The following is a 72089-nucleotide window of genomic DNA, read 5'->3' as shown; positions in this document are numbered from 1 at the left end:
CCGCATGCGATAAGTCGCATTTTCGCATGCGGTATTTCTCGCGCTAGTTTTACCGCATACGTTCATTTCCGTGAAGAATATGATCGCATGATTCACTATAACTTTTGCGCGCTAAATATCGCATTCGGCTATGCGAAAATTAACACCTACTACAGGCAGGCGAAAAATCATACAAAAGTACAGTAAATGATTTTTTGCAATAAAATATGGACTTACAGTGTTATTTATTCAAGTATGTGTTTCCCCTAGAGTGACACAGCCGCCAGTTTGCAGGGAAATGGTCATTTTTAATACAGTAATTTTCTGCAAGTATTGGCGTGTATGGCTAACATGGCGTGCGTTCATTTGCGCGACTATTTATATTTGGCTACAAGTGATGAAATGTTTCGCCAGGCATGGATTCGCAGCGAATTTTTGGACGTGCGTTAAATTTTTTTGCGGCGGATTTTTTCATGCGTTTCGCAAAACAATCCGCCAATGGCGAAACGCCTGAAAAAATTTGCCACGCAAAAATTCACCGCACATACAAAAATTTATACAAGCGTCAAAAAATAATAGTCACAGCAACAATTTTTTTGCCCACACAACATTTTTGCCGTTTCGTGGATCTTTCGAAAGATTTGCTAATTTTCACTAAAGATACCAGAACACATTTGCTCATCACTAGTGGCTACTCTTTATAAGCATCTACTATTTATATGATACCATTTATATGCTACCATTTATATGTGGCTAATATTTATATACACCATTTGTATGCGGCGACAATTTTTATACACTATTTCTAAGCTACCATTCATATGCGGCGACTATTCGCGGGCGTAATTTAGCACATGTACCAGCAAATACCGCATTGAAATAGTCTTCGCGAGTTAAATAACGCATGCAATATCGCGCGTAAAAAAGCGCGAGTATGCTTATAGTGAATCGTGCGAAAAATCGCCAAAATTAAGATGCGGTAAAAATTTTAACGCACGCTATAAATAGCGCACATTTAATCGCACTTTAGTGAATCAGGCCCAATATGTTATTCTGCATGAAAATACACACCTCAGTTTTATAAACCAAGTCTTGGAGAAATGGCACCCCATGGAAAGTGAGTTGTAAAGTGTAACTAGAAAAGACTATTAAGGTGAGCCCAGGGGTTCAGAACTGACGGCACCTAAATGTTAGTGCCTGTATCACCACTAAGAACCACAATACATATAAAGGACAATGGGGCTCATTTATCAATGCATCGCAGCACACAAACCGACGCAATTATGAGCCATTTTGTGCGCACACACAATTGCATATGCGTTACATTGTGTTGGTTCATTTATTTTTCCGTCAGTTTTTTTTATGCACATGTCGCAAATACTGGGCAATAATGTTGCAAGTAACAACAACTTGTTTTTTGGGGGTGTGGCTATGGGCGTGTTTTAAGTGCCCAATTTTTGCGTGAGTGCGCCCTTTGCGCTTCTATATATGCTATTTGCGCGTATATATGGGCAGATTTGCGCAGGCACAGCTGCATTGAAATCTTTACGCCTGTTCATTTGTGGCGTAGTTCTGACTGCGCGTTCTTCACCATTTGCGCTAGTATATTCGCAGATTTGCGCTACAATAAACTAATTTAGGTATGTCTTTAATAAAACCATGTTAATGTTTCTCAGATTTATGATATGTTAATTAGCATTATTATAAAAATATTATTGTTAATTTGTTTACAATGTTTTAATAACATTTACCCTTTTTTAACTATGTTCTTATCTATAAATGCAGTTTCCCTTGTTAATGTGATGGAGCCTTTCATATCTTTTTTCCATTTAAACACCAACTGACCAGCTTGTTAAGTTAGGGAGCGTGTAGTTGGTACAGGCTTATTAGAGCATTACCTTGCGCCATCTATGCACATCATTTATGACAAGTTTTGTGTCATCATATGTGCAGTTTTGCGACATCACATGTGCATGTTTGTATGGCGCAGCAGTTTGCGTCAAAACTAGTGCATGAAACTTTAAGACCGTGTTTGCGCTATACTGTTAAATATGCTTATGCGCAGGGCAATAAGACTATTACAGCGCTGCGATGCGTTGGAAAATGAGCCCCAATGTACCTTATGTGGCCTTGGGCTTATACATATGGAACTCCTCAGTGACTTCTAATAGCTTTATAAATTACAGTAAAGAAGTACATAATGCTCTATATCATTTACACATTTTGGCATTGAAAACGTCATGAGTAGATTACACATACTTTTTTAACATTTTCTTATTACATCAAAATGAAACAATTCACAATAATACAGTGTATAATTTGTGTATAATTTTGGACAATTTCCATTGAGATTTTTCTGACATCTATTTAATTGTACAAACTCTTTGCAAAGTTAAACTTCTGCATGTGGATGGAAGCAATGTATATTTTAATACATATACGCAAAGAGCAGCTTATTTGTCTAACTGATAATCTCCCACACAATGGTCCATTAATTAAATGAGCGAGCTGTTGATCTGCCCATTCGTCTCCATCTGCTGCACAGATTTCTTTATGGTAACATCTCAGCCCTACAAGGAGTAAGGCATACCTTTGCTGAAATCAACATACTCAGTAGAACACATTTCAGAAAAACCACACGGACCATGTTTTTGCAGAGCTTAATGTAAAAGGATAGTTCAAAAGCGGAATTAGGTCATATTTTCATTTGTATAAATGAATATTTTTTTTCTGTGGAACTGACATATTCAGATTATTATGTATAGTTGATTGAATTTTTCAGTTGTGACTCATGGAATTTCAAATTAGCCAGTAAACACTTTTCCACACTCTAGAAACAGGCAATTCTATTTCTCAGATAATGATGAAGGTCAATAGAATATAAATAAAATGGAATTAACTTTGGATCTTTATGTAAAGAGTAGCAGTTTGTTTTGTTTTCCTTTCCATTGAATACTTTTCCATGGATTAAAATGATTTCAAATTGATCTCCAAGCTCATACCATACTTCTTTGGTAATTACCTTTAGGGAAATAATGCTTTGCTTTAAGTGCCAAGTTTTAACGAGTGGTCATTAACACTATAGGATATTAATGAGCTGGAGAAAGTGCAGAGACGTGCAACTAAACTGGTAAAGGGGATTAGAGATGTAGCGAACTGTTCGCCGGAGAACTAATTCGCACGAAAATCGGGTGTTCGCAAGTTCGCAAGTTCGCGAACTTTTAGCGATGTTCGCAATTTTAGGTTCGCCTTAGCTGGAGCCAAATTTTGACCTCTCACCCCAGAGCCAGCAGATACATGGCAGCCAATCAAGCAGTTCTCCCTCCTGGACCACCCCTGGACCACTCCCTTCCATATATAAACAGAAGCCCAGCAGCCATTTTACATTCTGCCTGTGTGTGCTTGATGAGTTAGCATAGGGAGAGAGCTGTGCAGGGGTTTGAGGGACAGTTTAGGTAGCTTTGCTGACTAGTAATCTACTTTCTACTGCTCTGTATGTAGCTGCTGGGGGCAGCTGTCCTGCTGATCTCATCTGCTGTAACCCAATAGTCCTTGTAAGGACTGCTTTTATTTTCTGATTACTGATTACAACAACGTATTTTTCAGAGAAATTTTTGCCCTTGATCCCCCTCCTGCATGCCACTGTCCAGGTCGCGGCACCCTTTAAACAACTTTAAAATCAGTTTTCTGGCCATAAATGGCTTTTCTAGGTTTCAAAGTTCGCCTTCTCATTGAAGTCTATGGGGTTCGCAAAGTTCGCAAAAGTTCGCACTTTTTGGCAGAAGTTCGCAAACGAGTTCGCGAACTTTTTTTGTGAGGTTCGCTACATCCCTAAAGGGGATGGAAGATTTAAACCATGAGGTTAGACTGTCGAGGTTGTGGTTGTTTTCTCTGGAAAAAAAAGGTGCTTGCGAGGGGACATGATTACTCTGTACAAATACAGAGGGGATTATAGATAGATAGGGGATGTTCTTTTTTCCCATAAAAACAACCAAAGCACCAGAGGCCACCCCTATAGATTAGAGGAACGGAGCTTCCATTTGAAGCAGCGTAGGGGGTTTTTCACGGTGAGGGCAGTCAGGTTGGGGAATGCCCTTCCTAGTGATGTGGTAATGGCAGATTCTGTTAATGCCTTTAAGAGGGGCCTGGATGAGTTCTTGAACAATCAGAATATCCAAGGCTATTGTGATACTAATATCTACAGTTAGTATAGAACTGTGTGTAAATATTTGCGCTGGGATTTGCTTGGAAGGGTTGAACTTGATGGACTTTGGCCCTTTATCAACCCAACTTAACTATGTATCTATGTAACTATATGCTGGATGTGTGTTTTTCTTTGCAATCAAATAATATGGCACATGGTTTGATCCTGTAATTACTTTTCACACAATAAAAATGACATACAATCATCTCATTTGCAACAAACAAAACACCAATAAAATACATTTTAAGGACTGATGTTTTTTTTAAAAAAAAATATTGTTTTTATTATTATCCTTTATTTATATAGCACCACCATATTCCAGGAATGCTTTGCAGAGATTATATATCATCAGTCCCAGTGTTAGCTTACATTCACGCACACTATGGCCAGTTCCATCAGGTGCCAGTGAACACGTGTGTATGTTTTTAGAGTGTGGGAGTACAGCAGATTACCAGGAGGAAGAACACTCAAGCACCGAGGGAACATATGCACTACTTTTGTTTTTACTGTGAGAGCTGTGAAGTTGTGGAATTCCCTCCCCGAATCAGTCGTGCTGGCTGATACATTATATAGCTTTAAGAAGGGGCTGGATGGCTTTTTAGCAAGTGAGGGAATACAGGGGTATGGGAGATAGCTCTCAGTACAAGTGAGGGAATACAGGGGTATGGGAGATAGCTCTCAGTACAAGTGAGGGAATACAGGGGTAGGGGAGATAGCTCTCAGTACAAGTGAGGGAATACAGGGGTAGGGGAGATAGCTCTCAGTACAAGTGAGGGAATACAGGGGTATGGGAGATAGCTCTCAGTACAAGTGAGGGAATACAGGGGTGGGGGAGATAGCTCTTAGTACAAGTGAGGGAATACTGGGTTATGGGAGATAGCTCTCAGTACAAGTGAGGGAATACAGGGGTAGGGGAGATAGCTCTCAGTACAAGTGAGGGAATACAGGGGTAGGGGAGATAGCTCTCAGTACAAGTGAGGGAATACAGGGGTAGGGGAGATAGCTCTCAGTACAAGTGAGGGAATACAGGGTTAGGGGAGATAGCTCTCAGTACAAGTGAGGGAATACAGGGGTATGGGAGATAGCTCTCAGTACAAGTGAGGGAATACAGGGGTGGGGGAGATAGCTCTCAGTACAAGTGAAGGAATACAGGGGTATGGGAGATAGCTCTCAGTACAAGTGAGGGAATACAGGGGTAGGGGAGATAGCTCTCAGTACAAGTGAGGGAATACAGGGGTATGGGAGATAGCTCTCAGTACAAGTGAGGGAATACAGGGGTATGGGAGATAGCTCTCAGTACAAGTGAGGGAATACAGAGTTATGGGAGATAGCTCTCAGTACAAGTGAGGGAATAGAGGGGTATGGGGGATAGCTCTTAGTACAAGTTGATCCAGGGACTGGTCCGATTGCCATCTTGGAGTCATGAAGGAATTTTCCCCCCTCTGCGGCAAATTAGAGGGGCTTCAGATGGGGTATTTTGCCTTCTTCAGGACATACTCACAGTTTTTTTCCCACTGCCCCTCTACCACTGCATTTTTATTATCATGACCATGTATTTATAAAGCGCCAACATATCCCACAACGCTCACAATGAATGGGTATATACAGCAAACATACTGATTTACATACAAAAACAAACAATAACCAAAACAGTTGGTAAAAAAAGGCCCTGCTCTAAAGACCTTACAATCTAAAAATACACCTTATTCCCTTAATGTATTCCTTAGATGCTAGACATACACAAAGAGTTCCATTATATTGCCAATACTTGTAAGTTACTGAGTCACTACCAACAGATAATTCTTAGTTCATAATACTAAGGGGCATATTTATTATAATATGTAAGCCAACATCACCGGTTATGTTGCCCATAGCAACTAGGAATGCAGAAAATCCAGGATTCGGCCAAGATTTGTCCCTTTTTCAGCAGGATTCAGATTTGGCCACATCCATGCCTCTGGCTGAACCAAATCCAAATCTTTAAAATAAAGAAACTTTTTGTCACGTAAGCCCTTTCTTCGTATTCAGTTTAGTATTTGGCCGAATCTTTTGGAAAGGATTTGGGTTTTGCCTGGATCCTAAAATAGTGGATTCAGTGCACCAGCAACCAATCAAATATTTGCTTTTGTTTTCTAGCTTGTAGGTGACCATTCAAATCTAATTGCAGATTGGTTGCTATGGGCAACATCACCAGTGAATAAATATGCCCCTAAGAGTTTTGTCTCTCCATAAGACTGCAAAGGAACATTTCACATGAAATGAACAAAGAATAATTATTAGATTCTGCTGCCACTCTGTGGTTTTTCTGGGAACTACAGCGTATTTGGTTTAAGTCTGGACAGATATAGGACCTGTTATCCAGACTGCTTTAGAGCTTAGGGTCTTCTGAATGAGAAATATTTCCATAATTTGGATCCTTTTACTTTGTCTACTATAAAACCATTTAAACATTATATAAAACCAATAGGATTATTTTGCTACCAATAAGGAGTCATTTTATCTAAGATGGGATCAAGTACAAGGTACTTTTTTATTATTACAAAGAAAATGGAAGTCAATAAAAAAAATCAGAGCTTTTTGGATATCACATCCTATACCTGTATTTAATATTTAAGGGGGTTATTTATTAGTATAGGTGTAGTTCAAATGGAATTCATGCACCAGTCATGCATGGCCCATGTATAACATTTATGCAACACCAGGAACCAGCACCAACATTAATGTGATCAACACATCTTGCAATAGTAGGTAACCAAAATGAGTGGCCACAGGGCATAATGAACTGTGTCTGAGGAATGGCTGTGTCTGGGGGATGGCTGTGTCTGAGGAATGGCTGTGTCTGGGGGATGCAGCCTATGAAACAGAAATACATAAGGGCTCCTCAGTTGCTTCTAATTAGGCAAAATAAAAGCAACTACGTACTCATTTCACTGCAATGGGATCCAATAAAGTCCATCTGGTGTCAGTTCTGATGTTTGGTGTGCAAATTACGTCTGTGCCCACTTCTTTAGGTGCATTTGTATTGTCCCTATTGACCTTTGACATGGAGGGAACCCTGAAACTACTGCCATGTTAGGAAGTGGCAGAATCTCCAGGGTTTCCCTGCATCAATGGGTGCAACAGTGCTGGATTCAGAACAGAAGGCAGGAAGGACTGAGTAACGCCAAAGTGCAAAATGCGCTTTTATTGCACATTTCATGAAAGTGGTTTTATGCACAACTGATTGGAAGTAAAAACTTGTTGGACAGCAGCTGCACTTGTAATCATAAATTAGTCTTATTTTCTACACAGTCTGTGTATAAGGGCAATGGCACATGGGGAGATTAGTTGCCCACAGATAAATCATGGCTACTACAGGCAACTAATCTCTTCACATTTTTGATGTGAAAAGCACGCACGGAGCTTAGTTTTCCAAAGTTGTCCAAAGTTTACTGCGGGCAACTAATCTTCCAGTGTGCCATTGCCCTTAGGTGGCCAACTTTTAATGCCCTGTAATAATGTTATTAATTTATTCATGTGCTTTTTGACAGCTTATGATGGAATTGGAATCTGGGCATCAGACACCATGCCTGACATGCCCAAGGTAATCTGAATAAAATAACCATGTGCCCTATTGCTCTGTTACCAAATGTACCTTTACATTTGTCTTCTTATTTTTAATATTACCCTGGTCACACAGAAATAAGGCTAGATGTTAGAATAAACAAATCAAACAATAATCAAAATTGCCTGTGTTAGTCTCACAATATAACCCTTTCCCAAGGCTGGCTATCCCAAGGCTGATCTCCCAACATTTCTGGTGCTGCCCAATGACAAGACATTTGAGTCCCCAGCACCACATCTATGCTCTCAAGCTTCATGGCCACACTACCACATGTGCCAATGTGTGCATGTGTGCTTCATTTCTCAACATCATGCTGGCACATGTATGTACAGAAAAGGGGAAAAAGGCAAAAGAAATAAAACTGCACACATTCAGAGAATCTCATTTATATCATAGGTATTCCCTCCCACACAATGGGCCTTATGTTGGTGTGCATATTATTCAACAGAGCACTTGACAGAGGGTGGGATAAACCCATATACTAGGAAAGTTGTGCTCTACTTTTTTGGCACCCCAAACTCCACCATGAAAAATTCTTTGGGGGTCTCTGCCACCCCCCACAACTACAATGATGTATAGGAAACTTTTACTGTACATTCATTTTTTGAAGAGTAGTTTTCTAGTGTCAGTATCACTTTAAGTCTGCCAGAAAAATAACTTAAACATTAATTAAACCCAATAAGATTGCTTTGCCCCCAATAAGGATTATTTATATCTTAGTTGGGATCAAGTACAAGGTACTGTTTTATTATTACAGAGAGAAAGGAAACCATTTTTAAAAATTTGAATTACTTGATTAAAATGGAGTCTATAGGAGATGGCCTTCTGTAAACTAGAGCTTTCTGGATAATGGATCTTGTACTAAAACTTAAAATCCTCTTCAAAATTTTCATGAAATCATGAAAACTTCTAAAACCACAAATTCAATAAAGATTGCTACAATTTTGCTACCTGACCTCGACAGCTTTAGATAGCAAGGTTTTGTATTACTGTTTTTCATGGTTTTTATACTTGACAAATCACCAAAAAATGTGTTGTTTTGCATAATTAGTAAAATACACAATTTTTATCTGTAAAAAGTATGATACGTGAAAATAAGTAAAACACGAACATCAGTAAATGTGGCCCTTAATCTTAAGGGAATGGCGCAAGGGAAGTCACCTGTGGTAAAAATGCACTAATGGGTGATAAATGTCAAGAAAATTCCAAGAATTAATTAGGCTAAGACTGGAGGAAGGAGGGTTTGTAAAGTAAGAGGAGGGGTAGGGAAAGTAACAGCAGAGAAAGAGGCGGTACCATTACCTCATGTAAAGTCAAGGAGCATTGTCCCGCCCACCCGCCCTCGAATACAAGCAAGGTGGACTGGGTTGGGGAGGGGTTCGTTTATACTGTCACAGCTTGCAGTAGGAATGCTTGCTGGAAGGTGGGGGCTAAGCCCCAGTTTTGGCACATGGGTGTCAAAAGGTGAATGTTAACCTCCTCGGACAAGGGTCCCAAGAGATTAGTGGATTCTGGTTGCCTGCTCTCACTTGCCCACCTGAAGCTGCTGCGCAAGGGGCCGGCATGGCAGGCAGGAATGGTTGGTGGTTTGGAGTGGGCAAGCATTCCAATGGGCATAACATGGCTGGTTAGTGTTGAAATCTTGATCATTTTATAAATTATTTTGTATTTATATATTTACATATTTTCTGTTAATAAAGCTGTGGCCTGTTATATCCCACCCTGGACGTCATTATTGTCTCTGAGATACCGAGGGTGGGGGGAAAGAGCTAAGGCACAATCTTGCACTTTACTACAGATTTTGCCTTTAAAGGTTAAGAAAAGCTTTGTTTGCTTGTTGTTAGACTGTGAGCCCTGTGAGGAGCAGGATTTGGGCACAAGCTCAGCCTTGTAGTGGGCCACAGGTCAGGTTGAAGTGTAAGGGTGGGCTACACCTAGGGGCTTTGCAAAGGAATAGGAAGGGTTACCTCCTCATGTTTTTAGGTAGGAAAGTACAAAGCAAGGTCCCCTACCAGCCTCTCTGGAAAGCCAGGAGTAGAGTTTATTGTTTTCATTTTGTTTTGCTAATTGTCACTTATTAACTAGGTAGTTTTAATGTGGGGGCAAGTTAGGTAAATGTGTTTAGTCATTGATGCAACAGTTGTCACAGCTTCAGCTGGTCCTTGTCAGTCTGCCAGGGATTTGTGTTTCTATGCCAGAATATATTGGATGCTGGTTTAAACACTAAGGTATAATTGGTTAGTTAGATGGGCGAGTCTTGGGTGATGCCTGGGACACAAGGCAATCATTTTCTAGCCAATATTTAAGATCATTTGTTGCAAACTGTAGTACGTGTAAAGTTCATTTTGTGGAGAAAGCATTTAATGGTCTGTTTGCCCTCCAGCAGGAACGTCAGGGAGTCCTTTTCTTACTGCAGTCCCTTCACTTTCAGTATCACCTGAGAGAGATACCTCCAAATCTCCAATGTATCCTCTGTTGCAGCTCTAAACTTCTTTTTCTAGCTCAACCTGTCCCCCTTACATTACAGGTGCTAAATCTATCACTGTCTAATTACCTTAATTACCTCATCACTGTCTAATTACCTTAATTACAGGGTCCTTGTCCTGGATTATGTAGAGCACTTTTCTAACTGGGGCCTCAGGTGTAAGGCTCCCCTGCAGCATCAAAATGCTGTCTAAATATGAAGAGCCCTGTACGGAAGAACTGGTTATGACATCCTCTGGGCCACTGGGGAAAACATCCTAAGGGCATAGGTTACCAATTCCAGGGTTTCATCAGCCAGTAAGAGAATTGCCAAAACAGCAGGGGATATAACCATATGGGCCCCTACAGAAGCAATTGTTTTTAGTTGCAAGGTGTTGTTTATTAAAAATGATAATTCTGCTTGGAGAGAATGAGCATTCCAGAAAGTGCTTTATTACAGGGGATAAAGAATGCATCATAATGTTTCATTGCTTGTGGCACAGAGGTACTGCATGATTGTGCAATGCACGTAACCCAGTGGCAAGCCAAGCTTTTGATCATATTTAATGGAGGTTGTTTGAAAGCTAGCCCATAAATCACTGTCTGTTGCAAGGTGTGTTTAAAACATATAAATATTTATAAAACTTTTATACGATATGGCAGAAGGGGAAAGATTTTACTTCTACATTATTGGTGGAACAAGAAAGGCATTGTGTGTTATTTGCCTTATGACTCACTGCAGTTTAGACCTGCTTGGGGCCATTAATGAACCTTAGGAGTGTTTTTTCTCTTTCATATCTCATAGCTTTATGTAATCTCTCAGTATAATCTCTACTGGCATGATGTTCAGTAACAGTGTGAGTGGCTAAAAGTTCGATACAGGCTCTTAAAGCGTATGTTTGGCGCAAAACTGCATGTGTGAGCTTAGCGCCAAATTACTCCCTAAATGTTCACTTTTCTGCTCCTGAGAATCACACATTCTTCTAAACTAAGATTGCTCTTGTATCTTGCAGGGAGATATATTATTGAAAGGGCTTTCAGAGAACATATCACATGTTTCATTGATATGTTTATGAGTGATCATATCTCCCTTTTTTAACTTAAACAAACCCAATGTGACCAGCCTGCCTTTTCCCTCGAGGGAGAAACTGGTCTGGACAATCAGTAGTGTGTGCTTCTGAATTAGTAAGATACAGACAAGTGTGTACACATTAAACACACACACTGTCTCCTGACTGCTCTGGTCAGTGTTTCACCTTAGGGGCATGAAAGTCCCTACAGTTCTTCCCTTCAGCTCCACTTTACTAGCAGTTTCTCTTATGGAAGTCCAAGATATTTCTGAACGCAGTGTGCCAGCTCAGTGTGGCTTTATGTTCTGTTTTCCAGTACACGGAACATATCCAGGAAATTTTTAGTAGCGACAGCTGGATTTTGCCTTTGCAAATGATTTTAGGTTAGACGTTTGGCTCAGCAATGCCTTAAAAATTGTATTACAACCTATTGTGACCTAATGTATCATTCAGTAAACTGGGCAGCTGCAGCATAATCCAAACATCTTGTTAAGTTGATCCATCTGTTGCTGCAACTCTGTGATTTGCCTTTTTTTAATTATAATTATAATTATTTTATTTATACGCAGTGTCAAGGAACCCTGTCACACATGCACATACCCCACAGCTGTGCTCCAGCCTCCACAAGGCAAAATCAGGGCTTTCAAGAGCATTTGAATATTTAAAACTGTGCTACAAAAATGTACTGATTTATACTTAAGCCCTGACACAGTGTAATATATATCCTTGCACTCCACTGAATTGGTATTTAAAGTCAATTTGTTAAAAGTAGCTCCCTTTGGGAACTCACGTTCCTGGTGGAATCACCCCTGTTGTATCTCAAGCCACAATTATCAATGAGGATATTTTTTACTGTATTTGATGCCACCATGTGCTTACATGCTTGGCATTAAACATCCTACTTTTAGTACCAACCCTTCAGCTCCTGTCCTATGTTAATTTTATTTTATATACTGACTTGGCAGCATGACGTGATTGTCTTTCCATCTGGTGTGCAAATGCATGCAGAATGAAGCTCCACATGGAAATAGAAGAGCAGCCTGTCAACAAGTTGACATATATTATCTAGGTTTCTCTTTGTAAAAATAGGATATGAAAATATTTGTCTGCTGTAACCCAACTACATATGAATGATGGAAAATAACCAATGGACAAACTAAATGTGATTAGAGACTTGCTGGATTCAGAATGTAAATTGGAGCAGGTGATAAGGAAAACTTATTTTGATGGTCATTTGTCTTTGTGTTTAAGATGGCCTACAGGAACACTATCCCACTTTAATATAGTGAATGAAAGAATAATGTCAAAACCTGTATTAACACCTTCCTAGCACCTAATCTTTTGTCGCCCGAGAGATTTCCCTGCTCTTCTGTCACATTCAGGCTTATTACAATGTTGAGTGCACATAGGCATGGGCGTCCGCAGAAAATTTTCCAAGGGGGGGCAAGTAAGCTAGCATCATCCTGCAACAGATGTGCTAGCCGAAACGTTAGTCTCCTCTTTAATAAAATAATTTGTTTGTATAAGTCCTGTGAGTGCTGACCCTCTCTCAAGCACTATATATAAATATATATATATTTTTTTTTTTGCAGGATGATACTAGGGGAGGCTAAAGATGGCCCATACACAGACTGACCTACAGCTAATGTGACACTTAGTGGATTCGCTGCTGGCGTAAAAAGTTAACCTCCCAACTACCTCTTGCCGTTCCCACTGACTCCCAGGGATACTGTACAAAAGTACGGGGGGGGGGGGGTTTTACCCTAAAATGTTTAGTATGTAAAAGTATTCATACGTGCACTTCTGTGAGGGGATCTGCAAACATTTGTGTTTGTGATCAGTTAGCTTCAAGGGCTAGTTCGCATTCGAATTCACTTTTATTTTTAATGGTTTTTCAGTTATTTAGCTTTTTGTTCAGCAGCTCTCCATTTGGTATTTCAGCAGCTCTCTGGTTGCTAGGGTCTTATTTACCCTAGCAACCAGGTAGTGGTTTAAACAAGAGATGGGAATATGAATAGTTAAGGGGCCTACTTGGAAAAATAAGTAATACAAAATTATAATAATAAAATTGTAGCCTCACAGAGCAATATTTTTGGCTCCCATTTGAAATCTGTATAGAGGCAGAACAGAGGCAAATTATTCAAAAAAATTAATTAGGAAGACCAATTGCAAAGTGGCTAGGAATAGGCCATTTTATAACATACTAAAGGTTAACTTAAAAGTAAACCACCCCTTTAGATGTGTTTATGTTAGTTTTATAGCAAGAAAGGCAGTGGATACTGACTCCCCATTATATACAGTGAGACGCAGTCCGTATTTACAAACCCAGCACATTATATACAGTGAGAAGCAGTGGGTATTAATGGCAGATATTCAGGCCCTGGCACTATAACACTGGCACTGATACACAGCATTGGCTCCACTGTAACTTACTATAAATGAACAAAACAATGACAAAAAAAAATAAAAAATAGTAAGTGCAAAAAACAACAACAAATATATAAACACACAATGAGCTTTTTCAGAGGGAAAGAGTTAACTTACCCTCCATCTGTTAGGGTAGGGGATAGATTATAAATTATTATAGATGTCAGGTCAGGCAAAAAACAATTTAATGTCAGCTAGTGATTCTTTAGAACTGTATAGTACCTGTGTATTGTACCTGTGTATAGTACCTGTGTATAGTACCTGTGTATAGTACCCGTGTATAGTACCCGTGTATTGTACCCGTGTATAGTGCCCGTGTATAGTGCCCGTGTATAGTGCCCGTGTATAGTGCCCGTGTATAGTGCCCGTGTATAGTGCCCGTGTATAGTGCCCGTGTATAGTACCCGTGTATAGTACCCGTGTATAGTGCCTGTGTATAGTGCCTGTGTATAGTGCCTGTGTATTGTACCTGTGTATAGTGCCTGTGTATAGTACCTGTGTATAGTACCTGTGTATAGTACCTGGGTATAGTGCCTGTGTATAGTGCCTGTGTATAGTGCCTGGGTATAGTACCTGTGTATAGTACCCGTGTATAGTGCCTGTGTATAGTACCTGTGTATAGTACCTGTGTATAGTACCTGTGTATAGTGCCTGTGTATAGTACCTGTGTATAGTGCCTGTGTATAGTACCTGTGTATAGTGCCTGTGTATAGTGCCTGGGTATAGTACCTGTGTATAGTACCTGTGTATAGTACCTGTGTATAGTACCTGTGTATAGTACCTGTGTATAGTGCCTGTGTATAGTACCCGTGTATAGTACCTGTGTATAGTACCCGTGTATAGTACCTGTGGGATGAAATCTGCAGCAAAAGTTGAGAGCTGGTTCTCAGGTAAAGTTACAGCTGTAGATTCTTCTTTTCAGTCTTCATTTCTGTTTCCAGTTTGCAAAATCTCCCGATCCCTGTGTGCATCTGTGCTCTGATTGGTCAATTTTACTGTCTGTTATGGAAGCTGTGCTCTGATTGGAGAATCCACAAGAAGAAAGATCCAATCGGAGCACAGCAAAACGGGCTTGAGGAGACAGTGCAGAAAGTAAGGGTTTTTTTGCTACTTTTCCAGGGGGGGCAAGTGCCCCCTCTTGCCCCCTTCTGTGGACGCCCATGCACATAGGGAACACTTGTAGGGGATCAGAGAACCCTGCCCCCTGTTTCTCAGTCTGTGATCTCATCCAGCCTAGCTACAGCCTGGGGAGGGATCCGGTTGGCTGGCTGCCCCAGTGCACGTCTGGGAGAGGTGTGCCTAAGCTTTGGAGCCAAAAATCTAGGGGCGGGCCCAGCAGCTTATAAAGGGAGCCCCTGCTGTTGTTTGCCAGAGTTGAAAGAGATACAGTGTGAGCAGCCATATTGTGTGTTAGACTTGAAAGGAAAAAGTCTGCTGGGCTGCCAGGAAGGAATCAGTCCTCTGTGGTATCTCTTGTGTGTGTCCCCTGCTGTGAACAGGTATTGCTCGTTTGCCTGCTACGTGGGAGCAGCCACCTTTATACAGAGAAGGTACTCTGGGCAGGTAGCGCTACCTGGGGGGACTAAAGAGCTCTTGGGGAAGGGACTGAACTAACCTAAGGGTTGTGGTTTATCCGGATCCAAGTGGGGATTGGGCATCTATAGAGACTGTCGGTGCCAGCTGTGGATAAACTACATGGGTTCCTCAGAGCAGGAAAATCAGTTATACATAAAGTGTTAACTTCCAACTCCAACAGTTATATAAAGTTTAACATTTCTGCAAAAGCTGTGTGTGATTATTTCCTAGTGGAAATCCCCTAGAGGTGTGTTCCTCAGTGTCCACTAGGTGGAGGCACTGCGCTGTTCCCAGTTCCCAGTATCAATATTCTTTGAAGAACACACATCTCCTGAAAAATACAGCCCATATTAAGTGAATGTGCCAAGAAAGGGTTACACACTTATTAGAAAAACATCAGTAGAAGGTTTCAGCAGAATTCAACTTAACAAAGCTTAATAAAGCTTAACAAAGACGTAGAGTAGAAATGTTACATATTCGCGTTTTAGGCTTCTGTACCAGCCCAAGGCAACCACAGCCCTTTATCAGGAAAGATCTTTGCAGCACCGGATTTATTTATATATATATATATATAGTCCAAGAAAATAGAAAACACATTTATAGAGAGCAATCACGGCAGATGCCAGAACAGATGCCAAATTCCCTTGTCTCGGCTCGGCTTCACCAGTATTGTGACCGCCTTTGGCTTCGGGAGGAGCCCTCAGCTACTCAGATGCCACCTGGACTTAACGAGAGGAACTAGGCAGGAGTTCTGGCAAGCAAAGGGGCACGACTGTATATAGAGTCAGTTAGGCCGAAGATCACGGTACAAATAGGGTTAAACAAGTTCGCAGTCAGGCAGGCTGGGTCGAGGCAGGCTGAAACCAGGGATCGTCAGACAGGCAAGGGTCAACCAGATAATCAAGCAGCGGGGTTAGGCAAAATCGGAGTCAAAAGGTACAAGCCGAGGTCAGGTTACAGATTTCAGAATAGTCAGGAACAGGCCGGGTCAAAACAGGAAAAATATGAACAGGAACAAAGGCACAAAGCTCAGAAAGGCACCAGAATCAAATTCTATCACGGGCAATGAATGTAAACAAAAGTCCCTTTAAATAGTTTGAATTTCGTGCCATTGCGCGCTGACGTCATGACGCCAGCGTGCGTGCGCCTTTAAACTTCGGAAATGCGCGCGCGCGCACACTTAGGAAGGAGCCGGCACAGAGGGAGAACGGCGCGGCGGGCGTCCCCGCTGATGGCAGCGCGGTGGGCGTCCCCGCCGCACTGGTAAGTGTTTTATTACATTACCCCCCTCTCTAGGGGGGGCCACTGGACCCCCAGGCTTCTCAGGAAACTTTGAATGGAATTGCTTCCTGAGACGATCAGCCTTGATGTCATCAACTGAGACCCAAGAGTTCTCCTCAGGACTGAAGCCTTTCCACCTGGTGAGATATTGTAACTTACCTCTCACCAGACGGGAGTCAAGGAACTCCTGGATCTCGTACTCAGGCTGACCTTCAACCAACACCGGGGGAGGAACAGACAGACAACGAGTATTAGAAGCAGGTTTTAGGAGAGAAACGTGAAAGGTATTAGCAATCTTGAAATTAGGAGGTAACTGAAGACGGACAGAAGATGAGTTAATTATTGCAATGATGGGATATGGACCAATGAACCTGGGACCCAGTTTGGGAGAGGGGACCTTCAACTTAATATTTTTGGTAGATAACCATACCAAATCCCCCACCTTGTACTGGGGAGCCTCCCTACGGGATTTGTCAGCAGCTTTTTTCTGGGCTAGGGAAGCTGCCGACAATGAATCATGAACTGACGACCATATTTCAGAAAATTTTAAGACAGAGGAATTGGCAGAGGGTACCGGGGAATTAGAGCCAGAAAAAGAAAATGCTTTGGGGTGCAACCCATAAACGACAAAAAAAGGAGACCTCCCTGAGGAGGAATGGGTAGCATTATTGTAAGCAAATTCTGCCCAAGGAAGCAGTTCAGACCATGTGGACTGGTTATCGGATACATAGCACCTGAGATACTGCTCAAGGGACTGATTCACCCTTTCGGTTTGACCATTAGTTTGGGGGTGATAGGCAGAGGAAAAAGACAATTCTGTACCAACCAAAGAACAGAAAGCACGCCAAAATTTAGAAACAAACTGAACCCCCCTGTCAGAAATAATATTTTCAGGAAACCCATGAAACTTAAAAATGTGTGTGATGAATAAGTCAGCCAGGACCTTAGCAGAAGGGAGTTGTGGTAAAGAAATAAAGTGAGCCATCTTACTGAACTTATCGACCACCACCCAAATCACTGTCTTACCCTGGGAAGGAGGCAATTCCACAATAAAATCCATAGAAATGTGAGACCATGGTTTCACTGGGATGGGTAAGGGATTTAAGAGACCCTGGGACAGATGATGAGATGGCTTAGAGCGTTGGCAGACTGCACAGGAATTGACAAAAGTTTTAGCATCCTGTTTAAAGGAAGGCCACCAAACATGACGGGACAATAAAGAAACAGTTTTTGCAATACCTGGATGGCCTGCTACTTTAGAATCATGAACCTCTCTTAAAACTTGTTCCCTAAGCTCTTCAGGAACAAACCATTTACCTGATGGGGTTTCAACAGGGGCAGAAGATTGTAAAGGAGACAATAAGGAAGAGAGATCGGACTCCAAGGTTGCAACAACAATCTCCCTGGGAATGATGGGAGTACATTCACTAGGGTCGGAGGAAACAGAATTGAAACTCCTAGAGAGTGCATCTGCCTTGGTATTTTTTGAACCAGGCCTAAAAGTTAAAACAAAATTGAACCTTGAAAAGAATAAAGCCCATCTGGCTTGTCTTGGGTTCAAGCGCTTAGCGGACTCAATGTAAAGTAAATTTTTATGGTCCGTATAGACCGTCACCGGATGCTTAGCCCCCTCTAAAAGATGACGCCATTCCTCAAAGGCCAATTTGACCGCCAACAACTCCCTGTTCCCTATATCGTAATTTACCTCTGCGGGTAAAAACTTCTTGGAAAAAAAAGCACAGGGATGCACTTTGTTGGTCATCGGGTGTCTTTGAGAAAGGACTGCCCCAGCTCCCACCTCAGATGCATCTACTTCTACAATGAAAGGGAGTGCAGAATCGGGGTATTTAAGGAAAGAGGCAGAACTGAACTCTTTCTTGAGAGTTTCAAAAGCTTGAACAGCCACAGGGGACCACATGCTGGGATCAGCGCCCTTCTTAGTTAGATTCGTGATGGGGGCTACAATAAGGGAAAAATTCTTAATAAATTGACGATAATAATTGGCAAACCCAAGAAACCTTTGTACTGCACGTAAAGAAAGAGGTTGTGCCCAGTCCAGGACCGCTTTCACTTTACCAGGGTCCATTTCTAGACCTTTGCTGGTAATAATAAACCCCAAAAACTGGACCGAAGAGACCTCAAAGATACATTTTTCAAGTTTCGCATACAGGTTATTCTCCCTTAGCCTTTTTAAGACTTCACAGACATGGATACGATGTTCATTGAGATTAGACGAGAAAATAAGAATATCGTCCAGGTAGACCACTACAAATACCCCTAGTAAATCACGGAAAATGTAATTGACAAATTCCTGAAAAACTGCGGGGGCGTTACAGAGCCCGAAGGGCATTACTAAATATTCGTAGTGGCCATCTCTGGTGTTAAAAGCAGTTTTCCACTCATCCCCTTCTCTAATACGAATGAGATTGTATGCCCCTCTCAGATCGAGCTTGGTATAGACTTTAGCCCCCTTGACCTGGTCGAACAACTCGGAAATTAGAGGAAGGGGGTAGCGGTTTTTAACTGTGACCTTATTTAAACCTCTGTAGTCAATACAAGGACGAAGACTACCATCCTTCTTACCCACAAAGAAAAAGCCCGCACCTGCAGGAGAACTAGAGGGCCGAATAAAACCCCTTTCGAGGTTTTCCTGGATATACTCCCTCATAGACTGAGATTCAGGTAGGGAAAGAGGATATGTGCGACCCCGAGGAAGGGAGGCGCCTGGAACCAGGTCAATGGGACAGTCATACTGTCTGTGCGGAGGTAAGGTCTCGGCAGCCCTTTTGGAAAAAACATCAGCGAAAGCCGAATAGGCTGCAGGTAAACCCTCTAGTAAGGTGTTCGCAATAACAGGAGGAATACAAACACCCCTACAACCATCACCCCATTGAGTGACCTCCCCTGTAACCCAGTTAATTAGGGGATTATGAGCCTGGAGCCAGGGTAACCCCAAAATGAGAGGAGAAGAGGCACCTTCGATGAGGAAAAAGGCTATCTCCTCACTATGAACATCATTTGTACTTAATGATAAGAAGAAGGTTTTCTTATTTAACACCCCTGAGCCTAGGGGTCTTCTGTCCACCGCTAAAATTCTCATGGGAACATCTAGAGGAACCACAGGAATGCCGTGTCTGGCTGCAAACGTGGCATCTAAAAAGTTACCCTCTGCCCCAGAGTCCACAAAAGCGGACAAGTTAATAGAGCCCGAAGGCCAGGTCAATTTGACTGGTAGCTGAACCTTGGAGGCAAATTGGGGAGAGGAAACGCCTGCACCCAAATGAAGCTCCCCTTCTTCATTTAGGCTGGGGCGTTTCCCGGCCTCTTAGTGCATTGCTTCAGAAAATGACCCTTGTCCCCGCAATATATACATAACCCAAGGGTCCGCCTGCGTGTCTTTTCCTCAGGAGAGAGATGGAATAGGCCTAGTTGCATAGGCTCCTCCTGAGGTGGAGACACAGGGGAAACCAAAGACTTGACATTGGGCACCAAGTCAGGTCCCATATAAGTAACCCCAGAAAAATTAGCATGACCCCTCTCACTCCTTCTCTCCCTCTGTCTCCTATCGATCTGGATGACTAGGGACATGAGATCATCTAGACTGGACGACAAGGGGTAATTCACCAGACTATCTTTAATGGAGTCAGATAACCCGACACGGAACTGACTGCGCAGGGCCGCATCGTTCCACTCTGTCTCTCCTGCCCACCGGCGGAACTCTGTGCAGCATACCTCTACCTCCCGTCTCCCTTGGCGCAGTTTACGAATCGCCGAATCGGCTGATGATGCACGATCTGGGTCATCGTAAAGAACTGCCATAGTATCAAAGAATACATCTAGGGAAAAACGGGCAGGATCAGAGGGAGGCAGTCTAAGGGCCTAAACTTGGGGATCCCCCACTAGAAGGGTCATAACAAATTTAACTTTTTCCACACCAGAAGGGAAAGAATGAGGGAAAAAGCTAAGATACAGTTTACATGTCTCTTTGAAGACGAAAAATTTGGACCTGTCTCCAGAGAATTTCTCTGGAAATGCAATTTTGGGTTCTTGGGGCCTGAAAGTGTTACCCCCCAAAGCGTACGAACCCACAGGAGGGGAAGAACTAGGAATTGGCTGCTGCTGTGAAGCTTGCGGGGTCTCCAGCTGGTGGGTTAAATTGTGAAAACCCTGCAGGAGATAATTTTGCTTTTGCTCCTGATCCTCCAAGCGCTGTAGCAGGGCAGTAAGAAGCACTTCGGTAGTAGCAGATGGAGCGGGAGAAGCAGCAGCGGACTCAACGTGATCTTGGTCCTCCATGGCCCGTGATAATGTCACGGTCGGCACCCTAAACCAGAACAGATGCCAAGTTCCCTTGTCTCGGCTCGGCTTCACCAGTATTGTGACCGCCTTTGGCTTTGGGAGGAGCCCTCAGCTACTCAGATGCCACCTGGACTTAACGAGAGGAACTAGGCAGGAGTTCTGGCAAGCAAAGGGGCACGACTGTATATAGAGTCAGTTAGGCCGAAGATCACGGTACAAATAGGGTTAAACAAGTTCGCAGTCAGGCAGGCTGGGTCGAGGCAGGCTGAAACCAGGGATCGTCAGACAGGCAAGGGTCAACCAGATAATCAAGCAGCGGGGTTAGGCAAAATCGGAGTCAAAAGGTACAAGCCGAGGTCAGGTTACGGATTTCAGAATAGTCAGGAACAGGCCGGGTCAAAACAGGAAAAATACGAACAGGAACAAAGGCACAAAGCTCAGAAAGGCACCAGAATCAAATTCTATCACGGGCAATGAATGTAAACAAAAGTCCCTTTAAATAGTTTGAATTTCGCGCCATTGCGCGCTGACGTCATGACGCCAGCGTGCGTGCGCCTTTAAACTGCGGAAATGCGCGCGCGCGCACACTTAGGAAGGAGCCGGCACAGAGGGAGAACGGCGTGGCGGGCGTCCCCGCCGATGGCAGCGCGGTGGGCGTCCCCGCCGCACTGGTAAGTGTTTTATTACAGTAAGAAAAAGGCTTTAGTTTATTCAGTCATCGTATCAACGCGTTTCGATCCTAATAGGATCATCATCAGGATGGGGAGGGAAGTGAGGTGCAACCATAAATACAAAAATTAACCAATCAGAGCTCCCAAGTAATTTACATAATTAATTACAGTGTAAACACAAAATTTTAGTTTAAGTAAATAGTATATACATTGTATATACATACCCCCATAAGTGAAAAACCACAGTTCATAAAAAACTAGTTCTTTTAAAATATGTGAATCACATCACTAGTGTAAATTAGTATATCATATCAAAATATCAAAAACCTCAGCAATACCCAAGTATATACGGAGGTCAACCAAAAAATATATATATAACATAGTGATATGTCACGCAGTGAAGCTAGTTTAAAAGCACTATATACCCACAAGAGGGGTCACATTAATAAAATGAAATGAGTGAGTGCAAATAAGTATATGGGAATTTAAAACATTAAAAAACGTCAACCTTATCCAAAAATATAAAAAAATCACAGTAATCAGGAATCTCATGTCAGAGGGATAAATATATCAATATCATCAAATCATATCAAGATAATCCAAAAATTAAATGTAAATAATAAATTGCAACACATCCATGAGCATTCAAATAAATTCATAGGAAGCACGAGAGTGAAAACATTTCATTAAGGCCACGAGGGGCAATAGTATATAGTGCTATTAAACTAGCTTCACTGCGTGACATATCACTATGTTAATTTTTGTATTCATTTTTGTATTTATGGTTGCACCGCATTTCCCTCCCCATCCTGATGACGATCCTATTAGGATCGAAACGCGTTGATGCGATGACTGAATAAACGAAAGCCTTTTTCTTACATTTGGATGCCGTGAGTGCTCTCTATAAATGTGTGTACATATATATATACATATACAAACCACAATAGTTCAGCACTCCTTAGCAAATAACTACCTGACCCAGGTGCTACCGATTCAGGCAATTTAAATAAAGTCCAAAGGTATAGCGGTGAACCGGGAATCCTTTAAAAATTAACTTTTATTGAAGTATATAAAACTTAGTACATGGAAAGGTAGGTCAACGTTTCGGCCCCCATCTCGGGCCTTTGTCAAGACCTTGTATATATATATATATTATATACTTCAATAAAAGTTAATTTTTAAGGATTCTCGGGGTGCACCGCTATACCTTTGGACTTATATATATATATATATATATATGTATATTTTTATTTACACAGTACCTAAAAATCACAATAGCTAACTTAATTTTCCTGACTCTGACTCTGTGTATTTGTGCATGCCGAGCGAGAGATTTATGCCAACTCAACAGTTGGCTATGGTTACCCATACCCATTTAAATGTTGGCTTTCTCTGTATCAGAAACCTCTACCCATGTGTTTCTGTGAAGCAGTAATAAATATAAACAGTGGTAAACATAAGCAATCTAATAGGGCATGCAGCCTAAAGAGACATAAGAGCAATTATCTGCCTAGGAAGTCTTTTTTATGAAGCCATGATATATGACTGGCTCCACTCTAACTCATAAACAGTATATCATATACTTGTTGAAACAGCTGTAGGAAGTACTTATGAGCAGTCCAAAATGTAGATCAGCAGCAGAGAGTTGCTTGGCCATGCTGTAGCATACAAGAACAAGTTGTATCTATTTATTTCTTTACCTTAATAAATAAATTCTTCAAAAAACTGTTTGAATTTTTTTCTTTTTTCTGTTTTTTTTTTCTGAATTCAGAATGCTTGCAGAACTTTTATTGACTAGTCCTGTATTCTGATTGGCCAAAAAATTAGCACAAAAGTGCTTTCACTTCAATCACACATTGGTTGCCATGTCACCTAATATTTTAAAAGTCCAGTTGGTATAATTTTCAGTGTTCGGCATGTGAGTGACATGTGTACCCTATATTTTAGACTCAAGTGTGTTGCGCACACTGACACAGGGCACTGAGGGTACCCAGGAGCTACCGCCTGGTCTGGAGGCGGTGGTGGTATCTCCAGGTTTCCTCTTCTTCAATAGGTGCAACTGCCCTTGATTCAGAAAGGAAGACAACTAAATGGAAGAGTGCAAGAAGAGCATTTGTATGCAGATACCTTTAATGGATGGGGTTTTACATGCAAGTGACTGGGGGGGGGGGGGAAATCTGCATGACCGCAACTGCACTTGCAGTTTTGATCTTTCAGTTTCTTTTTCAGTGTCTCAAACAACGTTATATGGTACAGGTTACCCAGAATGATCAGGACTTGGGGTTTACCAGATAAGGGGTCTTTGCTTAATCTGGATTTCTATACCATAAATCTACTAACAAATCATTTAAATATTAATTAAACACAATAGGATTGTACAAGGTACTGTTTTGTTAATACAGAGAAAAAACAAAATAATTTTTTAAGATGTGAATTATTCGATTATAATGGAGTCTATGGGAGAGGGCCTTCTCATAATTAGGAGCTTTCTGTATAATGCATTGGAATGGAAGAGAGATTCCTTTGCTCCTGCTGAATCCATGTGATTCTCGTGACAGCAATAACATTGCTCTGGGAAAACAATACCCAAAGCCCTCGTGCATCAGTAAGCACAGTAGCACGCTATACTTCTGATTAGTAGCCTGTGCAGTGTATCACTATGCAGTATATCACAGCCGCACACTCTGGCCTTGCCTTTGTTTACATATTTGTGGGTAATATTTTCATGCTACAACATTTCTGTTCCTTTTACCTTCCATCACTATTTATAATTTTATAACAACTAAGCTATTTAGGCTTTCCAATTTAACTGACTTTACATTCTATTCGTGTCCATACATTTCTTTCTAGTATTTCAAAAAGAGATTAGCTGCAGCATTTTTGCACTAAGCCGTGTGGGGCAATTATTTCATGCTCATATTTTTCTACTTCACTGTAATCCGATTATTTGTCAAATCCAATTACATAAATCCTATTTTAGTCTATTTATGGAATGATAGCTGAAAACGACTGCTTAGCAAGGAATATAGTGCTGCTGTGGACATTCATGTTTCATTTACATTGTTAATAAAATGCTTTTTATCTCACAAAAGGATAAGAAGAAAAACGTGCTGCCATATACCGAGGATAGAATATTTGCTACAGCCCTTTTACTTTGACCATATTTACTTTCAGCAAAGCTAGTATGTGTGATGTACAGTAGGTTAGGCCCATGCTTTATTCATAGAGAATTAGTCTTTGTGAGAACCCATAAGCTGAATGCTACATGATCATTTCAATAAATGATATTCCCTATTTTCCTTTCCTGTATAGTAGGCTACCATAATGTGTAGTACAAGAAGGCTTAGCAGATTATTATGCATTTTCTATTTATTTCAGGTGTTGAACTTGTGTGAAAATTGTGTGCAGCAAAGGGGTTTTATCATTGCATCATATATTTACTGAATTGTGCAGAGGCTTGCATCAAGTAAAGCTACAACAAATTTACAGACAAGGGTTGCAGAATAAAATATGAGGCTTAGAGAGCTCTGATTGTAAGGACAAAGGGTTTAAGTACCAGTTGACTCAAAGGCTGTTGCAGACCTTTATGGTTTTAAGAATAATATCACAGTCTACAGTGAAACTTCTTACTGTACAAACCAACCTTCCCCACCAGGGATAAGTAAAGTTACATTTTGTAATGGGTTTCAGAAATGGCGCAGAGATAAAACATTATATGGTATAACCATGACACCCCTAAAATGGCTGCTCCCCTATAAATTAACTTTTAATGTGGTGCAGAGAATGAAATTCTAAAACAATTTGCTATTGGTCTTCATTTTTTATTAGTTGTGGGTTTTGAATTATTTCTCTTTATATTCAGCAACTATCCAGTTTGGAGTTTTTGGAGCCATTGCAAGGGTCCAAATTACTCTAGCAACCAGGCAGTAGCTCTAATGAGAAACTGGAATATGAATAGGGGTGGCTCTGAATAGAAAAATAAGTAATAAAAAGTAATAATAAAATTGTAGCCTCAAAGAGCAATGGTATTTTGGCTGTTGGTGATCACTGACCTTCCTTTGAAAGCTGTAAAAAAATCACTGGCCAGTCTATAACATACTAAAAGTTAACGTAAAAGTCAGCCATCCCTTAAAGACCAGTGTTTCAAGGATTTCATTGGCAAGGTTTGTACTGCAGTGATTTTAGTTTTGAACATAAAGAATTTTTTTGCTGATTCTATATTGTACAAAATGCAAAAGCACAGCAGCATGACTGTTCTGCTCCTATTTCAGATTTGACATTTCAGCACTTTTCACTTCCATATTTCAAAAACCAGCATTTCCTCCTCTCCCCAGAGGTGAATTTAAAGCTTGTGTTGTCCTAGGCTACTGTGGATAGTAACCAAACTCATTTTACATGGGTGTGGGACTCATTACACGTGACTTTCTCTCAAGGAGGCCTGGCAGTAGTACTAGATAAATGGTTTCCACGCAGATCTTCTCACACATATACACTTTACTGCTTCACAAAATGTTGTCGCTGATGGGTTTTTTAAAAACACAGTTAACAGCTTTATTGCTGGAACTTCACAATATATTTTTAATATATTAGACAAGACAGGTGTTTGCTAATCCTAGAAAGCTGTATAAGCAAAAAATAATGTTTTTGCAAATGTCAAGTGACAATAACACAAAAAAAGATGACAATATCCTGCACCATCAACAAATAAAACATTCTATAAATTCAGCTACTTCCTGATTGGTTGCTATAGGATACTAGACAAATTAATTCAATTTATTATATAACCTCCATAGATTTTATTGAACAGCACTACAATAAAAACAATCATTGCAACCAACAATAACATAATGGTAAACTCACCTTACAGACTGCTCAGATGACCTCCTTACATACCTCCTTTTCAGTTGCTATGGTTTACTAGACCATACTTTGGTTTATACACAAAAATATTGTAGGCACAAAATATGTAAGAGAAGAACCCATAATGGCAAGAAAGCTTCTTTGGCAGTGGGTGTTGTTTAGGTGCATTTTACCTTTGTAAACCAATACAGATGTGGGCCATCTTGAAAGACCCAATAAATCCCCTTGTTCATGGGATATAATCCTACTATAACAATAATATTGTAAATCTATAATTTCTTTAAAAAATTCAATCAATTGCATTAATTATTAACTGAACAATATTGTCCCTTTTACTAAAATTCTTATGTACTTTCGAGACTTTCAAAGTTTAGGATCTGATTTCTTATACCGATATTTTTTTAATGAGAGGCAACAATTTTTTTTGAGCTGTAAAAATTCTTCTAGTAAGGAATGGATGCACAATAAGGTTACAAATACACCAGGTGCCACTCTGCTCAATGGGTTACAGCCTCAAAGGAAAAGCATGGATAGTAGAACCTGGCATCTCATATAATATACATATATAATATAATATCCATGTCTAACAACATAAAATTTATCATTTTTATTGGTTAATCCGAATTAACATTAATGTTGTTTATGTGCTGTGATAAAAGTGCAGCGACATATAGTAATTCTTGGTAATGGCTTGAAATGTCAAGGGTATCAATATGTAATAGAGAAAGCAATATATGATTTTGTTAATTGATTCTATGTCTGTTTGGTTTTAAATAAATCATTGCAAATGCCAAATGCACATTTCTTCAGCTTATACATCTTGTTTTACTGTAACCCAACCCCAAAGGCCCTGCAGACTGTAACAGATGTCACAACTACAGAACTCTTGATGAGATTCCCAGAAGCTAGCTCATCCAGAGGAGGCGCCTAGTGCTAAGCAAATTGCAAAGTGGTAATAAGTTCCTTGCCCTTCATTTAGAACAGATGAAGGGCACCTACTGGATCTGGAAGGTTCTGTAACCTATGCCCTGCTGGAGGGATGTGTTCCCATGGGCCAAGATGCAGTAGGAGTTATTAACATCCTTAGGTGTTATAAGGGGAGAGAGGTCATAGTTGTTTCTCTTTAGACTCCGCCTGGATCTTGGGATGGATATGCAGTGGAGCCTAAAGCATAAAGCCCAAATAAGAAGCTATGTGCCCTAAGGGAGTAAACCATTAGTGAAAGCAACCTTGTGAAGGAGGTGTAATAGTGGACAGCATCTCCTTTTATTGCAAATTCTTAATTGTTTCTAGCTGTTATGCCATGCTCTTATTTATCTCTAACCTTGTTCTGAACTAAAGAAAAGCATTAACAAATATTACAATTTGTGTTATACCTGAATTAATGAAATCCATAAAGCTTTAGATGTTTATTAAGAGAGAGAGAGAGAGAGAGAGAGAGACAGGGGCCATAATATACTGAAGATAGAGAACCATCAGCATATGTAAAAACAGTTTAAAGCCTAGAACCACAGAAGTTGTTATTGAGGTAGAACTGGCAAGGTGAAGGCTTTATGGGAATATATTGGAATGAAGGCCATTAATTATTATCAACATAAAAGTTGTTCTTCTGGATTTTGGAATAACAAAATGCAGTTCTCTGAATAAAACGCAATGAACGGATATATTAAAAATACTAATAAAGTATATATTACTGTATATTTGCTTGGGAAACAGGCAATTCACGTAATCAAAATCAGTCCAATTTGAATGATTTTTGATCATCTGATGACTATTGAATGAAAAAAAAAATTGAAAAAAAACCCGCCCATCACTATTCATGACCTTGCCAATAAGTGGGGTTCATTTATATAAGCCTTGAATGCAAGCAAAAGAGCACTAAGGGAACATCGTTGTTCTTCCTGCAGCAGCGTATTATGAATAGTGGTGAGTGAATCTGTCCCATTTCGAAAAAATATGTTACGCATCAATAAAAAATTGTAGCGTGTGTCAAAAAATCAATTTTTGCACATGTTTCTCGAAAAATCCAACAGTACCGAAAAGTGGAGAAGTGCTGAGAATGCCTGGCAAAAAGTTTCACTCATCACTAATCATGAATAGAGTTATATTGAACAACTGCAGTGTTGTCTTCCATTGGGAAGCACAGAATGCAAGGACCTGAACCCAGAATGCAAAAGACATGGCAGGTTGCAAAAGTGCAAAACCTTGGAATTTGGAGCATTTTTTGCACTTTTTACCCTACCCTGCACTTCATAAAAGAGCCCCTGGACCTTTTAGTGTATGGCTATTATATATGTAAAGATAGATTGAGACAATGCTACCATATGTGAGCTATGCTCAGGCCATAAAATGTCTGTCATCTGAAGTGTTAGGTTTATTGTACATGGGGCAATTTTCCCTGAGTAACATTTTTTTTCTTAAAGTGTTTATTGAATGAGGATGCTTACCTTTTGCAAATTCAAAAGTGGTAGGACTTTGCAAAAGAAACAGTTTTCAAAATACATACAGGTATCAAATATACACCCTTTGAATTTTATTAGCAATTAAATCCAGCACTTAGCCCAGAGTATTTTTGGCTACCCTCACTGGAGGGGGGGTGTCACAGGTCCCGTATTCCACCATGTAACCGGAGAGATCGTAAGCAGGTAAGAATCTCTGTAAACAGAAGGATCCACACTTTTATAGCTTTGTCTGGACAGCCCCTAGTTGTATATACTCGCTCTCTTTCAGGGAGTGGGCGTTCAATCAGTTCTGTTCAGAATCCAGCTGTAGGGAATTTTTTGACCAGCCTCAGAGTGTATCCACACACCAAGGTACTTTATTGTATCAGTCTGAACAAGTGAAAGAGAACTTAGCAGATTTCCAACAGAATGAGCATCTACGGACATCAGTAACAATTTAGTCCAGTTGATTTATAGGTGCATTTAATTTTTACGTCCACAACAGAGTAAAATACCTTATTGGTTAGGGGCCACTAAGGATGTTATCACCATATGAACATTTTGAGAACTTTGGTGGTAGGAGGGCATAGGCCCTTTCCAGGTTTTAGTATTAAATCAATGATGTCTCTCTGAAATAGAGAAGGGGGTTGTTTCTGTCAAGTAGTCATTAGATTTTTGCAAGATGGGGTACCAGATATTCCACAGAAATATGGTAGCATTTATTGGTTTTGTTGTCAGCTTACCTTAAAGGAGACAATTCTGCATCTTCTGTTACTGGGGAGCCTATCTATGTTTTTTAGGGGGAGACAAAGTAGGAAGATCAAAAGTAAGAAGGTAGGAATTTACTTCTATACAATTAGTGATTACGTTTTTTATGTTTGTAAGGTCCTGGGGCTTTCAGGAATGTGAAGATCTCCCAGATGTTAAAGATTCCAGAGCAATGCAGAAACGGAGTAAGCCGCCCCTAGCCTTATTAAAAATCTGCCTATGCCTACTCCAGAATGTCAATGTTAACAGAGCCACCTGCCAAAATGTGCCATATACAACAGTGAGGCAAGGTGCAACTGACAGACGTGAAGTGCTATGTATTTTGCACTGTGTTCCTGCCCTTCTGATATTTGCTTATAAAACTTATAGACATACCTCTTTGCACTCACACACAAAGATTTATGTGCAGACTTGCAAGGCAATATGGGGAGTATGTGACCAGCCCATAGACATCAGCTGGCATGCCCCTACCATTCAGGATAGGCAAGACAGGAGCCTAAGAGAACCCTAGGCACAAAGGAACACCTGAGAGTTGACAAGCAGTGATGAGCGTAAATTTCACGAAACTGCGAAAATGCCTTTATTTACACTATAATTAACATGCTGTGGATCACAGCGGCACTCCTGGGGCTGCTGCCCCCTACTGCTCCGCACAACCTTAGTATCAGAGTCGGTCCGGGAGGCAGAATTCTGCTTAAAAGAATGAAAATTCAGCCCTTAAAATTACCAGAGGTGACTTTTTGCTGTTACTGGTAACTGGCCGCTGCTTGCTGCCTGAGGAAAGGTTGCCTTATGGCAGGAGTGGCCCTGGCAATCACATGCATATCTTTATATTTATCCTTAGCCAATTTACCTGCCCACTCAGACACTGTTTGTGCAATGATCACTGTCAAGTCTGAATTTCACCACTTTCAAAGCAGTCACTTATTTATTTTTGTGGCACACAGCATTTCACTGGAAACGTTGTATATAGCTAAGCTGGTACTAAGGTTTATATAGTCTGTCAAAGGGTGGTTAGTCATGTGCATGGGGGCACTTGTTCTGTTCATGGTTCACCAGGCTCTTGTACCACTTTAAGTGACATCCAAATCCTGCTAACCCTTTAAACAAAGAGGCAGCACCTCAGATTTATTCCATTGTCATTATAAATTCCCTTTGTCTCTTCAAAGGATTTATATACTTTGTGAATTTCATTAGCACTTGGCTAGCCATGATAATCACAAGACCTGCCTTATTATGAACCCGCTCAGCAACAATCATCCTGTGTTCTCTCAAGACAAAATACTGACGGAACAGTTAATGAAATCCTTAATATTTTTTGGGGCAGACACACATAAATACAACAAGTTAAATTAATCTTTGGGACATTTAACATTTGGAACATTTAACCATTAAAGCATACTTCTGTAATTAGTACATACTTCTAATTAGTACTTGAGAAAAGTCTATAGAAATATACATATATTGGTATAGGATCTGTTATCTGGAATGCTTGGGACCTGGGGTCTTCCACATAAAGGATCTTTCTGTAATGGAGATTTCTATACCTTAAGTCTGTTAAAAATCATTTAAACATTACATTAACCCAATAGGATTATTTTGCCACTGATATGGATTTATGCAGTTTAGCAATGGTGATATAAAACAGTTTTATTAATAAAGAGAAAAAAAGAAAACAATTTTCAAAACTTTGAATTATATCTAAAAATATATGTCAGTCTGTTTTCCACTCCATTTTTCTGTATCACTATTAAATGTCAGCTTAATTCATGGCAGAACATTTTGTTTCGTGGATTTTTAGGCCAGGCATATCTAACAGAGAAAATGAGGGTCAAACTAGCAGAATAAAATCAGGGAGGCTTGCCTCAATTACATAAAATGCGCCTCAGTATCTTTTCTACTGTTTTTATAATGTAAGTTAGATTGTAATGCACAGCTGATAACAAAAGAGTTAAATATTTTAAAAGGCACATTAAACATGTGATATGGAGCAGTTTAACGTATTTCATACATTTTACTGAAAGACAGAAATTGCTGAGGGCAAAATGGGAAAAGTAGGCCCAAAACAACAGCTTGGCTCCTACTGGTTTACTTGTTAAGACATGACTTTGTATTTGTGCCATTAGGCAACACATATGCTACAGGTCGGCTGTGATGATATTACTAGCTCATCAGACTGAGAGCATTAGGTATAACTGGGAGAAATGAGAAGCTAACAGATGCTGGATTCTTAGCTGAGGCTAACTAATTGTGCTGATAAAAGGAATATGGAAGATGGCAGCTGCAGATCTATTATAGGAAAATCTAATTCATTTACAGAACTAATCTTCCTTAAAGGTGTAGTATTCCAACCTTTCCTTCTGCAAGTCGAAACTAACCTTTTCTCATTATTATTGAATGTAAATGTCACGTGTAACTCTGATCCCTTGTGTGTGAGGCTATTGGCCTCTTCTAGGAAAGAACAGTGTTACTGGAAAAGTTGCCATGTTTTCCTTACTCCCTGAATAACTGGATACCTGGCGCTTAAGCTAGACTTGGCTGTTTATCAGCCTGCGTATAACCTGAGAAACAACCGATTTGCTCTCCTCCTCATTTTACTCCCTGGATTAACAGGCTCTGCATTCACACAGGGTAGATTTCAGCACATTCATGCACAGAATATATTCATTTTGTGACAAAATCTGCTTTGTATGTACACAGGCCAATGAAAACAGGATGAAATGCAGTGGATTGGCTGTTTCTTAGATGCCCTTATATTCAGGCTGAGAAACAGTAAATTATGGCTTTAGTTTGCTGTAGAGAGTGATTTAGTAAGCTAGGTTTAAAAAAAGACACACGTTCATTAGTTTGCTTTTATGCATACATATAACCTGCCTAACAGCTAGATGATCCAGAGGAAGGAAAAAACCCTTCTTAAGCCTCTCTCATTCGCCGCAGAGGGGGAAAAATTTCTTCCTGACTCCAAGATGACAATCGGACCAGTCCCTGGATCAACTTGTACTTTGATCTATCTCCCATAACCCTGTATTCCCTCACTTGTACTAAGAGCTATCTCCCATAACCCTGTATTCCCTCACTTGTACTGAGAGCTATCTCCCATAACCCTGTATTCCCTCACTTGTACTGAGAGCTATCTCCCATACCCCTGTATTCCCTCACTTGTACTGAGAGCTATCTCCCATAACCCTGTATTCCCTCACTTGTACTAAGAGCTATCTCCCATAACCCTGTATTCCCTCACTTGTACTGAGAGCTATCCCCCCTACCCCTGTATTCCCTCACTTGTACTGAGAGCTATCTCCCATACCCCTGTATTCCCTCACTTGTACTGAGAGCTATCTCCCATAACCCTGTATTCCCTCACTTGTACTGAGAGCTATCTCCCATACCCCTGTATTCCCTCACTTGTACTGAGAGCTATCTCCCATAACCCTGTATTCCCTCACTTGTACTAAGAGCTATCTCCCATAACCCTGTATTCCCTCACTTGTACTGAGAGCTATCTCCCCTACCCCTGTATTCCCTCACTTGTACTGAGAGCTATCTCCCATAACCCTGTATTCCCTCACTTGTACTGAGAGCTATCTCCCATAACCCTGTATTCCCTCACTTGTACTAAGAGCTATCTCCCCTACCCCTGTATTCCCTCACTTGTACTGAGAGCTATCTCCCATAACCCTGTATTCCCTCACTTGTACTGAGAGCTATCTCCCCTACCCCTGTATTCCCTCACTTGTACTGAGAGCTATCTCCCCTACCCCTGTATTCCCTCACTTGTACTGAGAGCTATCTCCCATACCCCTGTATTCCCTCACTTGCTAAAAAGTCATCCAACCCCTTCTTGAAGCTATATACTGTATCAGCCAGTAAGCAGAGAATCTATACACCCGCTCCCTGATCCTTCTGCACACACCCACAGAATGGATTTCACTGCACGCTGTATGCTGTATGCATTTTCACTCCAAAATTCACTCAGTGTGTCTGCACACAGGCCCATGGCGTGCCTGTCAATGCAGAAGAAGGACAGATGGGAGCAGAATGGCTGTTTCTCTGCCTACGTTTAAATGCAAATGGAGAAACAGCCCCCTATGGCAGTAGCTATAGAGTAAATAATTTCAACATCAAAATGTCTTCTCTCCACTGTTATTAATTGTATAGGGAACTGTCTGGAAGATAGATTACAAGGAGATTTATTTTGTTGACAGGTGTAGGATCCATGCAGAATGTTTATACTGAGGTCTAATGCTGATCAACTCAAGGTTATGCACTTGGGCCAAATTAACCTAAATGCCACTTATACAAGAAAGAATTGTGTTTGGAGCCTCCTTAATTGAGTAGGATTTGGAGGTAATTGTGGATAACAGAAAGGCAGTGTCACTGTCTAAAAAAGCAAATTCAAGAAATGTAAGATGTCTGGTATGACCTCATATTAAGTAGGAGTCTGGCCCCTTTCCTTATTACTGAGTTAATAAGTGGACAGATGTACAACTAAACTAGTAAGGGGAAGAAAATAAATGAATCAATTAAACTTTTTGACTGCCACTGCCATCCGCCACTTGATCTCTGTTGGTTCAAGCCAGGGTGCTTGTCAGCCAGAGGCAACAGCCACAGAGGGGTGTTTTATCCTTCACTCTTTTTCACTGGATGGTGATCAGTGTTTGCTGGTTTTCACAAGCGTACATGATTACTCTTTATAAATATGTTAAGGGACACAGTGGGCAATTTTTGTTTTACATAAGAATAAACATCAAGAGTGTTATGCAACAGAATTCTCACATTAAGCAGCATAAATGGCTTTTGAATTCCTCACAAAGATCTTTATAACATACTTAATGAAGCTCATTTTAGAAAAAAAAAAAGATGCAAGACTTTTTATGCATCAATTATATTATTATTGGAGCCACGATATTTAAGTAATTTATAACTATCCACATATTCTACATTTCAAATAGTAAGCAGACCAGCAGGGATATTACAGTAATCTTGTTATGTCTTGTTAGGCATCATACAGGTAAAACTGGACTTGCCAGGCTCATTGACCAGTTTGACTAATTACTAGTAAGTAAAGGGTGCATGATAATGTAAAGTATAGGAGTATAACCTGCCCCCTAAATATCTGAGCACAAAGCCCTAACAGTTACTGATGCTAGAATTGCATTACGGTGGCCCTAAATGAGCAGATAAAACCTGCAGACTCAGTCCTTCAGGACCGCATCAACAGCTTATTGGCCTGTGTGTGGGGCCCTCTGACAGTTCTGCCCCATGCAAGTTTAAAAGTTCCATTGGGATAAGGACTGCAATTACCATAGATGTGATCTGATCATTGACCTGATTTCCAAACGATTGGATCAGCCTGATATGCCCACCTATGTTGAGTGATATCAGGCTATTCCAACTTTTGGCCCTAGGGCCAAACAATCAAATTAAAACAGGGGTATATGGGTCATCAGACCGAGGACAGATCCAATGAGAAAATCAAACCTGCCCGATTGAGATCAGGCCAATTTTAGGCCAGGTAGGCCTGTCAGTTGTGCCCATGTATACAGTAGACAGATAAGTTGCCTAAGGTATAAAGGACCTTAAAGGAACAGTAACACCAAAAAATGAAAATGTATAAAAGTAACTAAAATATAATTTGCTGCTGCCCTGCACTGGTAAAAGTTGTGTGTTTACTTCAGAAAGTCTACTATAATTTATATAAATAAGCTGCTATGTAGCCATGGAGGCAGCCATTCAAAGGAAAAAAGGCACAGGCACATAGCAGATAACAGATAAAACACTATTGTATTCTACAGAACTTATATGTTATCTGCTATGTAACCTGTGTCTTTTCTCCTTTTTTCCAGCTTGAATGGCTGCCCCCGTGGCTACACAGCAGCTTATTATATAAATTATAGTAGTGTTACTGTAGCAAACACACCAGTTTTACCAGTGCAGGGCAACAGTGCATTATATATTTATTACTTTAAAGCTCTTTCATTTTTTAGTGTTACTGTTCCTTTAATCGGCAGCTGAAATCTGCCCGTGTATGGCCACATTTAGGGAGAGATGTGCTAGTTTGGTCACCAGCTTGGCCAGATTTGGTCTCTTACCAGCCCACTGCTATACAATCAAATGTCTGTGCAATGCATCGTATATTCTTGAACCATATATTACATACAATACTCTGAAGATCACCGTATACTAATTAATTTACTACTTTATACTCTATTGCTTATATAATCTTATGAGCAAAAATGAAAAAAATAGATTTGCAACTGTTCTCTAATGTATACTAATATATTCTATTATATATATATATATATATATATATATATATATATATAATTAGAAGAAAAAATATATATAAATGTATATTGTTGTCTTATCGCTATCTCTAATATCTATTATGCAGCTGCTTACTAACTGCACTTCATTCTGGTTGGTTAGGTAAAGATCTGTTACTAAGGTTTCCAAGAGTCTGTGAATGAGTCTGTATATACAGCATTGTGGTGATCATATGATACACGGGCTTAGGTCCAACACTACAGATTAACTTTGCCCTATCACTCTGCTGCTGACTTGTTACACAGTCGGTGTGGAGCTTAAATCAATCAGTCCTGGGGAAGCAGGTAGTACGGTGAGACATGGCAAGCAAGTCCCTGCTCTTCCTTTTGCTATCTGCCCTGGTCGCGTATTATTTCTATACTCCTCTCCCAGATAATGTGGACGAGAAACTCACAGTCATGCTGGTACATGGAACGTTTAGAGCTCTTGGATACATGGTGAGTTAAATACTTATTACTTCTGCACAAGTGCCATTATAACTGTGAATCTCTGTCTATGTATTCATTATCTGAACAGTTGTTTCTAAGCCAATTATAAAAGGAGATAAAAAGAACAATTGCTAATCTGTAATCAGGATTTAGAAAACCTCTGAATGTGCTGGTTGTTTTGTTTCATTAAATAAACAAAAAGGTTACATGGGGGCTTGCATTATATCAGCAATTTTGTTGCTTATTTATCAGGCTCTCAGGGGAGGCTGGGGGTACTGTAACTGTAATTGTGTCCTTATTTATTACCTTTAGTTTACTTAATTCAGCTCCTGTCCTGTTCATCTGATATATGTTGTAGTTATTATTACTTAAGTGTAATAGCACATTTATATTTTGAATGCATTTATGTTATTTAAACTGTATAAATAAATATACATATTTACAGGGTTTCTCCAAATGTGGCTATAGATGTAGGCAGTGTTTAGGCGAAAACTGTTGCTAAACAATGCGTTTAGGGTGGTCAGGAACGGTGCATGTGTAAAACATTGATTTAACTTTGTAAGGAATAGACTAGCATCTTTAAGAAACACAATTTCTCATTAAGTGAGGAATGTGTCATTTGCAATTGCTATCAATTATACATTCAAAGCAAGGGGTACTTTTAATCTTAGGGCCCTGGCCAAATGCTCACTTGTACTATAGTAAACATGATCAGTAATACTAATTATATAAATTAACAGAGATGGCTGGTATTTTTCTCAATAAAGTTGAAACACCTTTCTTGGCTGTACCCTAAACCCAACCCTATTACTGAGACTCCAGAGGTTCCGAGTCCACAATCATTGTTTTACTCCAATGTTTTCCCCCCCACCCGCCTAGCTTTTCAGCAAGCTTGGTGTTATCACCTCTGGCCCTGCCAGCAGCTGTATAATTATCAGTGCACCATTCCTCCTTATGTAAACAGGCCGAGTGTATTGTAAAGATTAACCTTTGGTATGTTTTCTCCTCAGAGGAATCTGATTCACTCTTGCTTATTATATAAATAAATTATAAACAAAACAAACAGACTTCAGATTTATATGTCAGGCACCATCACCAGGGGCCACATAAAACTGCCAGAAGGGCCGTATTCCGCCTAAAGGGAAGGGTATATCTTAGTAGTGTAATGCACAGAATGTCATATATATATATATATATATATATATATAAGAGAAAAGAATGCCGCACTCACAGGTCTTAGTGGAAAAATAAAGAAAATTTATTATGTCAGACTAACGTTTCGGCCGTATCCACAGCCTTTCTCAAAGTGAACAAACATCACAGCAAACCTACTATTAAACCCAAAATGGCGCCAAAATTCTGATAGTGACGTCATGTGCAGTGCAATTAGTGATTTCCCACCCACTTAGTGCAAAACCAAATACAAGAAACAAAAAGGAAAACATTTTTTTACAAATAACTATAAAGAAATCGACAATGCAAATACAAACATTGTCGATTTCTTTATAGTTATTTGTAAAAAAATGTTTTCCTTTTTGTTTCTTGTATTTGGTTTTGCACTAAGTGGGTGGGAAATCACTAATTGCACTGCACATGACGTCACTATCAGAATTTTGGCGCCATTTTGGGTTTAATAGTAGGTTTGCTGTGATGTTTGTTCACTTTGAGAAAGACTGTGGATACGGCCGAAACGTTAGTCTGACATAATAAATTTTCTTTATTTTTCCACTAAGACCTGTGAGTGCGGCATTCTTTTCTCTTGTACTATACGATTTTGTATACTGCACCCAGGCACCTGTGACCTTATTTTGACGTGAGTGCCTGCTTCTTCTCTGTTTATATATATATATATATATATATATATATATATATATATATTCTGTACACATGAATCTATATACAACAAAAGTGATAAGGGAGTGATAAGTACACACATAAAGAAAGATATATAAATACATAAAAGGTAGATATATAAATACATAAAAGGTAGATACATAAACACAAAGAGACAGAGATTAATAGATGGTTTACATGTCAGAAATAGCAACTTTTAAATGCTGCAAATATCCTTTGAAAAAAATGTCAAAACAAAATGAAAGTGTTTTTTTTTATGGGAACAATGCTCATTGTAGTTACAAGTGGTATGATGCTTTCTTCTGCTTCTATAGGTAGTAGAAGATTTATAGGGATTCTACAAAGAATAAAACAAATATAAAACAGGTTTGCTTATTATGGAGAATCGCCTTGTCAATCTGGACTTTGAGTTGCTTTTGTCATCCAAGTCTCAGATAAGGTTAACAGCACTGCATTATGTTGATAAACAAGCTTTTCTAGAAATACTGCATTTAGGGCAGCCGATTGTGATATTGAATAATCCAGTTAGCTAAAATACTATTCAATAACCAAAAGACTCTGCCTATCCTGTACAATTTCACTATTGCTCGCAATGGAAAAAACACAGACCAAAATGTAGTAACAACTAGCTGGCTAGCTCAGTGATAAAACATAATTACGTAAGGAAATGCATCGACAGACTAAGCCTCTGCACACACAAAAATTAGGAATCATTTACAATGGGGCCCAAGATGCAAAAGTCACAATGTTAGTGCAAAGTAGTCTCTCATTCTCTTCTGAGCATAAAGGATAATTGCAGGAACATGCAAGTACTTCTTTAGGAGGAACATCTGCAAGAAGACAATACAAATGACAGGATGTTGTTAAAGTGATTCTGTCACAGGAAGACATGTTTTTTTACAAAATGCATCAGTATATAGCGCTCCTCCAGCAGAATCCTGTATGAAATTTAGAAATTAGGTTTTTTATATTTACTTTCCCAAGTAAGTCACTCTTTACTGCTGTACTGCAAGTTGGAGTGATGTCAGACCCCCCTTCTCCCCCCAACAACAGCTACCTGATACCTCTACTCAGTTGGCCAGTGAGATATTAGTCCAATTACCATTACTCACCAACGCCTTTCTAGCAGCTACCACAGAACACTAGCTCTGTGTCTATCTCAACCCTCACTTATGAGGTCCAGTTCCCAATATGACTGTCTTCTGAGGCATATTCCACCCCAACTGTTTCACACATATCAACCATCCATGCTAGGGGCACCAAAAACAAGACCATCATTTCTTCCAAGGCTTTTTATTGTACTAGGGCTCCCCTACTTTGCTGCTACAAACTGGGCTCATTCTGTACCACAGCTACCCTATGTCCTCCCACCAGAAAACTCTGGGTAGGGTTGTAGCCCAAAACAAAATAGGATCACTTACTACAGGGGAGGGGAACTTTCTTTGTAAGGAAGTGTAACCCCTATTTGGTTGTAAAACAGTCAAACCATGGCTAGGATAGGTTTAGAGCAAGAGGTACATGCGACTCAATTCTTCAGGATGGACCTTCGCTAAATGGAAGTAACCACGGACCCAGGGGTGTAGTGTTACTACAACTCACTGTAGCTGTGTGCAGTGCAATTTAGCAATAATGGATGCCAGAAAGTTCTTGCAGTTTAACAATAGAACTGCAGGGCTATTGCAATAAACTCACATACTGTACAGATGTTATGATAGTAGTCCCTGAGGACAGCAAAGAGATGATGCACACCGGTTTATCCCACCTCCTTTACAGTGTGGGCAGGGTAAATGCACCTGGTCAGCTTGGCAACCCTTTGGAAGCAGTCTGGATAGATACCTCAGTCCTCAGGTTGAATACCTCTAGCTTTAAGAGTCCTAGAGCCGACTGTGGGTCAGGGTTTAGATACTGCCTGTCTCCTATGTCTTAACCGTGGCCCTATGCTGAGGCAACAGTGCCTGTATGGAAGAGTACTTCCAGCTACTTTCCTTGGTGGAGCCAAAACTGCTCTTGCTTCCTTCCCTCTCTATCTCACTTTCCTAGAAAGTGCTTGACAAGAGTAACTATCTAACTGGTCCTCGTTCACGGGGTCCCTGTCCCCGACTTCACTAGAGTAGTTGGTGACTCTAGGGTAAATTATTGCTTTATTGGGGCCCTGTTGATCCCAGGCTCAGTGGACCTTCACCTGAGACAGAGAGGCAGCCAAAGAGGAAGACCCACCCCTTTGCTAAACACTATATTGGAGTGCCAAGGGTGAAGTCAACCTGTAAGCCAATAAGGCATAAGTGCATAACTCTAAGCTGATACATGGGTCTTTGCCCAGTAACAGCATAAACTAAGGAAGTTGTAGGGTTTAAAGCCATAGGGCCATATAAACCCTATGGGTCTCTACAGAAGTATCTTTACCACCTCTCTACACATAAGCAACCAACAGTGAAAAGGACTGTATTGTATGAAGCATGCAGGCACTGAATCAAACTGTGATTACTGTATAAAAGTTCAGTAGGTTGGATAAAATACTCAATCAATGAGCTACTGCCATATATATTTTTGCAGCATGAGAAATGTACACTGAAACACTATCAAGGTTAGAATGAGAAAGGATAAAAGGAGCCAAAAAGCCCACTGCAATGCAAGAAATACATGCTGAAAACCCCATACTGCCTGCATAGCATTGCTTTAAAACCAAGAATGAGAGGTATTATAGCTCACACAAAAATTGAGGGCAGAGACATGTAAAAAAATAAAAGACATAAATTATCTATACAAAATTATTTATACAAAGCCTCAATTTTTAATTATTTAAGACACTGCTATATAACTTCTGTTGGCTGTATTACAGTAAACCAGTCCTTTTCAGGATTACTTGGTGTAACCAAGTGAGAATGCACACTTGCTTGGCAGTAGTATTGGCTAAGCACTGTGTGTGTGTGTGTGGGTGTGTATGTGTGTATGTGTGTATGTGTGTATGTGTGTATGTGTGTATGTGTGTATGTGTGTATGTGTGTGTGTGGTCACATGTGGTACCCTATAGTGCTGTAAGGCAAATTTCATATTACAACAATGCTGCTCTTATTTGACTGCACCATGAATATGTGTTTGTTCTTGCAGGGATACATGGCAGAGCTGTTTGGAATCAAGCATTATATGGAGGTGATGATGCTTTTAACTCATTTGGAGCACACAGAACCAGTGTCTGATGAAAATGTCTCAGTCACAGATACCTCCTTTAGCAATGTACCGGTACGGCTATTTATCCCTAAAGCAGCAGTCACTGAACAGAGACGAGCAGTCATTTATATTCATGGAGGAGGGTGGTGCTTAGGAAGTTCTGGTAAGTAACAAGTGATCTGTGATATCGTTTACTTTCTATAAGGGAAGATAGGATTCTGTAACAGCCCAAGGCCACCAAAGCCATCTAAAAAGATCTGGACCATTATCTTTCTGTGGATCCACATTCTAAAGCAGATATGTCTGTGCTGCCATTATAATAAATCAGTCTGGTAACATATACTTCTCTGCCAGATTTAAGCTCACTTTCTGCTGTTTTAATGCTTGGGGATTGACCCTAAACTTAGCTTTTCAACAGCAGCCCACAGCACAATGAGCATGTGCAGGGTTACTGACACCTAATAGGATGCACTAACAATAATAGGATGCACTAACAATAATAGGATGAACTAACAAGATCCAGGATGGGGAGATGCTTTGGACAATTTTGAAGACATGATGATGAACTATTGCTTTTATGGGGTTGCTGAATCGATGGGACAGTATTGTAAATTTAGTATATTAAATACTGTATATCTAGCCATATTCATTTATAGTCTTATATATCTCTCCATATCAATCTTGCCATATTCATTTATAGTCTTAGTTATCTTTAAAACATCTTGCCTTAAGTTCCATAAATAGCCATACTGTAGACATAATATGGGTCAGATGTATGAAAGTAGAGTTTTCATTCTTGGTTTCCATTAATAGGAAACTTATTATTATCTCTTTCCCCTCTCTCTTTGGCTACAATCTTTACCATTTGCTCAGATTTGAGGCAAAATTCATTATTCTAGCTTATATTGAAATTACTAATTGCCCTAAATGTCTATGCAGAGCATTAAATTGTATTTTTGTCTCAACTGTATTGTAAATATTGAATGAATTTCTTCCAGCCATGAAGCCATATGATCTTCTGGGAAGATACACTGCTCTGCAGCTTGATGCTGTTGTTGTGTCCATAGAGTAAGGAACACTTACTTTTTTATCAAATACTAGTCTTAGCAACATAGTTGCATTAATCCCCTAAAGAATATCATAAACTTAGATTTTTGTCAGTATTTTTAAAGTACTACGCCTATCATGCTGACTGTCCTAAATGTACAAACATACTCGTACCCCTTTCGACATAAGTTGCAGTGCAGACAACTGCATGATACAGAAGGGGTCATTTATAAAGTTCAGGACAGGGCGCCAAGGTATAAAAAGGGGTGAAAACCACAGTGGTTTTTATACTTTGCACCCTGTCCCGTATTTTTCTGAACTGCCACAGGTCTCTGCACTCCACAGGCATAGTTACCTGACCCCTAACTGAATAATTCAGCTTTGCCAGTTAGGGAGCACTAGCGTACACAGACCAAAACAAAGCCCTGTATTCACCGGCCGCCCTATGGCAGATCATAAAGACAGGTCTGCCTTGTACAACTGGCACTGTGCTGTGTACAGAGGGACGTGAGAGACCCCACACTTGTCCTTTTTAAATGTGGGCTTTTGAGCCCCTTAGTGCTCTACCACTGCTCTTCCAATTCCGAGATCAGATACTTCTTTCAATAGCAATTACATTTACAAATAGCATTAAAACCAATGAACAATGTAATGAATGCATACACAGGTATGAAATCCTTTATCCAGAAACCCATTATTCAGAAATATCAAAATTATGGAATGCCTGTCTCCCATAGACTCAATTTTAATCAAACAATTCAGAATTTTAAAATTGATTACCTTTTTCCCTGTAATAATTTAACAGTACCTTGTACTTAATCCCAACTAAGATATAAATAATCCTTATTGGATGCAAAACAATCCTATTGGGTTTAATTAATGTTTTAATGATTTCTTAGTAGACTTAAGGTATGGAGATCCAAATTACAGAAAGACCCCTTATCCGGAATACCCTTGGATAATGGGTCCTATACCTGTATTTAGAATACTTGCTTGGAATTATACTATATATTCTGTCATTAGCACAATTTTATTTTTGGTTAAACACCCCCTTTAGAAAAAGCAATGAAAATGTATCTCTGCACAGACTACCCCTTTAAGTACATCTGTCTGAATAAAGTGTACCTTAAAATCACTGATAATCTATATGACATCTTCTTTTTAAAGACATGGGAAACTAACAAATACATATTAACTTTTTTAATGATTTATAACTACAGTATATTAGTTTATACATATTATTATTAATACGGGTATTGGATCTATTATCCAGAATGCTTGGGACCTGGGGTTTTCCAAATAAGGGATCTTTCTATAATTTCTATCACCATACCTTAAGCTAATTATTTAAACTTTAAACAACCCCAATTGGATTGTTTTGCCACCAGTTATGGATTCATGCAGCTTAGCTTAGTGGAGTCTATAGGAGAAGCTTAATTCTAAGCTTTCTGGATAACTTGTTTCCAGATAAATGTTCCCATACCTGTATTATGATTTAACACAAAGAGCATTTAGACTTTTAAGGTCATGTTGGGCTGCTTTATTTGCCATTTATTTACACTATTTGTAGATAATGAAAACTGTGTCTTTATCTCTAAGTTACCGATTAGCGCCTGCATTCCATTTCCCAACCCAATTTGACGATGTGTACGCTGTGACTAAGTATTTCCTCGATAAAGACATACTTCAGAAATATTCTGTGGATCCCTCCCGAGTGGCCGTAGCAGGGGACAGTGCGGGAGGAAACTTGGCAGCTGCAATAGCTCAACAGGTAGGATCTAACTGATTCACTCAAAGCCTGGATATATAAATCTAACTTTATGGCATTTTCTAAAACTAAAGCAATATCTTTAAATTGTAACTTATATAAAGCAAGCTTAAAGTTTACCCATTTGATACACAAGGTTGATGCTTGCAATAGTAATTGAGCATCACATATACATGCATTATATGGAATGTGATACTGTGAGTCCTGTGCCAAACTAAACATTATTCAGGTATAATAGGGCACTTAAAATTGTCAGGAATGTTTTAAATCATTGTGCTCCGCCTCCAAACAGAGGATACTCAAATTCAAACATGTTGTTCTTGCCAAAAAAAAGAAAAATGGGGAAAAACATGACACTGATCAGCAAAATGTACTTCGTATTATATGAGAAACTGCTAAGTCAGTGGGGCTCATTTAGAATAATACTGCACTTGTTAAGTAATCCATGGCAACCAGTAGCCATCACTGACTGGTAAATGAGCCCATGCAACTTTGAACAACACAAATAGAGGTTTAGGAGGCAAAAAAAAAAAAAAAATACAAGCTTCTTTGTATCAGTCCACCGTGCAGGTTCCTTTAGGGTTGTATGTTGGGCTGATGTTAGTAGCCCTATACGTTTTTTTATTTGTTCTTACTACTATTCTTTGAATTGGTATGAAATAGCTTACAGTGCTACCAAAAGTATTATATTTGATTCCTGATGTAGGTACTAGGGATGCACCAAAGGCACTATTTTGGTATTTGGCCTGCATTTACGACCTGCAGGGTAGGGTGGGGTGCAAAAAACATGGTGGATTGTGTCCAGGTATTATATGACCTCTAAAGTGTCAATGAGCAAGAGTAACTCACCCACTTTCTATCATTACTATGGGACTTTTAGAAGTGTATTTATAAGATGGTGAATTCTAACTTTCAACCATTGCTAAATGCTCATTCTAAAATCCCACAGGAATGAATAGGAGTTGGCGATTTTTTCTGTACTTTGATAAATCTGCCCCTATATCTGATGTATCATGCAGGGAATGAGAGTAAACATGTTCTCCTTACAAATACCTGTTTAAACCTGCTGCTAAAATGTTCCCTCTTTTCCCTTTTTAAAATAAACCTGTTTACATTTTACATTATCTTGTACAAATTGTAGATAGTATAGAGCTGCATTTTCAGATTCTTCTACTGAACATTCTGTCCTAAAATCGTTGAGTTATTTTCTTTTTGTCAACAAAAACAAACAAGTCTCTCTGGCATGTACCAGGAGCATTGCTTACTCAGTCATTATCTGCTAAACCTTGGCTCTGATTCTTGCAGCTGTTAAATGACCCTGAAGTCAAAGTGAAACTGAAGATCCAAGCATTAATCTATCCGGTTCTTCAGGACATCGATATGAATACTCCATCCTATCAAGACAATGGAGACATGCCTGTGCTTTCCAAGTCTCTGATGGTCCGTTTCTGGAGTGAGTACATCACGATTGACAGAACATTGGGCGAAGCCATGTGGCACAACAAGCACATTCCTGCCGAAGCTGAACACGTGTTGAGATTTGTGAACTGGAGCACTTTATTACCGGACAACCTGAAAAAACAGCATGTGTATTTGAAATCTGAATTTGGATCATCAGGTTTTGTGAATAAGTACCCAGCAATTCTGGATGCAAAAGCAAGCCCTTTATTGGCTGAAGATGAAAAGTTAAAAGGGTTACCAACAGCATATATAATTACATGCATGTATGATGTCTTAAGAGATGATGGCTTTATGTACGCGGCAAGGCTGAGAAAAGCTGGAGTCCAAGTGGAACACGCTCATTATGACAATGCCTTCCATGGCATTCTTTTATTTAATACTTGGCCCTTTGAATTGAAAGTAGCACATGACATGTACAACAACTACATACGATGGCTAAATGACAACTTATGAGGTGCCCATATTGTAAGCTTGCCTATAAAATCTGAGCAGAAGCACCTGGATGTACAGTAGCAAGGCTGCTTGCTGTAAGGGCATCCCCACTGTTAGGGGGTATTGCCCCCACATACACCGTACATCCTGACTGCAATGCAGGGGTAAAGATATACGTCAAAGGTCTCCAGTAATATGCAGGAAAGTGACTGTTCCAGTTCAGTTTGTGCACCATTTCTGTGTCTTGATAAAATGAAAGGTAGCAACCTCTCCGGCTCACCATGGATTGGAATGCTGGGTATGGGTCTCACTTTTTTTTTTAGAAGCTAATCTTTTTTTAAGGAAAATATAACCACATTTTTATAAACTGTCCAGTGTATGATAACACGCAAACATATACACATACACACACATATATTGACAATATACAGCTTTTTGACCATCATTGCTAACCATAATGTGGATTATGCTACGTCACATCAGTTAACAAATGACAGGGTTATAACTTTGCACTGGGTCAGTTGTATCACCATTTTGCATATTTTTAAAGTTTGTGCACATAATTAAACAATTGCAGTGCTTGTTTAAGCCATTCTGGTCTGATTTCCTTAAAATAATAAGCTTTTTTACACATTGCACTTTTTGTAGTTGTTGCTGCTGCAGGCTAAGCCTCCCCAAACCTGCCTGGCACCTTAAAAAAAAACCTCACTCCGTTTCTGCACTGCTCTGGAACCGTTAAAGGGGTTGATCACCATATAAAGGAGAGGGACCAAATAGAAAGATTAGGAATAACAAGTAACAATAACAATAAAACTGTAGCCTCACAGAGCAACAGTTTTTGGCTGCCGGGGCCAGTGACCCCCATTTGAAAGCAGAAGAGATTTAGACGAAGAAAGAAAATAATTTAAAAACTATAACAAATAATTAATAAAAAGCAAAAGTTGCTAGGAACAGTACATTCTGTAGCATACTAGACAATATCTTAAAGGTCAACCACCCCTTTAACATCTTGCATTCCTGCAAGATCTGGTTCTGTTGTAGTCAGCGGTGCTCTAATTGGAGGAACCACAAGAAGAAAGATCCAGTCAGAGCACAGATCTCTTGACAGACAGTACAATTGGCCAGTCAAATCACAGATGTGAGCAGTGCTAGGGGAGATATAACAAACTAAAGGCGCTGCAGAAATGAAGACTAAAAAGAAGGATCTACATGTTGTAAACATTACCTAAGAACCTCCCAAACTCCGAACTTTTACTGCAGAATTCATCCCTCTCCCACACATACTATCCTGTATCATCCTCCTACTCCCACAGGTACTATCCTGTATCATCCCTCTCCCACACGTACTATCCTGTATCATCCTCCCACTCCCACAGGTACTATCCTGCATCATCCCACTCCCACAGGTACTATCCTGTATCATCCTCCCACTCCCACAGGTACTATCCTGTATCATCCTCCCACTCCCACAGGTACTATCCTGTATCATCCTCCCACTCCCACAGGTACTATCCTGCATCCTCCCACTCCCACAGGTACTATCCTGTATCATCCTCCCACTCCCACAGGTACTATCCTGTATCATCCTCCCACTCCCACAGGTACTATCCTGTATCATCCTCCCACTCCCACAGGTACTATCCTGTATCATCCTCCCACTCCCACAGGTACTATCCTGTATCATCCTCCCACAGGTACTATCCTGTATCATCCTCCCACAGGTACTATCCTGTATCATCCTCCCACTCCCACAGGTACTATCCTGTATCATCCTCCCACTCCCACAGGTACTATCCTGTATCATCCTCCCACTCCCACAGGTACTATCCTGTATCATCCTCCCACTCCCACAGGTACTATCCTGTATCATCCTCCCACTCCCACAGGTACTATCCTGTATCATCCTCCCACTCCCACAGGTACTATCCTGTATCATCCTCCCACTCCCACAGGTACTATCCTGTATCATCCTCCCACTCCCACAGGTACTATCCTGTATCATCCTCCCACTCCCACAGGTACTATACTGTATCATCCTCCCACTCCCACAGGTACTATCCTGTATCATCCTCCCACTCCCACAGGTACTATCCTGTATCATCCTCCCACTCCCACAGGTACTATCCTGTATCATCCTCCCACTCCCACAGGTACTATACTGTATCATCCTCCCACTCCCACACGTACTATTCTGTATCATCCTCCCACTCCCACAGGTACTATACTGTATCATCCTCCCACTCCCACAGGTACTATCCTGTATCATCCTCCCACTCCCACAGGTACTATCCTGTATCATCCTCCCACTCCCACACGTACTATTCTGTATCATCCTCCCACTCCCACAAGTACTATCCTGTATCATCCTCCCACTCCCACAGGTACTATCCTGTATCATCCTCCCACTCCCACAGGTACTATCCTGTATCATCCTCCCACTCCCACAAGTACTATCCTGTATCATCCTCCCACTCCCACAGGTACTATCCTGTATCATCCTCAGTCCTAAATTAACTTTCTCCCTGAAAAAGCTCATTGTGCTTTTATATGCTTGTTGTTTTTTGCACTTACTTTTATTCTTACATTCTTTTATTCATTTCTAGTTAGTTACAGTGGAGCCCTTGTCAGTACCCACTGCATCTCACTCTATGTAATGTATCCGACAGGGAGTGGGTTAATATCAGGGTACTACACTGGCTGATCTTTATTCACACACATCTCAGCAAACCCGTTCTGTAGGACCTTGTTTTGTACATAGTGGCATTCTGGCTATGAAAGTGGAACTTGCTTCCCGAAACAGTCACAACAAAATATGAAGCATGGAATCGTTAAGAATATCATTGCAGACTACAGAGTTAAAGTTCTTCCAGCTACACTCGTATGCATGAAGAAGGAGGCTGAGTGTGCCATAAGCACAATAGCGCTCAGCATTCTCTCAAAACTTTTTTTTAGGAAGATGGTTCAAAAACAAAAGACCACATGTGTCATTGCCCTTAGGCCTTAGACGAGCATTCTTCAAATAACTTTGAAACTTGAAAAGTCAAATAATGTGAAATGTGAATACAATATTATTCAGTTTAATGTATCCAGTCACCTCTATTTGCATCTTGCTCACACCTAGTACCTCTATACTTTTCACACAGAATTTGATGTTGTTGATGGCAGGAAACTATTTATTTTACAGGTATCTTGATTATAATCAAGATACCTGTAAAATAAATAGTTTACTGCCATCAACAACATCAAATTCTGTACCTGTATTTTTAGGTGACTTTATCGCTTCGTCTCTAAGGATACTGGCATGGGGAGTTAGTCTCTCATGACAAATCTTTGCAACTTACCTCCTCAAAATGCTTTCCCTGCCAGGACTGGCCTCTGGTGAGTGACCAGCAGGAAGGAGCCTATATGCAGAGTAACCCCCAGAAACACCCTTAAATGGCTGGATGGAATGTGAAGGCCAAGTGGGGTGAAGCAATAGAATTTAACAGAAACCAAACATAACAAAAATAAGTGTCAATATACAGGCCTGTGATGAGGCAGAATAAACAGAATCCGTAAAGTACAGAGTCCGAAGTAGGTCAGGGCTGGCAGGCCGAAGGTCAAACCTGGGGGGTCCAGGGACAGGAGAACGGACACAAGGAACCAGGCAGGGCACATTCAGGGAAATGCAGGAATCACTGAATCATAGAATGTTCAGAATCAAGATAGACGCTAATTACATGACTAGCAACACATGCAATTAACAAGATGGGTGGAGTCAAGAGGGAAGCAGGTAGCGTTGCTGGACTCACATCAGGGCAATTGACCCCACGTAGCTCAAAGAGCCTCTTGTGGCTCAGTGTGTAAGTGCAATTGAAGTTCAGCACAAAGTCCACGGTTGGATTCCCCACAGTTCCTGACATACACAATGGCAATAAAGTGAATCACTGGTGGGAAAATGTTCTCCCAAAGTTGCCTCTTAAGGCAACTTTGGAAAAGCCAAGTGTTGCCTTTTTTTTTTCCTTCCGGCGATTCACTTTATTGCCAGTCGGAAAGCATTCTTAAAAGATTAGTCGCCCACAGTATGAAGATTTATTGAGGGCAACTAATCTCCTGGTGTGCCAGAACACTTATTGTTTAAAGACCTTCAGTGAAGATTGCTTTTGTCTATCACCCAAACCTTAATTTTAGGGCAGATAATATTCTACATATAATTGCACTGTATATGCAAGATACTAAGCACCAGTCTTGAAAAAAGTAAGATTAGTAGGAAAGACTAGTGCCCTAGGTAAATGTAATTTAATGTAATTCTAAGCAAGTTTCCAATTACAATAATTAAACATTTCCATCAGCTTCGGGGTCATCTGCAAATTGCAACTGAAAGTAGTCAGGGTCAGACTGGGAAAAATCCTGGAAGATTAGGAAGACTGGAAAAATTCCGGTGGGCCCCGGCTCTAGTGGGCCCTGGCGGCCCAGACCCGACCCTTGCAGCTCTCCCCCTGCCCAACTGCTCCTGCCCTGACGCGTTAAATGTACGCGCTCGGGGAAGGATGTCGGGTGGGGGGCCAGCGAGGGGGGTTAGGGGGGCCCTCGGGGGGGGCAGGGAGGCTATGGGCGTGGGCCCAGGTGGGCCCTCCACACCCCAGTCCGACCCTGAAAGTAGTATTTGTTTGTCTCTTACTATGCTGCTGGTTCTGACTACTGAAGCAATATAGCAGAAGCCAGCTCTCCTACAGTCAAAACTCTAATTCCCACAATAGCTTTGCATGCTTTTTTCACATGTCTGTTGAATGGGTGGCATCTGCCACACTGGGGCTTATTTATTGACACAGAGCAAGTCTGCACCAGTACCCATAACTACCAATCCACAAATAGCTCTAAGTAGTCTACTGCAAGTTAAAAAAACAAAATGTGATTGGTTGCTCCAGCAATGTATAAAATAAAAAGGTACAGACAAATACTTAATTATTATTAACAAATATGTATAAAACACCAGTGTATTTGACAACAATGTACAATAGATGGGTATATAAATCAGACATATAGATAACATACAAATATTAACCAGTACAGGAGGTAAAGAGAGCACTGCTTTCCATAGGCACTATACTTACAAATAATTCTAAAACCACTAAACACTTTTGATCTTATTACACTTTTTTTGCGCTCATGCGTGTTACATACGAGCGGTGGATGTGACTAACCCAGCTACATCACACACAAGCACATAATGAACAAGTTGTGGCACCCACTCGTTATGCGCATATAAGCGCCATAATACAAGCTAGGGGACATGTCGCATTTAGAGTCAGTTCCAACTTTCAGCTTGGCATCTTGGTACATTACACCATGCATAGTAAATGAGCCCTAATAAGAGGGTTGTACTGATTTCTTTACAATACTTCATTCATATCCTTTAACCATTGCCTCCATTTGAACTTCTGTCAATTGCTGGTCCCCAATATCAGTTGAGGTAGGAATTAAGTACAACACAGTCTTAGACTTGCATATAAACTCTAGCCACGGCTTGAACCCATGACCTACAAATACATAGAGAAGCGGATCCAGACAACTATTTAGAACAGCCAAACACAAAGTTGCAACAACGGTTCTCTGAAGGACAGCATGTAAGCTGCAGATGTTTGGGTGATGAACCAAATAATGGAGATGTATTGTTCTTTGAATGTGGTAGGGTAAAAAACAGAGAGAGAACACTGAAAGGACAAGGACAATCATGATGATTACTTTTCTAATATTCTTTTTCTCCATGGGTATTTGCCTAATATGCCTAATGAGTAACCCATTAAATATCACAGTAGCCAAAAATGGTATGACAAATCCACAAATCAAAGCAAAATAGTTCATGTACATGACCCTAGTCCAAGAAAGCTGACCCGAAGGCTCAAAACACCTTGTCACATTTTCACGAATTTGAGTTCCTGACAGAAAAAAGGGCGAGGTGCTGGCTCCTGAAAATAACCAAACACACGCACATAGTTTAATGGTTGTCTTAACACTTATGCTGTCTGGAAACACCACAGAGAAATATCGTAAGCAACTGAGACAGGCCAAGAAGAGTACGCTGGCGTACATGCTGAAATAAAATGAGTACGTGGTAATACGGCAAAGCGCGTCCCCAAATATCCATGTAGCGTTATTTCCATAATAGGATATTCTTAATGGCAGGAAACATATGAAGGTGAGATCTGCAACTGCGAGGTTCAGCAGGCATATTGTTACATTCCCCTTCTTTTTGCTGACAAAACAGAACACATACAAGGCTGCTATATTAAAAATCAGCCCAAAAATAAACACAACAGAGTAGATAGCAGTGTATACATGATATTTGTATGTTTCGTCTGGTTTGCATTGAAGGCTTTCATTGCCTGAGCGAGGTTGGACGTCAGCCATCTGGAAAAGGGAAAACAAAGCTGTTTAATTTATTGAAAGCACTTCTGCTTCTATGACATGTAAGCTTGATTTTATTTTTCTCTAGTGTTCAGATCAGTCATTTGGGTTTGCACTAGAAATCTATTTTTTACAATTGTTATTCAGTTGTTAGAACATAAAAGAAGCACTTGCTGATCCATACATTTTCCACTGCTACTTCATGAACTTTTAGGTACAGACCTATTTACATTATTAGCTGTCACTAAGGCTCATTTACGAACGCAAGCCCAATGCACTCGTTGAAATGTAAAATTGAGAATGCATTGACACTATTCCCAAGCTTTTATTATTAAAACCTCAGTGTACAATCAGTGGGTGCATACATTGACATACAGATTGCCTACAAAACTCTAAGATCCATACTCCTATGTAACTTGTGGCAAGCTCTACTGCACCCCTTCAGTTTGCTCTGATGAATTGCATGCAAGTACATGTATTGACACAATGCTATACTGGAATTACGAGCAGCCTGGACCAAGTCAATGATATTTAAAAATATAAAAAGAAATATATCATATATTATATATTAGGGTTAGACAATTAGGGTTGCCACCTGTCCGGTTTTGACAGCCCAGTTTTCAGAAGGGCTGTCCGAGTCAAAACCTCCCATATTAGGAAAGCCGGGCAGGACTCAGTAACATAGCCCCCCCCCTGATGTCACAACCTTAGAGACAACACACCAAAACTTGTCTTTATCTTTCTACAACCATGTGCAGCTACACCTACAGTAATTATCTGCATTTGTCTTATGACATAACCATAAAACATAACCATAACCAGCCCTGTTTAACGGGACCCTTGGGATAAAGCTCTTATACATAAAAAACAGCCAGTTACAAACATGACTCTGTATTCTCTATTACATATACAGTACACAGGAAACCATCCTGCAACAGGTTAATGGAAAAAGAAGGCACATGTGAAAACTTGGGTTGGATTGAAAGCTGTTGCTGATATCTGACTATCTATTGGCTGCTTTAACAGCAATCCTGAGTTATTGCAGAACTATAAACTCTCCTGAATATTGCTGTCCTCTCTGTTCTACTTCAGCTAATTGTGTAAGATCTCCATTGTCTTTCAGCTGCGCTGCCAACCCATACTCTCATGCTCCGATTGGTTTGTTGCGGATCAGCGCTCAGCGGCACCTATAATCTATTTAGGTTTAAATGAATCTGGTTGTCTCGAGCAGGGAATATGCTTTCATAATAAACGTGTAGTTTGGCTAAAGAGCACTAACAGGTAACAAGTCCCAACCTGGAGTAAAGGTATAGGACCTGTTATCCACAATGCTCAGGACCTGGGGTTTTCTTAATAAGGGAACTTTCTTTAATTTGGATTTCCATACTTTAAGTCTGCTATAAAACCATTTAAACATGAATTAAATGCAATAGGATTGTTTTGCCTTGAATAAGAATTAATTATATTTTAGGAAATATTTTTTAAATTATTAAATGGAGTCTACAGGAGATGTACTTCCCGTAATTTGGAGCTTTCTGGATAACCATACCTGTAATAACACACATCTATAACAGGGCTCCCTCTATAACACTGCAGTTGGAAGCCACAAATCACTATGTAACTGTGAGCAAGTGAATTTGTCTGCTAATTCCATGCTGAGATGTGAAAGCCTCACTCCCTAATGCAAACACACAATCCTTTAGTCGTTCTGGGTTTAAATCATAAGTCACTTCACATGATGTGTAACTTTACTCACAAGCCAGCTTGTACTTAAAAGATAAAAGACATTGTGACCAAGATAATGACTGGATTTAATTTGCATCGTGTTAAGTTTAACAAAGAGAATAACTTAAAGGAACAGTGACATAAAAAGTGACAAATTCTCCAGGTGTGCTTACAGAACCCCCCCCCCCCTGCTTTTTTGTATTTATAATTAATACTGCAGCTGCCATGTCTTATTTCTTTACTAAGAGATTCAGCAGGAAATCCTAAACAGCATACAAATTACCCATAAATAGAGTGCTGTTCTGTTTATGCTGGTGTACAGCAGTATGTGACATAAGCAAAGTGAAAGAAGAAGTTATATGCCTTTATATTTACACTGCATTTAACCATTTCCCTGCTTGTCCTCTTTTATCCAGTTATGTTGCCTAGCAAATTAAAAATCAAAGGAAGTTAAATTATATCCACTACTAGCACAGATGGTATATATCATCTTTACAATTCATGTATTACAAGGGGGGAATTCATACAGAATTGTATGCAGTACACAATATCACCTACTCTTTCTGATAAGAAGAAGCCTGTGTTCTGGTGCCAGTTACTCAGGAAGGTGCAGACTGGTAGTGGGGGGCCAGAAGGCAATACAATTAAGTACAATTAGTTGGCTTGCTCTTACATGTGATATGCTAAAGCCACTCAACTGAACCCCAACGCTCCTGACCAACATATGTAACTCCTAGAGCTGCTTTACCCACACTAATACAAAAGTGAGTATTACACAGAAATAGGGCAATATTAATACTAGCTGGTCAGGCAAAAACGAAATAAATATTATGGACAAAATATAACATTAATTCTAAATCCCACTAGCTCATTCTGCAAATATGATAAACACATTGAGAAATTCTGGCAAACAAAATGAATAGACTTGCACTAGCAAAATCCCACACCTAGTAATATGGGTGCGTTTCTAATGCCACAGTGTGCGCTTTTATTCAGTGCCATAACATCAGGGTTCCCAGTGTCTAGGGGAATGTAGGTGAGAGAACAAATATTTATGACATTACAAACACAGACTAAAGATCTGCAGAGACCAGTCCCCAATGCATTTCACAAGAGCTGATCTACATCATTTATAATATAAGCAACATTTTATTTGTAAACCTGGCAAACACTTACTTTATTTGTGCGCCACCTTGTGGTAGGAAACAGTGGAACAGTGAACACTGAATCTGGCAGAAAACAATAACCACAGAATATTTTATAAAATAAGTACAAAACTGAACTGGATTAAATATTGAATATTGTGTTCAGCTTGTTGTGTATTAAAACACATGGATCCAAAACCCATTTTATTTTATGCCAGTTTGAAACCATTCTTCATATAGATACCTCAAATTGCTTATCAGAGTCCAAGTATCCTCCAATAAAAACAGAAAAAGAAAATATTTCACCTTGCAAGTAAGTCTGACCTTTTGTAGCTGAAACTCTTATTCACTAGCGTAGGAGAAGTAGTAGTAGATGTTTGCAGCGTGCTGAGAGGCTGATGTTAAATAACAACTTTTGGACTGTCCGGAAAATGTTTTTTCTTTTACATATACTATTTTTGAAACTTCCTCTTTCATATTTGAGAAAACTCTGTATGAAGTAACTCTGTATGAAGTAATGCACCCAGTAGTATCTTATGTTAAAAATGATCCGTTCCGAATATGCAGTACAGGTATGGGACCTGTTATCCAGAATGCTTGGCACCTGGGGTTTTTCTGTGATTTGGATCTCCATACCTCAAGTCTAAAAAAATAATTTAAACATTAAACCCAATAGCATTTTTTGCCTCCAATAAAGATTAATTATCTAATAATTATTAATTATATTTTATAATCTTAGTTGGAATCAAGTACAAGGTCATGTTTCATTATTAAAGAGAAAAAATGGACTCTTTGGGGGATGCCCTTCCCGTCATTCAGAGCTTTCTGGATAATGGGTTTCTGGATACATACTTGTATAAGATAAAATGTACGGCTCTAAACCTGAATCCTGTGTTCTGGTGCCAGTTACTCAGGAAGGTGCAGACTGGTAGTAGGGGGCACAGAAGGCAATACAATTAAATACAATTACTTGGCTCTTACATGTGATATGCTAAAGCCACTCAACTGAACCCCAACACTCCTAACCAACATAGGGGTCCCTCTATTAACTATATGTAACTCCTAGAGCTGCTTTACCCACACTAATACAAAAGTGGGTATTACACAGAAATAGGGCAATATTAATACTAGCTGGTAAGGCAAAACTAAATGAATATTATGGACAAAATATAACATTAATTCTAAATCCCACTAGCTGATTCTGCAAATATAATAAACACATTGACAAATACTGGCAAACAAAATGAATAGACTTGCACTAGCAAAATCCCACACCTAGTAATATGGGTGCGTTTCTAATGCCACAGTGTGCGCTTTTATTCAGTGCCATAACAGCAGGGTTCCCAGTGTCTAGGGGAATGTAGGTGAGAGAACAAATATTTATGACATTACAAATACAGACTAAAGATCTGCAGAGACCAGTCCCCAATGCATTTCACAAGAGCTGATCTACATCATTTATAATATAAGCAACATTTTATTTGTAAACTTGGCAAACACTTACTTTATTTGTGCGCCACCTTGTGGTAGGAAACAGTGGAACAGTGAACACTGAATCTGGCAGAAAACAATAACCACTGAATATTTTATAAAATAAGTACAAAACTGAACTGGATTAAATATTGAATATTGTGTTTGAAACCATTCTTCATATAGATACCTCAAATTGCTTATCAGAGTCCAAGTATCCTCCAATAAAAACAGAAAAAGAAAATATTTCACCTTGCAAGTAAGTCTGACCTTTTGTAGCTGAAACTCTTATTCACTAGCGTAGGAGAAGTAGTAGTAGATGTTTGCAGCGTGCTGAGAGGCTGATGTTAAATAACAACTTTTGGACTGTCCGGAAAATGTTTTTTCTTTTACTTATACTATTTTTGAAACTTCCTCTTTCATATTTGAGAAAACTCTGTATGAAGTAATGCACCCAGTAGTATCTTATGTTAAAAATGATCTGTTCCGAATATGCAGTACAGGTATGGGACCTGTTATCCAGAATGCTTGGCACCTGGGGTTTTCTGTGATTTGGATCCCCATTCCTTAAGTCTAAAAATCATTTAAACATTAATTAAACCCAATAGGATTTTTTGCCTCCAATAAAGATTAATTATCTAATAATTATATATTATAATCTTAGTTGGGATCAAGTACAAGGTCATGTTTCATTATTAAAGAGAACAAAGGAAATCTTTTTTCAAATGTTTAATTATTTGATAAAAATTGACTCTTTAGGGGATGCCCTTCCCGTCATTCAGAGCTTTCTGGATAATGGGTTTCTGGATACATACTTGTATAAGATAAAATATACAGCTCTAAACCTGAACTGAGGGAACTTTTAGTTTCCTGCTTTCTAGGGGGTCTTGCGAATTTAAAAAACTACAAATTAACTTGTTAGGCTTTTAAGAATGTTTAAATTCAGTGTATTCATTTATGAATTTGGGTAGAATTGGACATTTCAGCAAAACAGAGAGGCAATTTAAGCAAATATGTAGTATATGTAGAAAAATTAGGTCAGATACTAATTCTAAAGTCTAGGTGGCATTGCTTGCTAGGTTTAGGGGCATATACCCCAAAACAAATTAAATTGGGAACATTTATCAACATTCAAATATACAATATCTAGTAGAATTAAGTCTAAAACAACTGGACTTTTCTGAGTTTTTTTTTTTTAAATGTTTCACCACTCATCCGAGTGGCTTCTTCAGTTCAAATGACTAGTAGGGAATTCCCAGTCACAGACATCCAATCACAATGGTTCCATTGAACTTGTTCAGTTAGGGGTTGGCTGAAACTGACAGGTGTAAGAAGGTATGATCCAATCACAATGGTACCATGATGCTCATTCATGCAGGTGTTAAGTACATGACTGGAAGTGTGAACTGTTGTGAAACTGCCGGGGTAAGGATGTCAAAGCGGCATTGTATGTTGATGACAAGCGGTGTCGCAGGCCCCCTCCTCTGTTCAGGGATGGTTTTTGCCAGCCTGGAAAAACCATGCCTGAACAGAGGAGGGGGCCTGCAACAGAAGTTTAGTTGATGTCCCTATGTTTTTAGATTTCAGGTTTTTTTCAAGAAAATATTGTGTCAATACTAAGCAAATGTTAAACACAATTCAAATAAAATGTAACAATACAGAAGTTGTTAAATGTTAAATTAAATGTTTTACTTTACAGAAGAATGTGATCAGTAGCACAAACCAAGGAATAATTTAATATATTATATGGTAGACCTTGGTTAATTTCCACCAGAAATATCACTTCCAGACTTCCAATTTCTTTAAATATAGCAGGGTGTCTATGGATCATGGCCACCTATAACAGAGCCCTCTGGTTGGGGGAAACATTTTTTTAATTGCCCCCTCCCAGCAGTAGGGCACTGGGAGCTCCATGTTGTGGCACAGGGAATTGAGAATCTTTTTGTTATTAATATATATTATTTTCCATTTAACGTATAACTTCACTGTGTCTTTAAGAGTTAAATACACTATTCATAAGTTCTCTCATAAGTTCTGAAACTGACCTTGTATTGTGCAAGTTGTCTATTTGTAACAATCCAGTTAGCACATACTGTAGTTTACTGTGAGTTATATAAAACATCATTTGTTCCCTTTTTTGTTTGGTATTTTAGGAGACAGGATTCTTCAAGATATGAACTCCCCCGATCTGAGTAACAGCGAGAAGGGTATAAAGCCCCACTCCCTCCAGGGTTTAATCAGAAGTCTGTATTTTTACACATACACCTTAAACACATACACTTCTCTCTTAAAGCAACATCGACATCTCTGTCTCGAGGGATCCAGTGAAAACTCCACGTGTAAACAAGTGCCATGTACTAAGAGACTCAAAAGGAAGGAGCTGTATATAACTTATAATCTATGTGATTAAGTGTGAGAGTGTGATAAAAATGCACAGCATAAACCACACACTTTTCTGAATCAGTAGCAGCTCATCTAAGGTCTGCTATTTATATGGAAGCTGGAAGCAGAGTATTAGCAATCTGAAATCCCAGTACCACAGGGAGAAGCTGAAGGAGAAGACAGAATCAGCAAAGCTAAACTAAAGAAAAACACAAAGGGGGTACCCCAACATCTCAGCATGGGGTACGGTTACCGGCATGAGAGAAAACCAGGGAGAAACACAAAGGGGATACCCCAACATCTCAGCATGGGGTGAGGTTATCGGCATGAGAGAAAACCAGGGAGAAACACAAAGGGGACACCCCAACATCTCAGCATGGGGTAAGGTTACCGGCATGAGAGAAAACCAGGGAAAAACACAAAGGGTATACCCCAACATCTCAGCATGGGGCAAGGTTACCGGCATGAGAGAAAACAAGGGAAAAACACAAAGATGATACCCCAACATCTCAGCATGGGGTAAGGTTACCGGCATGAGAGAAAACCAGGGAAAAACACAAAGGGGTACCCCAACATCTCAGCATGGGGTAAGGTTACCGGCATGAGAGAAAACCAGGGAGAAACACAAAGGGGATACCCCAACATCTCAGCATGGGGTAAGGTTACCGGCATGAGAGAAAACCAGGGAGAAACACAAAGGGGACACCCCAACATCTCAGCATGGGGTAAGGTTACCGGCATGAGAGAAAACCAGGGAGAAACACAAAGGGGATACCCCAACATCTCAGCATGGGGTAAGGTTACTGGCATGAGAGAAAACCAGGGAGAAACACAAAGGGGACACCCCAACATCTCAGCATGGGGTAAGGTTACCGGCATGAGAGAAAACCAGGGAAAAACACAAAGGGGATACCCCAACATCTGAGCATGGGGTAAGGTTACCGGCATGAGAGAAAACCAGGGAGAAACACAAAGGGGATACCCCAACATCTCAGCATGGGGTAAGGTTACCGGCATTAGAGAAAACCAGGGAAAAACACAAAGGGGATACCCCAACATCTCAGCATGGGGTAAGGTTACCGGCATGAGAGAAAACCAGGGAGAAACACAAAGGGGGTACTCCAACATCTCATCATGGGGTAAGGTTACCGGCATGAGAGAAAACCAGGGAGAAACACAAAGGGGATACCCCAACATATCAGGTTGCCCCAACATCAAGGTTACCAGCATGAATAATGAATCCAGTACGGGCAGCACAGTGCAGCATGACCCCAGGCACAACTCTACATGAATGAGCACAGGGGGGGGGGGCATTTTGTTCTCCTTAGTACTCTAGCATTTGCATCCAGGATCATCTTTAATTACCCCTATTGTGGGGTAGTTCTTAAGGGGCTTATTATCTTGCAGTACATTTTCTACTTTATATGATCCTGTATTTAACCCGTGCCTGACTTGAAGGATTATAAGGGCATGAAAGCAAACTTTCTTGAGTTGTACTGACATGCACAATGTCATTTGTATCTTATATTTATATCTATTATTGTGTGATCAGTTATTGATTCAATTTTATTGTGATACTTTTTGCATATTATTAATAAGGAGTCTTATTTACAAACAATGATAAATGTTCCAGTGGACACATAATTACATGATCTGACCAATGATGGTTTAGGATTAAGCAGCATGCAGTGTATTATGGGAATGTGGGTATGTGTCCCTCTTTTCTAGATAAACAATATTAGCAAAAAGGAAATCATTGTGTGATTGTTGATGTGTAAGGATTTGTGAAAAGCTAGATAACCATTATTGCTGTGCAAAAGAAGGGAAGTCAGGGCTGAACAGTTTCTCCCTAATTAGGTAATGGCTATATGTAACATAATGTTTTCATATAGAATAATAGTGCCACCTGGTGGTAAATGTAAATATGATTATACAAAGTAAATTACACAGTGGACCTGGCCAAATATTTAATTACAAAATGGCATTTATTTAGCATGTAACTGAGTTGTAATGAATTAACCATTGTTGTGTGCACACAATTGTCACAGGCAAACGTTAGACTTCTGAACAACTAGAATATAATAAAGTGGATGTGCATACAATCCTTTGCAATCCTTTCTAGCCCAATCCCCAAACACTGTCTGATGAGGTACCACTGGGGTCCTGACCCCTCAGTTGCTTAGCTAGCCGGCCCATCTCTATCTCTCACCACTTACAGTGAGCTCCACAGAATCTGTCGTGGTATGGTGGCTTGCCAATTTTATGATCATAACTTTTTATCTAAAAACCCCATCTAGGGATGTAGCGAACCTCAAAAAAAAAGTTCGCGAACCTGTTCGCGAACTTCCGCCGAAAATTGCGAATATTCGCGAACTTTGCGAACCCCATAGACTTCAATGGGAAGGCGAACTTTAAAAAATAGAAAAGCCATTTCTGGCCAGAAAACTGATTTTAAAGTTGTTTAAAGGGTGCCACGACCTGGACAGTGGCATGCAGGAGGGGGATCAAGGGCAAAAACCTCTGAAAAATTGACACACGCCGTTTTTCGAAATGATCGGTAATTTTGCGACTTTTTCGTATTTTCCGGCGCTTTCGTAAAGTTATCGTAAGTTTTGCGACTTTTTCGGAGCTTTCGTAACGTTATCGTAAGTTTTGCGACTTTTTCGGAGCTTTCGTAACGTTATCGTAAGTTTTGCGACTTTTTCGGATCATTCGTACCGTTATCGTAAGTTTTGCGACTTTTTCGGATCATTCGTACCGTTATCGTAAGTTTTGCGACTTTTTCGGATCATTCGTACCGTTATCGTAAGTTTTGCGACTTTTTCGTACCGTTATCGTAAGTTTTGCGATTTTTTCGGAGAATTCGTACCGTTATCGTAAGTTTTGCGACTTTTTCGTACCGTTATCGTAAGTTTTGCAATTTTTTCGGAGAATTCGTACCGTTATCGTAAGTTTTGCGATTTTTTCGGTGCCGGCGAACCCAAATTGCGAACATCACGAAAAGTTTGCGAATTTGCGGACTTGTGAACACCCGATGTTCGCGCGAATTAGTTCGCCGGCGAACAGTTCGCTACATCTCTAATAGAATCCTCAACAACCACATAATCTATGCTGCAAACAGCATGGGGATAGAGATGTTCCCTCTGGACACTGCCTTCGCTATATTAACCATTTACATTTGAACAGTAAACCTCCCAAACAGAGGGATATCAGGGATTTTTAGGGCTCAGGCTTAACAGCCCCTCATATCAAGTTCTGATATGAGGGCCCTTGGTGTCCCGGTCCGACACTGCCTTAAGTTGGCCATATACGCACCATCCTTGGCAATGTTCATGTGTTGAGCAGTGTAGACTGAGGAGCCTTTTTACAATCCTACAGTGAGGGCCCACCTGGGTGGAAAAGTTGAGGTACAGAGCTAAAGGTAATGTCTGCTGTGTGGAACCAGTAGTACATACACCAATTGTAAAGAGCAGAATGGCGCCATTAGAATATGTATAGACTATGGCAATCTCAAGGTTAAACTATACTGTTCTTGGCTGAAGCTGGCCATACATTGAAAAATCCACTTATTTGGTTAGTGGATCTTTCCCCAATAATCTTACCTTGAGATGGGCAATATCAGATTGATTCAATCATTAGGCTTCAAGCCAAACGACTCCTGATACGCTCTTTGTTCTGATGGGATTTTTAAACCTTCCTGATTGACATCTGGCTGCCACATATTGATCAAGTAGGCCAGTCTAAAGTCCCCAACATGGGCCGATAAACTGTTGACTCTAGCTTCTATCAGGCAGTGTATAAGTTATAAATAACTAATAAATAAGCTCAGTGATGCACAACCTGGAATTCTGGTAAAGTTTTCCCATTACAATTTTAATATGAAAGCCCTTGAAGTATAGTACTATTATTTGAGTGCTCAAGAAATGATAAAGAAAACCGTTTTTATGCATCAGAGCTACATAATATGAGAAGGATCCATATTAAAAGGTAGCATTAACTGGCATAACCAAGGGAAACTTTGACAGAGGGAATGCTAGATACTCAGTGAGGACCATTTTCCTTTTTTCTTTACACAGAAACATATTTAATTTATTTATTATTTTTATTAATTTGTTTCCCTGTGTTCATGGGCCCAACATCTGAGGGCTAGAGCAGGGCAAGGACATGTGTTGTGCAGTTGCCAGATTTGATACCATGCTGAGAGATTCAAAGGTATATGTTATTTATCTTTATTTGGGGACATTTTCACTTTAAATGTATTGTAACCTAAAAACTTAAGGTAAAATCCGACCAGTATTGCACTCCCCTAATGCATTAAAGAGGACAATCAACACTAAGCACATTTCCTATTTTTCTATGGATGAGAACAAAACACCAGAGTAAACAATGAATTGAGGGATTTCCAGGCAGTTTGCATAGTGTTCTCCTAGCAACTGTATTGACTACGTTTATTTTCAGCGCTGCCAAGCTATAAACGATGGCAGAATTCCAAGGCAAATATTATTATTTACCCTCTGTTTTACAAAAGAAATGTTCCAAGCATGTTCAACTTTGTCACTACAATGATGTATAATAAGCTATAATAAAGGTTAACTTTTTGTTATCCTGTTACATTATCCAAAAGAGATACCACTGACTACAACAATAACATCTATAAAGCATGATCCACTTCTGTGAAGAGACTCACAACAATGCAATGTTGTGCAAAGTGGTAGAGCACTAATGGCCGCTAGAGTTTGCCCTTTAGCGCTGACTTAACAAGCACCTGTACCTGGGGAGTGATGGGGAATGCTGCATGCTGCACCAGACTTAAAATCCAGAACTGGGTTCTGAGAGCAACATCAGGGGTACAAGTGCTTGGCAATATTTTTCACAGTCATGTTAGGGCCTCGCCTTAACTACAGTAAGTGGAGGTAATATGGACTGAGTGTTATACAAGGCACCCGTAGCAATAAAACCAGCAGCAGCGCTTTACATGTTTTTGTCAGGATTCTGTTTGGATTTAAACCCCGGCCTGTGCACTGGACTGCTGGTGCATTACCCACCTGAGCCATTGGAGACTCTTTGTGCTGGTTCTGATTGGTTTTCTCTGTGTACTTTTGTGTTCATGCTCTCTGCTTCCTTTCCTCTGCCCACCCATCTCATTCACCCCATGTGTAGCTTATCATTCTATATAAACCTTTTATAAGCCTGTCTTTGCACCTTTGCCCCATCTGGTTCCTTGTTCCTGAGTCCCTTCCTGGTTTCGTGTCCCCCTGCCTTGTTCCTGAGCTCCAGTGCCCCTTCCTAGCCTTGTTCTTCTGGATCTCCCAGTTTAGACCCTGTTTCTTGACTCTGCCTGCCTGTCACGACTACCGGCCCCATTACTGGACTCTACTTGTCTGCTGCCTGTCCCGACTACTGGCCCAATTACTGGTCCTTGTCTCAGCCTGCCCTCTATCACTGTCACTGGCCTGTGTATTCATCCATTTCATTTGTGCACCATAAGCTGTTTTGTTACTACTTCTTGTTATTACACTTCACTTCCACTTTATCATGGCTTTCCAGCTTCACAGTCCTGCCATTTATGGTTACACCACTGGCTGACCAGCATTTACGCTGTCATCTGCAATTCTCTCCTCTGTGTCTCTTCATGACAGTGATAAATTCTGCCACTGAATAGCACCGGTTGCTTTTGCTCACTTTAAATGAGGGTAAATTAGTGCATTGTGTTCCCTTAGGCATAGTTACATGTGCTCAGATGACTACCTACAGAAAGCTTGGGTGGTAAAATGCTCAAAATAACCCTGAGGGCCATTACACTTAAACTACAGAAGTATATATATATATATATATATATATATATATATATATATATATATATATATATATTGTATACTACATACAAGCTGATGGCTGAAGTAAGTGAATATATGGTAATCATTCACTTTAACTTCTTATTTCAAATGATTCTGGGAAGAACTGACCTTTAAAAGGCCAAGAATACACATACAGATGCAGTATATTAATTGGCATTGGAAAACTATACAAAAGTGCATTCAAGTGTCAGGCGATTGTTGCTGGTAATTGCTGTTTGCACCATCAGAAGCAAAATACTTGAATGGCTATTACTGGATATGTACATTGCTCTTAACTGCCAGGGCAACAAAACACCTGCAATTGCTATGCTTTCCATTGCTTTGACAAAAAATTAGAATATTAGCCATTGTGTTTCCAATGCAAAGTCTGCATGTGGAATAAATGTCATATGCTTATAAATCCAGGGAGTTGTCTGCAATTTGGAAGTATGCAGTTATTTCAGGAAAGGCAAATAAGGCAGTTCTGAACTGGCAAAGTCAAATGAACCACTATGAGCCCCAGTGTTGCTATAGAGCTACTCACTGGCTGCTGGGGAAAATAAAAAGTAAAATACATGTATTGAGACTAATAATGGAGCTGAAACTACTCATTGTCAGATAATAGAGGTAACTAAATGAACAAGGAATACACACCCTTCTATTTGTTTAGTGGAAAAGCATCTTCCCTGTGAAATTACACTAAAAGGCAGTGAAAAAAACTAATAGGGAGGTTGTGAAGAATCAATAAAGCATACAAACAACACCACACATACTGTAGAAAGGATAGGTGTGAACCGTACATTACTCTTAAACCAAAAGGGTTATTTATGAACACAAATGCGCTACAGTGGATGCAAATGTTGAGTGTATTGATACTACTAGTGATTAAAGATACTGGCTCTTCTGTATATTTGCGCTAACGTTTTGCTCATGGGTTGCCTCTTTTGTGCAGTGCAGATGGGGGGGGGGGGTAACTGCATATAGCCAGAAAGGTACATTAGGGTTGATTCACTAAAGTGCGATAAAATGAGCGTTAAAAATTTTTTTGCATCTTATTTCTTGCGTCTTAATGCACGATTCACTAAAAGGATACTTGCGTTAATTTAGACGCGATGCTGTTTGCAAAGACTATTTTCATACGGTATTTGACACAACGCGTGCTAATTAACACAGCACGCACAAACTGTCGCCGCATGCGAAAAAACGCATGCCATATTAGCCATACACGCCATTACTTTTGGAAAACCACTGTTCTGAAAATGCCCATTTCCCTGCAAACTGGAGGCTGCATCACTCTGGGGCCAACACAGACTTGAATAAATCCCACTGCAAAGTCCATGTTGTGTTGCCAAAAGCTCATGAACTGTACTTTTCTATAATTACCGCCTGCCCCAAGTAGGTGTTAATTTTCGCACAGACAAACGCGATATTTAGCGCGTCTAAGTGTTTGTGAATCATGCGTTAGTATTATTTTGGTGCGCAAATTAACACATGCGGTAGCGCAAAATTTAATGCACGCGATATGCGACTTAATGCATGCGATAATACTATAGCGAATCGCGCAGTTTTTTTTTGCGTCTATTCTAATGCAAAAAAACATGCGATATAAGTAAGAGGAAGTAAAAAAAGTAAAAAGCTTTAGCCAATGGAGCTTCAAGGGGTTTCTAAATCCTGATAATCAGGATACACAGTAGCTGAAAATTCACAAAAAGTTTAAAGGGGAAGGAAAGGCTAAGTCACTTGGGGGTGCTAAAATATTTTTATTGTTAGCCAATATAGGTATCATTTCTACAATACTCTTGTATTTTGTTGTTTTTTTATTATTATTTTTGACACTGGCTAACACGGTACTACAGTTTTTGTTGGGTGCTAAAATGTAGCGAGCGCTTCCTCCTTCCGACTGCGTTTCGCTGCGACTAACACAATAGGTGCATGCGCAGTAGAGTGAAAAGCCGACTTCTCTGTTAAAGTTCCGCCTCTCACACTACTGTGCATGCCCGTGCAGCGCTACAGGAAGGAGGAAGCGCTCGCTACAGGTACCCCGGGCTGGTGCTGTTCTCTCCGTACAGGGGCACCAGCCCGGGGTACAAGGTAAGTGATTCAAGTCACTTGAGGGTGCCTAACATTTTGGCACCCCCAAGTGACTTTGCCTTTCCTTCTCCTTTAAGGTTTACTATAACCATGAGCAAGTAAGGTGCTAACTTCTGTGACCTTATTTTTTAAATTGTAAAAAAAAACAGCAATTAAGTACATCACACATCGCCATCTGATTACCAGCCATTACTATGCAGAGAGCGTATCTATGCACAAACGCAAGGCACGCAGACACCATGCAGTGGGGGGAGATCCTGGACTAGGTGTTGGCAACAGAGGTACCTACCTATCGCCCCCTCACTGTTCCGCCCTAGCCAGGTGCCTCTTCTGCATAATTCCAGCCCTGTGTTGGATAAAAATACAGCATGTAGCTTTCCCTTGCTTTGTTTGTGTCATGTTGGATGGTGAATCATTCATGTAGCCTACAGTATCAGCTATATTATTTTTAGATTTTTAGCAGGAAAATATGACAAGCAGGATGTATTCTGTCATTGCATTGACGTCCAAAAAAAGCTCATGTTCATTGTAGCTCCCATGTAGAAGCTAATACGTATAAAGCAATTATATTATGGCCACGTCCTCTGGTGACAGTCAGGCACATATGTGCCATATGTGAAGTTACAGAGAAAAATAAACAACAGCTTTGTGGCATATTTTCTATAGCTTAGATATTATGGCTTGTCAACATTATAAAAGAGCGTCATATGTTAGTTTAATAACACTTTAGCATGTGGACAGCACCAAAAAAGGAACTTGCAGTTTGAAAGACTTTAGTGCACCTTTTTTACCCATGAGCCACATTCAAATGTAAAAAGACTTGGGGAGCAACACAAGCATATTACATGTTCCTGGGGTTGCCAAACAAGGACTGTTATTGGCTATTTGGTAGCCCTTATAGGGACTGGAAGCCTACACAAGCCTCTGTTTGGCAGTACATCTGGTTTTTATGCAACCAAAACTTGCCTCCAAGTCAGGAATTCAAAAATAAGCCCCTGCTTTGAGGCCACTGGGAGCAACATCCAAGGGGTTGGGGAGCAACATGTTGCTAATGAGCCACTGGTTGGGGACCTCTGTTTAGTGTATCAAAATGGCTAAGAGCTGAACAGCAGCAACAATCCAGACCCCTTTTCTCAAGCCTAATGTTGGTGGCCTGCCAGGAAACCTTAAACAAAGGGCTTGTCTTCTTTCTTCACCTTGACTCTTTAATTTTTCCATTATAATTTTATTTCTCCTTTACACTCATTCCCTCCAGCAAGATTAATAGAATATTGAGACTGTGGTAGGGTTTACCTTACAGTAGGGGCTGGAAAAGAAAGCTCAAGGGCAGATTTACTAATGTTTGTATTTAGTTAGTTTTCCCTAGATATATTTTTTGCTAACTAAAGCTTAAATGAAGGCTAGAAATATTGTACATTATGTTTGGGTTTCTGTACCAGCCCAAGGCAACCACGGCCCTTTAGCAGGGAAGATCTGTGCCCCCAAAGATGCCCCAGTAGCCCCCCAGCTTCTTTTCTGCTGATTCCCTGCACATGCTCTGTGCTACTGTCACTTACTGAGCTTAGGGACCGACTCATAATATACTCTGTATATAGGATATATTCAGTATATAAGGCTGATTAGTAATTAACACAGATGATTACTGCATGGCAGCTCTGAAACTAGTGCTATTAGCATCAGACTTTAATCATCAGCCCGTTAGGATCAGCTTATATGACAGACAAACATGCTTTTCTTTGTTTCTCTTCTCAACAGCTGCTCAGAGCGCACTGAGCATGTGAGTGTCACAGACACTGTGTCCATTATGTTCAGTATGGTCACCCCCTGTGACAACTTTAAAGGATTAGATCATTACTACTATAGAGACGTTGAACCTTTAGGCTGGCTCAATAAGTTCATTATATAAAATATGGCATGTCTAGCCATATTCATTGTTAGAGTTTAGTTTTCCGTTAAAAAACACACACTTTTTAGCATAAAATCCAAATGTAAAAATACGCCATCTAATGTCGAGGTCATTTAGAAGTCAATTGAAGCTGTTCTAGGCATTGTTTTTGTGGCCCTTTAATTTTTTTTTCCATTTTTTGGGGGGAGCTATTCATGCTGTTTAAAATATGTAAAGATCACAATTCAAGATATTCACATTTTTTAAGCATTTTGGTGTTATGGTTTTTAATACATACATTCTTTTTATTATGTGAGTTTAGTTGTGGTAAAAAAAAAACTTGCATAGAAATCCCCCCAATAAAGCTCCTGTTTATTTCATCAACGTAAAAGCTAATATAAAAGTATTTAATGGCCATGTCTTTAGGTGAAAAAAAAATAAAAAGGGTTTTGCCATATTTTCTATAGCTCAGATATTATGACTTGTCAACATTATACAGGTATGGGACCTGTTATCCAGAATGCTCGGGACCCGGGGTATTCCAGATAAGGGATCTTTCCCTAATTTGGATCTTCATAACTTAAACCTGCTAAAAATCATTTAAATATTGAATAAACCCAATAGGATTGTTTTGCCCCCAATAAGGATTAATTATATCTTAGTTGGGATCAAGTACAGGTACAAGGCACTGTTTTATTATTACAGAGAAAAATTTAGAATTTAGAAATTAATATTATTTGCTTATAATGGAGTCTATGGGAGATGGCTTCCCGTAATTTGGAACTTTCTGGATAACAGGTTTCCGGATAAGGTAACCCATACCTGTAAAACATATGCTAGTTTAATAACACTTTAGCATGAAGCCAGCTAAATAAACAGGAACTCTTATAGTCTTTAGTGTACGAAAAGGGCTATGAGCTGAACAGCAGCAACATTTCAGTCCCCTCACTAACTATTTTGGTGCTGCCTATATGTTAAAGTATTCATACTGACCAGTGAAGTGATCATTGTGAAATGTACACTCACTTTAATAAGCCCCAGTGCTGTATAGCTCTATAAAACTTTCATAGACTCAAGTTTGTGATCCACTGCCAGCTGGCTCAGGGCTACAGAAATTGTTTGTGTTTCCTAGTTATGGCTGGTAAGTCTTTATTCAACATAACCACCTCAGCTCATTTGATTATACAATGTATAAGTGATCATATGTGATACTATAGCACTAATTAATCTATAGGAGATTTATGGATGTTATATAACAGCAATAGGTATAAGGAGAAGAACATCTGCTTATACACAAAACACAAAAGCACACAAAAGCAAAGTTTCTGTGTCACCCCTATATGGGCTACAGAATATGCAATAACTCTAAGGAGGCGCATGTGGTACTTCCCGGCCCAGTTCTTTTGGCAAGCTGGAAAACACAATAAGGAGCCATCTATGTCTCCCATTCACTTAAACTGGAAATGCTCCCAAAAGCTCTTGTGAGTGTTTTTGTGCTGAAAACCTGTACTACATGATTGTTTTCATTCATGTCCAAAATAGCATGACAACTAATACAGAACTGTTTTAATATCCGAGTATTCTCTCATTGCTGAGTGCTTGTTTATAAATAGCATGGCAACTAATATAGAAATGTTTTAATATCCGAGTATTCTCTTATTGCTGAGTGCTTGCGTTTGTGTACTAACTCATGCTGATATTGCAGATAATGTAAGAATAGGTAATTATGATGACATTTCATTATGTGGAATAGCTGTTTAATAAATATGCAAGAAGTAATATAACAGTGATAACAGCTGTTGTTGTTATGAGTGTCACAGCTCCAGAATGTGTCAGCACTGTCCCCAAGTGGTACTATCATTGTTACTCATCTCACTTCTGAGTCACTACAAACCATCATTTAACTGCTCATAGTTAAACGTGAGTTCCACATCTTTCATTGCCAGCAAAATTTTTTTAAACATTTTGTGCTCACTCACAAATAGCAAATAGTTTTCCTTAATGGATTTATAGTTCCTATGGCACCTGAGGATCAAGAAAAGACTCCTTTATATGCCCATAGGAATCTGTTTAGCAGGATGCTACATTTGTTGAGGGGTATGCAGGCGTGGTTTATCATTTAATTTAACTACCTGAGACTTTACAGTCTGGAAAGGATACTAAAAAGGCTTCTAAGCCCTTTTTGGTGATAGATGAACTTTAGCATTTTTCAGTTGAATCAAATGCTTGTAGAGACACCTGTTTTGCTGTTATTCTGATCCTCACAGTCCATATAGCCATCATGTTAATGCCAGTTATGAAGGAAATATCCAGAAGGCTTGCAGCCAGTGAGAAGAATTATCCTTTGCATGTATTAAAGTGTCTGGATCTCAAGTTGGCAATTGTGGAAAAGTTGCATGATGTATATCGAGAAGAGTTTGATGTGAGAACAAATAATCCTCTCAAATATTTTGAATATTCATATTATGTCAAAGGGCACCAGTAGTTAGCTGCATTTTCAAACTATTATTTCACCCTCAAGTACAAACCAGAGCCAAGGAATAATGGAGCAGATGCATTCCCATGCTTTCCCCACCAAGCACAAAGCATCTTCTATTTCTCTCCGAGATACCTACTTTTCACCTGCCTCAAACATTCTTATGTTCCTTTCAAATGTCCTTATCCTCCAAACATCCTTATACTTCCAGTCCTAATTTTCTCTGTAAACGCCTTGCCCTATACCTGTATTACTATTATTAATATAGCATTGTCATCTCCCACATTTATATAAGGAGTAAGGCTATATTAATTCTACACAAAACATAATAAAACATTTCACAAGAATAGATACACATAGTTAAAATAGCATATTGTTAGGAGACAATAGAGTAAGGCAATACTGTCTCTTCCACCCAGTACCCTGCATAACCTCTCCATTTCCCCACCCCAAAGTGACCAATCCCTACCCACAAACTAAAGGATGCTATTTATAGCAGAAAAAAAGTGGCAACCCTAATTGCATCGGACACAGCAGTGGCTCTTACAAGTCAATACTTATTTC

The 72089-nt window shown here is 39.9% G+C and overlaps 2 protein-coding genes across 3 annotated transcripts; one reads left to right on the top strand and one right to left on the bottom strand.

Annotated features, from left to right (window-relative positions):
* The first annotated feature begins 36153 nt into the window (after positions 1–36153).
* Positions 36154–46715, top strand: aadac (arylacetamide deacetylase). Its single transcript, NM_001004960.1, is given in 5 exon segments — positions 36154–36406; positions 41360–41582; positions 42418–42487; positions 44066–44237; positions 45540–46715. Coding segments are annotated over 5 exon segments (1212 nt in total). The 5' UTR covers positions 36154–36268; the 3' UTR covers positions 46149–46715.
* A 4356-nt stretch (positions 46716–51071) lies between these two features.
* Positions 51072–56942, bottom strand: LOC100494196 (cysteinyl leukotriene receptor 2-like). 2 transcript variants are annotated; one of them, XM_002941107.5, is made up of 3 exons: positions 56889–56942; positions 55416–55468; positions 51072–52517 (listed from the first exon to the last, which is right to left on the bottom strand). In XM_002941107.5, the coding sequence occupies exon 3, from the start codon at positions 52515–52517 to the stop codon at positions 51510–51512; it is 1008 nt and encodes a 335-aa protein (XP_002941153.1). In that variant the 5' UTR covers positions 55416–55468; positions 56889–56942; the 3' UTR covers positions 51072–51509. The 2 variants fall into 2 exon arrangements, with proteins under 2 accessions (XP_002941153.1, XP_031758807.1); XM_031902947.1 differs by lacking the exon at positions 56889–56942 and adding an exon at positions 55629–55959.
* Positions 56943–72089: the final 15147 nt, after the last annotated feature.

Source organism: Xenopus tropicalis, chromosome 5 (assembly GCF_000004195.4).
Source record: "Xenopus tropicalis strain Nigerian chromosome 5, UCB_Xtro_10.0, whole genome shotgun sequence".
NCBI classification, from domain to species: domain Eukaryota; kingdom Metazoa; phylum Chordata; class Amphibia; order Anura; family Pipidae; genus Xenopus; species Xenopus tropicalis.
The sequence above is the reverse complement of the archived record's forward strand: the minus strand, read 5'-3'. Positions and strand labels throughout refer to the sequence as shown.

Excerpts from the sequence above, each read along its gene's own strand:
- LOC100494196 (XM_002941107.5), bottom strand. The coding sequence starts at position 52,517 with ATGGCTGACGTCCAACCTCGCTCAGGCAATGAAAGCCTTCAATGCAAA.